General features: G+C 44.2%; 1 protein-coding gene and 4 non-coding genes across 5 annotated transcripts; all 5 read left to right on the top strand.

Moving 5' to 3' along the window:
• Positions 1–56,178: 56,178 nt before the first annotated feature.
• Positions 56,179–59,807, top strand: LOC119308563. Its single transcript, XM_037584695.1, has 4 exons — positions 56,179–58,420; positions 58,589–58,696; positions 58,813–58,950; positions 59,461–59,807. The coding sequence occupies exons 1-4, from the start codon at positions 58,178–58,180 to the stop codon at positions 59,686–59,688; spliced, it is 717 nt and encodes a 238-aa protein (XP_037440592.1). The 5' UTR covers positions 56,179–58,177; the 3' UTR covers positions 59,689–59,807.
• On the top strand, positions 56,469–56,578 carry LOC119313338. Its single transcript, XR_005151672.1, has one exon. It is a non-coding gene; the product is annotated as a small nucleolar RNA Z188 (small nucleolar RNA).
• LOC119313337 lies at positions 56,755–56,864 on the top strand. Its single transcript, XR_005151671.1, has one exon. It is a non-coding gene; the product is annotated as a small nucleolar RNA Z188 (small nucleolar RNA).
• TRNAR-ACG lies at positions 58,164–58,236 on the top strand. The gene has a single exon. It is a non-coding gene; the product is annotated as a tRNA-Arg (tRNA).
• A 417-nt stretch (positions 59,808–60,224) lies between the features above and the next one.
• On the top strand, positions 60,225–60,297 carry TRNAR-ACG. The gene has a single exon. It is a non-coding gene; the product is annotated as a tRNA-Arg (tRNA).
• The last annotated feature ends 11,612 nt before the right edge of the window (positions 60,298–71,909 follow it).

Below are 71,909 nucleotides of genomic sequence, written 5' to 3'. Positions count from 1 at the left end.
TTCGGTGGAAGTGGTGGCCAAGGTTACTAATGGCGCACCGTGGCATGGTGCGCCATTACTAGTTTAACTAGTAATGGCGCACCACACCCACGGTGCGCCATTAGTATGTTTGGACAGGCGCACTAGTTCAAAAAAAAATAATGGTGATACTAATGGCGCACCGTAGGCAGGGTGCGCCATTAGTAGTTTTAACACTAATGGCGCATCAGAAGGTGGTGCGCCATTAGTATATACTAATGGCGCACCACATGTCTGGTGCGCCATTAGTGTCATTTCCATCTATAGCCCTTTTCCTAGTAGTGATAGGAGGGGCTGCAAAGCGGTAACATAGCCAAACAACGGTTTGCTGGGATGGTGAAAAAGGTTAGAGGCTGTTTCATGGCATATTGGGAGGCTTGATAAACAAGAGGTAGGTAGCGCGACATAGCGATAGCATCGAGACAACTAGCATAGCAATGATAGTAGTAAGATCCAGGGTAACGATCATCTTGCCTGAAATCCCGCTAGGAAGAAGAACGAGTCCATGAAGAAGATGAACGGGCGAAGATGAATCCAAGCGTAGTCGAACGAATCCTCACGATCGCAACACAACAGGAACTATCAAGAAGAAGCACAACCGGAAAGAAGGAAACAACATAGTAAACAAACAAGCATAATCATGGCATGATGCACAAACAAATATGATGCATGACCATTTTAATGAGGCATGGCATGGCAAAGTGCAACAATCAAATACTACAAATTAAGTGGATCTCAATATGCAACGAGTTGCATATAGACAAAACACCACATTCGAAATATTTGGTTCATTTTTGGTTAAGATACTCAACAATTATTAAATGTTAATTAACATGGCAAGGGGTGAAGCATAATAAAGCTACCTAGCTAGGCAACTTAAATGAGGCCGGAAATAACAAACAACAATTCTGTAAGATCTCCATGTCATTTAGCAATTTTAAAGCAAACAACAATTTTAAACATTTTAAATGTTGTTATCATGATGTGGATGACATATGCAAGTTTTATGCAATTTTATGAAAATGTTGACAAGAGCATGTTATGAAGCATTTGTCACCATGGCGGAACGAAAGGGGTGCCACAGCAACGACAACGGAAATGGTGCCACGACAACATTCTGATGATCTAACAACTCGTTGAGATGTCGGTGCAAAAGAAAGTGTGGGTGTGCAGAACATGCAAAAGATGGTGGGGTGATCCCGGATTACCGAGTTCCCACGGGTCGACGGCATGGCAAACAAGGAGGATCTTGCAATGAAAACTTGCACACGGTGCAAACACAAGCATCTCATACAACACATGCATTCATTCTTGGATGGTCATCTCGGCGGTTATACCTTCGAAGCGTGCAATCGGGACGGTTCGGGTTGGATGGGATGTGGAGGAAGTAGACAGGTCGTCGTGGGAAGTAGTCGTTCACATTTCATAGTCGTATTCATCTCGTCGTGGAAGTAATGGTACACATTCTTTTCGGAGAGGTACTTGATGATTCCAATCCCTTCGCGGTCGGCGGTAGTGGAACTTGGCGTTTTTGCTAATCGGGTCTTCGGCGACGAATCCGAAGGGGTACTTGACGAAATCCACATCAGATGTAGTCGTACATTTTTGAAGAGGAACTTGGTGCATCCAAAATCGAGGATCCTCGTGTACTTGACGTTTCGGCCAGGGCAGCAAAACATAGTCGAACTTAAGGAAACGGGTCTCCCGGGGAACTTGGCGCATCCATCAGGGACTTGGTGACACTTGGCTTGGGCAAGGGCGACGCTGTGTAGAGGCGACGCCAGCAGGGCCATGTGGAAAGGGTCGGACATGCGGCAGGGAGACGATAAGACATCACATCTCAAAGACAAGGAGGAACAACGGGTCCAGGGGTGGAAGCGACCAGCAGCAGGCGGTGCTGGAGATGCCAAGCCGCTGCAGTGCAGCAAGGGAAACGAAGGGGGCGACCCGCGTGGTTGGCTGATGGTAATCGTGGCCATGGAGGTGGTCACCACAAAGCAGATGAAGGAAATATGCCCTAGAGGCAATAATAAAGTTATTATTTATTTCCTTATTTCATGATAAATGTTTATTATTCATGCTAGAATTGTATTAACCGGAAACATAATACATGTGTGAATACATAGACAAACATAGTGTCACTAGTATGCCTCTACTTGACTAGCTCGTTAATCAAAGATGGTTAAGTTTCCTAACCATAGACATGAGTTGTCATTTGATTAACGGGATCACATCATTAGGAGAATGATGTGATTGACTTGACCCATTCTGTTAGCTTAGCACTTGATCGTTTAGTATGTTGCTATTGTTTTCTTCATGACTTATACATGTTCCTATAACTATGAGATTATGCAACTCCCGTTTACCGGAGGAACACTTTGTGTGCTACCAAACGTCACAACGTAACTAGGTGATTATAAATGTGATCTACAGGTGTCTCTAAAGGTACTTGTTGGGTTGACGTATTTTGAGATTAGGATTTGTCACTCCGATTGTCGGAGAGGTATCTCTAGGCCCACTCGGTAATGCACATCACTATAAGCCTTGCAAGCATTGTAACTAATGAGTTAGTTACAAGATGATGTATTATGGAACGAGTAAAGAGACTTGCCGGTAACGAGATTGAACTATGTGTTGAGATACCGACGATCAAATCTCGGGCAAGTAACATACCGATGACAAAGGGAACAACATATGTTGTTATGCGGTTTGACCGATAAAGATCTTCGTAGAATATGTGGGAGCCAATATGAGCATCCAGGTTCCGCTATTGGTTATTGACTAGAGACGTGTCTCGGTCATGTCTACATAGTTCTTGAACCCATAGGGTCCGCATGCTTAAAGTTCGATGACGATTATATTATGAGTTTATGTGTTTTGATGTACCGAAGGAGTTCGGAGTACCGGATGACATTGGGGACATGACGAGGAGTCTCGAAATGGTCGAGACATAAAGATCGATCACTACAAAAAAAGACACATCCGTGACATTTTGGGCCGAACGAATTTTTTTCCTGTCATACATATGACACTTCTATGACGATAATTGTGACAAAACCCGGTATCATCATAGATGTGGTGGGCTCCTACTTCTATGACAAAAATTCATGATAGAAAATGGGCTTTTCGTCCTGGGTGGGCCAGAGACGCAGCTGCATGACATTCTTTGGGACGTCCATGACGGAAAAAACCGTGGTAGAAGCGAGGGCGAGGAAAATTTCGGGGAGTTCCTGGTTACGGTGGGAGGTCGGGGGCCGAGCGATGCGCGTTTCTCTCATACACGTACGCGCGTGTGTGCGAGGCGTTGGCTCTAACTGAACCCGAGCGAGGCGTTGGGCTCTAACTGAACCCGAGCGATTACATTGTAGGCTACGCGTTACTGAACCCGAGTGATCGATCAATGGCTGTTAACTGAACCCGATCGAGCGATTCCTTCGCTACTGCTGCTAACTGAAGCCGATCGATGCTGCCTCTGGGATGAACAGTGAGTGTTGCGGGGGAGTTTGGATGAACAGTGAGCGGTGGCGTTGCCTCTAGATGAACAGGACCCCATGGTGTGGAGGGCTGGATGAACAGTAGACGATGGAGGGGTGCCCGTGGAGGGGTGGTTGAACAGGACCCCGTGGTGTGGAGGGCTGGATGAACAGTAGATGGTGGAGGGGTGCCCGTGGAGTTGTGGTTGAATAGTAGCCGGTGGAGTAGCGCACGATGGAGGCTGGATGAACAGGAGCCCGTGGAGGTTGGAGGAGGTCGACGGTAGCCCGTGGAGGCTGGAGGAGGTCGACGGTGGAGATGAACAGTATCCCGTGGAGTCCTGTTTTGCGGTACGCCACACCCCTCTCGATGAACAGGACCCCCGTTTCGGCCGTAGCTCTCCAACACAAGTCCGTTTCATCCGTTTTGCGGTACACCACACCCCTCCCGATCAACAGGACCCACGTTTCGACCGTAGGAGGTCCGTTTCGTCCGTTTTGCGGTACGCCACACCCCTCCCGATCAACAGGACCCCCATTTTGATCGTAGGAGGTCCGTTTCCTCCGTTTTGCGGTACGCCACACCCCTCCCGATCAACAGGACCCTGTTCCAAACGTAGGAGGTTCGTTTCCTCCGTTCTGCGGTATGCCAGGCCTCGTTTCCATCGCCTATTCCGTCCAAGCCCTCCCGATGAACATGACCACGCATTCCGTTCCGATGCAGTCGGTTGGCTCCCACGCGTTCCGTTGCCTTCCGATGAACAGGACGCATTCCGTTGCCTCCCCATGAACACAACGCATCCCATTGCCTCCCCATGAACACGACGACGATGTTGTTTCTCTGTTCCGGCCCAGCCATGTACACGAGCACTCGCCGTACGTATGCGCGAGTAGGCGTTCGAGACCCCACCCATATGTACACATACGTGGCCGTATTTTCTTTCTTGCACCCTGGCCGCTGTACGTACGTGTACATGCTACATGCGCGCCTCTACTACGATACGTGCGCGCCTCTACATCCACCAGTATAGATGTACGTACACGTTCGCGACCAGAATGACAACGCTACGTATGCTTCGACCAGGTGGGTCCCGACTGTCAGGCACTTCCTTGCGTGCGAAGATGTAGCTGGTGGGTCCCAGCAGTCAGGGGGGCGAATCACATTTTTTTGCCCAGACGCACTTCCTTGCGTGCGAAGGTGTAGCTGGTGGGTCCCAACAGTCAGGGGAAATGTTTTTTTTTCACGAAATACGGTGGCCCATCCGGTGGGTCCCTGCTGTCAGGTGGAGGAATCATTATTTTCTGCGTAATAAGGAGGCACTTCCTTGCTGCGGCCGTGGACCCAGCTGTCAGCCTTTCCACGTACAGTCCATGTCCGATGGAAGTCGTTCCTTGACCACGTTGACCATGCCGCGTCGAGAGCACCAGGCGGTGGACGACGGCGAGGCCTAGGAAGGGGACAACGTGGAGTCGGTGAAGACGCGGCAGTGGATGCCCACGCGGAGAGGAGTATGACGGTTCACTCATTCGGATGCGATGTGAGGCTGCCGTCGCTGCAGGGCCTGGCCAGCGGTGGGAACAGTAGGGGGCGGTGAGGCCTCCTTGGCAGCACAGCCGACCACGGGAGGCAGGAGCAGGCGGCACGACCGGCGCTGCTTTGGGTGGCTGGAGCAAGAAGACCAGAGGTTGAATAAGCACTACGGCCGTTGGATGGACATCGTACGGTCACTGGAGCTAGAATCGTTCATATTGACTAAGTTGACAAAGCTCTCCATCCTCGTCAACTTAGTAGGCCCACAAGTCAGCCTCCCACCAAGGTGGGTCCCAGCTAGCAGGGGGAGTATTCATTTTTTTGTGCGTAATAAGGAGGCACTTCCGGTGGGTCCAAGCTGACAGCGGGGGGAATGTTTTTTTCGTGAAATACGATGGCCCGTCCGATGGGTCCCAGCAGTCAGGGGGAAACATTTTTTTCATGAAATAAGGTGGCCCGTCCAGTGGGTCGCTACTGTCAGGTGGAGGAATAATTATTTTTCACGTAATAAGGAGGCACTTCCTTGCGGCCGCCGTGGACCCAGCTGTCAGCCTCTCCACGTACAGTACTCTTCCGATGGAAGTCGGTCGTTGACCATGTTCACCACTCCGCGCCGAGTGCACCAGGGCGGTGGACGACGGCGAGGCCTAGGAAGGGGACGACGCGGAGCCGGGGAAGACACAACAGTGGAAGCCCGCACGGAGAGGAGTACGAGGGTTCACTAGTTCCGCTGCGGTGTGAGGCTGTCGTCGCCGCAGAATAACAGGGGGTGTGGGTGAGTGGAGGGATGGCCTGGCCAGCGGTGGGAGTAGTATGGGGGCAGTGAGGCCTCCGCGGTAGCACAGCCGGCCACAGGAGGCAGGAGCAGGCGGCACGACCGGCGCTGCTTTGGGCGGCTGGACCAAGAAGACCACAGGTTGAAGAAGCACTACGGCCATTGGATGGACATCGTACGGTCACTGAAGCTAGAATCGTTTATATTGACTAAGTTGACAAAGCCCTTGGTACGCTCCAACTTAGTAGACCCACAGGTCAGCCTCCGAAACAGTGCGCCCCAGATGTCAGGGGGAGGAATCATTTTTTGGGCGACCGAAGCTAAGAATATCCGAGATTGAAGAAGAAGCACGACATCCGTTGGATAGACATCCAACAGCCACTGCTGCTAGAACCGTGTGTTGACTATAATAAGTTGACAAAGCCTTGCATACGCATCAACTTATTTTTTTAGGGGACGCGTCACTTAGTAGGCCCACAAGTGTGTGGCAGATAACTTATCGCCCATTTGCGTTTTGTAAGAATGTACAGCCCATTTTTGAATTCTAATGGAATTTACAACAGCCCATTTACAGTTTGTTAAAAGTACAGCCCATTTTCTAGCTAGGACAACGATTAATAATTTCAACCAACTGTTGAAGACAGAATTCAATAAAATTTCCCACATTTTGATGGGATCCTAAATATTTTTATCCCGAAATTTCTAGTCAGATTAAATATAAATTTGTATTACGTAAAAATCCAGCGAAACATTGCGCGTGCAACAATGAAAATTTAAGATTTTCAAAATCCATAAATAATATTTTATAAACTAATTTTGTGTTTGGTGCATTTTATTATAGTTACTGCCCAGTTTTTATAATTACATCCCATTTATTATTTTTAAAGCCCATTTTCCTGTTAAGCCTAATGCATCCCTCCTAGGAAAGATTTGCAGCCCAGCGGGGCGGAGAATAACAAGTTGACCTTGCCTAGGTATTCTTCAAAAAGACGTATAGCTGGGCTAGCCATTTTCATCTTGAAAAAATTAGTATCTGGGCTGGATATCTGGCCTAGGCTAGACGGGCCACAACCGCCCAGTTAATACCCTGCTCTCCTCTGAACAACAACGAAATAATCGCCAAGAAAAACTCTGCAGTGCTCACGCCTCAAAAACACAAATACTGCTTGAGCTGCTTGGTCCCAGCTGTTGGACGAACCTTGTGCAATTCTCTCATTTATATTGACTACATAGGTTGACAATGGTGTGGGACCGTGATATCAGGAAACCAGGAGAAAGCAAAAAAAATAGTTGTACATAATAAGGAGGCACTTGCGTACGTACGGCTATGGCCCTAGTGGGTCCCTAGTGTCATCCAATCAAAATAAAGTCATCTCCTGAATCCTCATGTTCAATGATGATGTTAACAATGCTCGGCGCCACGGCGAGCGCAACAACTCGAAGGACAACGGAGAGGGCCTTGCGGGCCCTACGGATGGTCTGATACAACGCCCATTGCTCATTCAGGAAGCCAGAATCATCGGACACCTATGAGCACCTTCGAGAAACTGAGATGGCATGAAACGGTAAGGCCGCACTTGGGAGCTCTGGTTTATTTCAAACTTGTATTAACATACAAGTGTAATTTACTCGTCATCGGAAACAACACGTAAAATACAGGTGTCATGATACCGAGGGCCTGAGGTCTGTAAGTAAAACCGGCGGGTTATGCATGTAATTTGAGAGACCAATGTATATTTTACGAGCACTGCTATATGGACGACATTACCAGACGATACATGAACGACGTGCGTATCATGCCAATCATGGGCAATGCTGAAACAACAGCTAACGGCTGGATTAGCAATCGTCCGAGTGTAGTTCAGCATTTTTATTGTGTGTGAAGTACTTCCGATATTTTACTAGTCGAAATCGACCAACCAAGCGCCTTCGCCCGAGACCATTTGCTTTAATTTACAAGTGTCAGTTTTACAAGCGGTTTTTGTTGTAAAACGATGATCTAATCACGGCCTAATATCATGAGTTGGTCGGAAGATCATATGGTTTCACGTCTAACCTACCCGACTTGTCGTATAGGCTATGAATGAAACATCAGACGATGAACTTATTAAGCACGGAAACAACAGAAGAGGATGATCTTCTTAACAAGCAAATCACTGGCAGTAGATCGACATGCAAAACAATACGAAGCATTATTCTCAGGAGGCATGGTGAACAGCTCGTGATGCCGCATGCCACAACATTCCAAGCTCAACTTTGCAATCAAACACAAGGCGTGGCATTACATAGACAATATTCAGAACAAACTCTTAACACAGGAATATCTCAGCAGAGTAACTATTTACTTCTAAACTGAACACATGAATAGGAAAAAACACTCGACGCTGCTCACAGCAAGGGCGTCCCACTCAAAAATATCAAATGCATGTCTTTTGGCTAACTTCAATGAGCAAATTTTGACAAGGTTTTCCAATTCCAATATATTAAACTAATGTCTTCTTGCTAACATCAATGATTAAACTTTGACAAGCTTTTCCCATTCAAAATATGTAATGCCTATGATCATGGAGTCCTGCCGTAGCTTCTTGTACTTGTTTGGGCACTTCTTGCCCAGGGCACTCCACATGTTGTTAAATTGCCAATGCTCTGTGCAGACTAGTCATGTCACCGGTGTCTAATAATACTCTGTAAAGCTTCTCGGTCATTCCTTCTGTAATGTAGTGCAAATAGTGACTGCTTCTTTCTGCAAAGTGGAACGACCAACTGGACCCAGTAATGCAGCAGTTTGCCTTGGACACATTGGCTCCTTTTGTGCAGTTCAACTAATATCGAAGTCGGAATAAAACCGAGCTTTAATTTAGATATCCCTGTAAGCAACAATAGGTATAAGGGAAACAATTACTGAGAAATAAAGGTTGATGACTTGTACTCCCAGAAGAAAAGCATCTACTGATCTACTTTATCTTAATGGGAAACAAAGCAAGAGAGTAGCAATTCTCCATCAGTGTGATTCATTCATATTGACTGAGACATTATCTTAACAATGCCTTGTTTCAACATGTATAAAGAACGACAAAGCAGAAAAGTACCATTCCTAAAACAATGCAACTAATTCATTTTAACAGAGACATTATCTTCACAATACCTTGGTTAAACATGTAGAAAGAACTACAAAGCAGGATAGTATCATTCCTAACAAGTGTTGCAGTTCTGAACTAAGATTCAGTAATTAATTAATTCTGAGAGTGGCATTGCTTAATTTTACCAGCAGCATTAGATTAATGAAAAGCATAAACAGTTCTAGGGGAGAGTGGGTGCAACAACAGTATGTGCTTCCATCTACTTATAAAGGGGGTGATGCAGAGTCTGTTGTAACAAAGCAACAAGCATCATGTCTGGGTTGGTCCCATTTTTGTTCACTACTTAATGGGAGAAGACAGCAATACAATAGCTTCAATTCAACATTTATTTAAAACAGTACCAATACAAGTAGCACAACATCTCAAAGCACACTGCACAATCATGTGGATGAAGGCCTGTACTAACCTTTCATGAGACGGACAAGATAAAATACGAATCTGCCAACACGAATAGGAAATCCAATCTCGTTTTATTCAGTTGCACTGAAATCAATCAAAGTGTTTTGCGTAGCGAAGCAAAATGTCGCAATAGCAACAAGTTGAATAGATATCCCTATTTAAACAGAGACAAAAAAGGAATCAATTACTGGCTAATAAAGGAGGATGAAACATGCGGCCACAAAATGGTAATCCCACCAATCCCTAACAAGTGTTACAGTTTTGAAATAAGATTCAGTAGTTAATTCCGAGAGTGGCATCAATTACTGGCTTATAAAGGGGGTGATGTTGAATTTGTTGTAACAAAGAAACAAGCATCATGTCTGGGTTGGTCCCATTTTTGTTCACTACTTAATGGGAAAAGACAGCAATACAATAGCTTCAATTCAACATTTATTTAAAACAGTACCAAAACAAGTAGCACAACATCTCAAAGCACACTGCACATCATGTGGATGAGACCAAGATTTGAAACAACTCGCCACGAAGACTGGAAACAAATCTCGATCTCCTTTTGTGCAGTTCCACCAAAATTAAGCAAAGTCACCGGTGTGACATTCAAGTTGAGCTGCACAAAACACTCTTAAAACATAAGTGTTTCCTGTAGCGAAGCAAAATGTCGCAATAGCAACAAGTTGAATTGATACCCCTGTTTTAACAGAGGCAAAAAAGGAAACAATTACTTGTCGATAAAGGAGGATGAAACAAACGGTGACAGAAAGAAGCATCTAACTTATCTTGGATGGAAAACAAAGTAGGATAGTAGCATTTCTAAAACGGTTGCATTGATTCATATTAAGAGAGACATTCTCTTGAAACAACATTCGTTAAAAAATGTAATTTAGTTTTAACAGTGGCATTGCTTCAATTTTCCGGCGGCATTCTTAGATTAACAACAGCAAAACAGCTGTATGGGACATGCCAGCACCATGTGCGTCCACACGTATAAATGGGTGATGCAGAGTATGTAGCCAAGGAGCATATATGCGTTGGTCCCATATTTGTTCTCTTTGAACCTTTTTCCTATGTGAGGGCAGCAAATCTAGTCCTGTACAAACTACCCGACCCCCCAATTTCTTTCCCTTTTCAACAAAGAGATCGGTTCCTTACAGGTGTGTGTACTGGGTTACCCCCTTTTTCCCTTTTCGACCTACAAAGCGGCTGGATAGCCAGTCTATACTACTTTCCACCCCTCCTTTCCTCATTGAACCACATCCTAGATTCTTGCTCCAGCCCACCGCACCCTTCTTTCCTCTTTGAACCAAGACCTAGATTCGACTACAGATCGAAAAAGATCCACATGCAGCTAGAGTAACGATAGTTTCAAAGAAACTTATACCTTAGGGTCGTCAGGATGTGGCAAGGCGTGCGGCGGGAGGCCAGATCTGCCCAAACTACGTACGACAGCGAGGAAGAAGAGGTCGGTGGCCCTCCCACACAGGCGCTGGGTGAAAGAGAACAGCGCAGCCGGCAGTGGATTGCCTCCCTCGCCGAAGGCGATAGAGTGAACGCTGCACCTCCTCCCCTTCCCGGTGCGACGGGATACGGACGCCTCCTTCACCAGCTGTGAGGGGGGAGAGAGAGACCAGAGGCCAACACAATCTTGTTTAGATCTGGTGAAGAGAGGTTGAGAAATTGTGAATATAGCAAACCCTAGCGAATGAACGATGAGCCTCCAGCGTGTAACATATATGTAGTGCAGCGAGCGTGTGGAGAGTGCAAACCCTAGTGAACAAGCGCTGAGGCTCCCGCTTATATATATACTACTATAGTACAAACTGAGCTCCAGTGCCTTCACTGCACCTGCTTTTGGCTGTATGACAGGTGAGCCAGCCACATTTTGGGTCCACCTGTCATAAACCCAAAGGCAGGTGCACTAAGTCAATGAAGTTGCGTCCATATAGTACTCTCGTGTATACGACTAATATATAGTGGAGTGGTTTTCTTATTCTCTGCATAACAATCATTTTAAATTGTGTAAGTACGAAACGAAACTCTTTATTTAATGTATAGTGAAGAAAACTAGTACGTACTACTTTTGATGAACTAACGATCCATGCCCACGCGTCCTGGTCTCACTTCCTGTCCTTCACGTGTGGTACAGTACCCTCCCTTAAGTGAACAACCACACATGCGCCAAATTATCGGAAACGTGTGAGAGTGTGTACAAATAAAGAATTTTAATTTCACTTATCGGAAAGGTTTGAGAGTATTACAAAGTTTGACTTCAGTCAAATCTAATATGTGGAGTAAATAAAAATGGAGGGCTACTACGTCCATCCGGGTTTTTAGTCCACACCATTTTTTAAATCAAAGTTAATAGTTGGACAAATAAGATTACAGGTGGAGCTGGAGACAAAGTTTTGAGAAGGCTTAGAAATCAATATAAAACTTATGCTCTTAGTACCAACGTGGATCCTTCTTCGAGGAAACATTTGGTTCATAGCCAATTGTGTGATAAAATTGCACCAACGTGAAAGACGACTGCGTCCCCAACGTAACCAAGGGAACTGACGAAGGATATCATCTTTGTGCGTAACAAGCAAAGAGCACTCATGGAAGACAGCTTGTTTTTCATTCAAAATCGATCAGCTTCACCAGCGGACGCAACCATGAGGCGCAACCATGAGCATCGATAGGTCATTTTGGTGATGCATCATCCATTTGGCATCAAGTTTGGGTGAGGCACCTATGAAGTTCAACAAATCCTCACCGTGGTCTGTTTCTTCTCAGTAATCAAGCTCGAGGAAGGAAGAACCATGTGGCAAAGGACAGTGAGGTGAAACAACAATGGCCATCCAATTTTGTGCACTTCCACTAAAATTGAGGAAGACATGCCCGGGTATGGAGACACGCATCGCTGTTTCCAAAAGTATAAAAAAGGGTTAGCAACGACATCTCAATTGTCAATAAGAATTAATTAAAAGTACACCAACAAACAGAAGCATCATAATTATCTTGATGGGAACTAAACCAGGATACCCGAGAAAAAAAGCATTCATTTAACCAATGATAGTACAACCACCATGTACTTTTTGTCGAAACAACATGTATACCTCCACCGAGGCATAAATCAGGACAACTTTTCGAGTGGCATTTCCTCTATAATAGGACTAGTAGGTGATGTTGGACCAGCCGACGAACCCTAGCTACTATGCATGGGGAGCTGGGGAGTAGTCGCATAGAAGAAAACCCGCACGCAGCGACCTGGGGAGCTGGACCAGTACAAGAAGTTATACCTCAGGTGGGCGAGATGTCGTTTAGGCGGGCAGGCGGGATCTGCCCACACGACGACAGCGAACAAGGGCGCGGAGGATCTTCGTCTGCGCCAGCGCCGGCTCCGAGAGGATGGTGCGCATCAGCTTCCTCCGTCGCCGACGGCGACAACGTCAACGCTGCACCTCCTCACCTCCCTCAGCGGACGGGATTCGGCTGGATCTGTGACCACCGGTGAGGAGAGAGATAGAGTGGACACTGTCTTCTTGTTTTGATATGGAGAGGGTGAGAGAGTGAGACGAGAGAAACTCTATCAAACAAGAGGCTATAATGGAGTAAAAAAATCTCTCCATAGCAGTGGTTTTAAATAGAATACGCGTGTTACCGGAAAAAAGAAATGAAAACTGGCGAACAATTTTTTAAGGGTCTGTCTAGGACACATTTAGATGTGACATAGTTATGTCACATCTAAGTTGATGTCCACTCTGTTTGTGGTATATTTTTTTGTCCTAGTTTTTTTTGTTTCTTGTTGCTACATTATATACTTGTGGGAGCTTAGATGTGATATCCTTAAATAACATCTAGATGTGAATTAGACAAACTGATTTTCTAACGTACCAAGAAAGAAAACTCGATCAAAAGCACGCCCCCGCTTCCAGGTCGCGAGAGTCGTCGCGCACACACACATAGACATAGACATGCATATCCGTGTTTACGTAAAATTCCATTTCCATCTCCATCTCCAATCATATTTGTCCAACTGGCACATTATTTACGTTGTTAATTATATACGCAGCAATACTAACGTACAACATCTCTTGTTTACGCACGTCCGGACTGCTGCCACGGCAGGTCCTGACCAACCCGAACCCTCTTCATCACCCGCGCATGCTTCCTGCCCGAAACGGTCAGTGTCGCATTCATGCCCAGCCAGAGCGGATGTGACCTCTCACTGGCGCCGGCATTGAAGCGGCGTGCCGGCCGAGAGAGCGTCGCCCGCGCCGCTCCAGGGTGCACGCGGCTGCTCCGCGTTCAAAGGTCGCAATAGCCAGCTACAACATGCATGTAAAAAGTTCTTGGGAGTCCGTGCTACAGCTAGCTGTCCTCTCCCAACTCGTCAATCTCTTCCAGTAGTGCTAGTACTCCATGTCGCGGTCCATCGACAAGCAGGCGGGAAAGTTATCGTATACTCGGTTTGCAGTGAGTGGCAAGCCGAGCAACCGTGTGGGGTCGAGCCGTGGAGGAGGGTGAGACATGAACACGACAGACGTGATTTAAATGTTGGTTTTTCTCGATGGCACGATCCAACGAAACGAAATGTTGGTTTCTCTCTGTTTCCATTTTTTCTCTGGAAAAACGGAAACTTTCCACTACATTTTCATTCCTATTCCAAGGTTGCCCCGTTACAACATTCCATCAAATAAAAAGGAAAACTAACACGCATGCTGATGCATCTCAATGATTCACAGCTCATAGACAATATTTACTTCACAACTAAAGAAAAAAGTTGCGAGAGCGTGTACGAAAGAAAAACTACTGATGGGGTCACTATGACTTAAACCCTAAACCCTAAACATGATTTAATTTCCTGGCCAGGTAGAACCTGTCGAAGGAAAGACAGTTGGCGCCCTCGGATCATACTATGCTTTTGTGCAGTTCCACTAGAATCGACCTGAGCATCCCTGATGGCAAAGATATTGAAGAAGTGTGATTAGAATAATAGTACTGGCACTAGTTCATGAGACATAAACTCATCACAAGTAGAAGCCGGTAGAAGTAGAGAAAGATCAACATGGAGATGGAGCTACGGCAATGGAGCAAGCTGGCTCCAAAAGGAAGATGGACTACCTGGGACGTCAGGTAGTAGCTAGAAGGGCGCTTGGGATGCGGCATCGGCCCAAACCGCGGTGACCCCCGATTGGGACGCACCGACTGTGGTTTTCTCCCTCACCGATGTCGACCGCGTCTACGCAGAACATTGTTCCCTTCCCCCAGCTGCGGGATCAGGCCCGTCGTTCTATGCTTGTGAAGAGAGAAACCTAAGCAAGCAGGCTTGTAGCTTAGGCTCCTGCTAGTGTATATATAGTGGTTTTCTTTTTCTCTCCATATCAACCATTTTATATTGCGTACGTGTCATTCAAGAGTGAAATGATGGTTTCTTCTTCCGACTAACTTACTGTGTGATTTGACTGCTCCTTAGTGGCCCCTACACGTACTCCCCCTATGTGTATGCAACAGTCAACGTACACATGGACGCAAAAGCGCGCGACGCCCTAATGCATGCATGTCCGAGCACACGACGGAACACACACGGTCACGCTCAAGTGCTCAACCTACACGTGCATGCACACACATACTCAGTCAGGGTGAGCTAGTGACCGTATAAACACCGGAAAATATATATATTGAGCGCAATGAGCGTATTATGAAGTCCACTGACCGTCTTTTTACAAATATACAGTGACAGACAGTGTATTTATCTCGTTTGAAATTAAGCCATATTAACCGGAGAGGAGGCAGTATGGACTAGCATTACTTTGCTATGTCCCGACTAACTTGCCGAATGAGGAGAAGGTTGCAGGACGGGAGAAGCTTGCGCGCGGTGGCTCACAGGACAAGGAGAAACTTTTGACTAATGCAAGCTCTCCCTCGCTCAGGCAATGGACGTGCAACAGTTAATTCGGTGTCAGATTGCCAGAAGCATACACTATACTACTAGTGCTATTATTGTTCGACTTCCCAAATAGGCGAACAGCCAAGCGCAAAGTTTACTAGTACTAGTACTACTACTATAGTCTATAAAGGTATGTACTATACTAGTACTAGGAACCGGATGGAGGAGCGTCTGCACTCTTATTACTCCCTCCGTCTAGGTGTGTAAGTCATCTTACGGAAACCAAATAATCCCAAAACACATAGGCGTGATGCATTAACTTCTACCTCATTTCTTGTTTCTTGACATATCAACCAATAATGCTTTTAATGACATGAGACTATCAAACATGACATGCAATGGTTAGTTCATTGCATGCAATACTATTAATTAGCAAATAAACATTAATGTCTCTCGTTTTCCCCTCCTCCTTGGTCACGGTGCACAGCCTAAGATGACTTACTCACCTAGACGGAGGGAGTATAATTTTAAAATGTGATAAAGCAATCTTCAACACATTTGGTTCTCTTCGAGGGTTCTCGCATGTGATAATGGAAGTTGATTGCATGGAACACTCGCCACGATTCTCGCTTAATTCTGGCTCATATCCTGTTATAAATAGTAGCGCTCGGTAATATTTCCTCTTTTTTTGTTATTCAGCATGTAAACAGGTCAGCAAACCTTGTGGCGCATCTTCGTGCGAACCGTGCTTGCTGCACTTTGAATGTGGCCGAGAGCTGGCTTGATGAAACACCTCGCTTCCTACTTCTTTTTTGCGGGGTACCTTGCTTCCTAGTGACCAGTGTCTTCGCTGATGGTCCTAAGAATGCTTATATATGAATAAAGCTCTCTCATTTACCCGCAAAAAAGATTAAGCCATATTAACCGAAAAGGAGGGAGTATGGACTAGCACTACTTTTTGGTGTGTCCCGTCAACTCGCAGAACGAGGAGAAGCTTGCAGGACAAGGTGAAGCTTGCAGGACAAGGTGAAGCTCGCTTACGCCTTTTGACTAATGCAACCTACACTCGGTGGACATGCATCAGTCCATTCGGTGTCAGATTGTCAAAGGCATACACTGTAGTACCCAACATGCGGAGTACCATCATTGTTCGACTTCACGAAGAGGCGAAGAGCCAAGCGCAGTAGTACGAGTAGTACTACTACTAGAATCACATGGTGGAGCGTCTGTACTCTTATTTTTTTATCTCTAATAAAGTACACGTTTACTACGGAGAAGGGCAGAAAACGGCAGCCCAACATGTAATGAATGATATCGATCAACCAACCATGCTCGAATATATCTTGGCCTCCGTGCGAGCCCGTCTGTGTGTTCTCGCTCCTCGTCTCTCTCAAGGAACGGCGGGTTGGCTCTTTGCCGTCAATTGAGATTGGTTTGCTCACACTCCTGTCCCACATGTCAGTGATATGCCAAGAGGAGGTGTGTTGACCGGCTGGCCATACGCGTACTTGGTTTTGCACCTTCATACTACTCCTCCCTCCGTCACAGTTTACAGGGCGCGCTTCATTATGATGCATTTCTCTCAATGTATTTCCACCACCAGAGAGACTTTAGACGCGTTTGGTTTTAATGCTCAATTAATTAGGGCGTGGTAACCGGAATCAAGTCTACAATTTTATCTCCATGTACTGTACTACTATGGAGTGGAGTAAGTGCATGCATGTGTGTACCCGGGGTGGAAGCACTGCATGCATGTGTGTACGCATTATTCCCTCTAGTAATAGATGCCGTGCTATAACTACCAATGCTATTTTTCAGGCCGATCACTAGTCGCCTTGGTCCCAGCGATTTTTTTTCTGAAGCGCGATGTATAAATAGTGACGGATGGAGTAGTATGAGCGAATTCAAAGAAGAGCATATTGATGGTTGCTTCTTCAGAGCAACTTACAGTGAGAAAGGCGGGGCTTATGATTTGACTGCTCATTACTCACTATTAATGTGGCGCAACGACCGGGCTGAGTCTCCCATGCGGTTGTGCACTACCCCCTCGGTTCTTAAATATACTCCGGAGTATTTGTCTTTCTAGAGATTTCAACGAGTGACTACTCAAATATTTGTATTTTTAGAGATTTCAAATGGACTGGCACATACGGATGTATATAGACATATTTTAGAGTGTAGATTCACTCATTTTGCTCCGTATGTAGTCACTTGCTGAAATCTCTAGAAAGATGAATAGAATATTTAGGAACGGAGGGAGTACACATACGAAGCAAAATGAGTGAATCTACACTCTAAAATATGCCCGTTTGAAATTTGTAAAAAGACAAATATTTAGGAATGAAGGAGTATAATTTTGTGCATGGCACATGGACCCAGATGATGAAGAGGCTTCTGGCAATGCTATCAAGCTTCCATCATTTGTTTACATAATTGACGTACTGTACAAATAATTTTCCAGCGACATGAAATTGTACAATGGTGTGAGCTTTCAGCTTTTGTTTCGCGTGTCCTGCGATCGATGCTCTTTCAGAAACAATAAAAAACTAACTTCCTTGCTAATGCATGTCAATTATTAGCAGATCAGAGCTAATAATTACATCACAACTGAAGACAGAGTTGTGAGAAGGTGTTAAATTAAAATTGATCCATGCTTTCATTGGCAGCAACGTCCCCCCAGCTCTGTCTAAATCAACAAGGCATGTTGGGAAAAAAAGTAGCTGTCTGGAGCATGCAACATTCCAATTATTTTGTGCAGTTCCACTAAAATAGAGTTGAGCGTCCTTGTTCCAAAGATATTAAGTGTGATTACGATAATAGAGGACTGCTGATGAAACAATAAACGCAGAAATAGAATCCGGTCACCTTTGTAGTCTCTCTTAAGACTAACTAGTTGGAGAAGATTAGGCTCGGAGTTGGATGAGGAGGATAGAGCAAAACCAATCTAACTTTGTGCAGTCGCACTGAAATGTAGAGACGTTGCCCGTGTGACATTTTAGTACAACTGCACAAAACACTCTTAAGAAAAAAGTGATTTGTGCAGTTCACCAAAAGGTTGCAATAGCAACGAGGTGAAATGGATAGCCCTGTTTGCAAAAAAGAGGTAGAAAGGAAACAATTACTAGCCAATAACAGTTGATGACACATGCGACGATAAAAAAGAAGCATATTCCTTGTCCTAAGCGAAGATAACAACACGGTTGTGTTTGTCTAAAACAGTGTGAGGACGAGAATGCAATATGGAAAGTACGCCGGACGAGCTACATTTTGGGCAAAGAACTATGGAAGATCCACATGCAGCGACGTGGGAAGACGGACAATGGAGCAATGCCTAAGGGGATACCTGGAGGTCGTCGGGATGTAACTAGGTGAGCAACGGCGGGTGGAATCTGCGAGTAGGTGGCGTAGGCCCTGCCGCGCCGGAGCTTGGTCAGATAGAACGGCGTGTACCGCAGATCGAGACATGCTGCCTCGGCGCCGTTGAACGGAGAAATGATGCACTTCCTCCCTTTCCTCGGGCAGACGGGATGCAGTCGGATCAGTGACCAATGGTGAGAGAGAGAGAGAGGCCACCGCACTCCCTTTCCCCCGGCGGACGGGATGCAGCCGGATCAGTGACCAACGGTGAGAGAGAGAGAGGCCACTGCAGCCTTGTGTGAGATGCTCTGAAGAGCGACAAACCAGGCAGGCAGGCTCCATTGTATATAGTGAGCGGACTACCTTTTTCTCCATAAAAATTGTTTTATATTCTATGTACGTGCCATTGAGCGCTGTAACTTTATTTAAAAATAACGCAGCAACGCGTCAAGTCGAACTTTGTTTCGTGCACGCGTGGTACACGACCTCCCTAGGTAAACAACCGCTACAGGCGTTCAAATTAGCACGTGGGCTGCCATTTCGTAAAGAAATGAGCTCCACCGTGTACCCGCGCGGGTGTGGCTGGGCACGAAGCGTGAGTACGTTCACGGTGCACCTATTCTCTTCTTGTATACGTACACCACCTGCGTGGGGTGTGTGAGAGAGATACAAACCTAGAGAGATATAGTGTGTGGGTTCTTGAGAGTTTTGGGGGGGGGGGTCAATCAAAAAATGTAACATATGCAATGTGTGTGAAATAGAGTCCTGAATATAACATATATATAGAGGGGGCGATCCACGAGAAGAGAGTGGAGGTATCATCGGCTTGAGGTGTCCATAGAATCAAAGAGAGGGGTGATGTGCGTGTGTGTGTGCGCGCGCGATCGATAAAGAGTTCCATCGAATTTGTGTGTGCCCACGTTAAAGATATAGAGTGGCTGGCCTACTGGAACATGAGAGGGGACATGTGCAGTTTGTCTCTGTGGCATGGATACCTACCTGCAGCGCTCGACTATCTGTGTGTGGTGGGGAAAGAGGGAGGCCCAATTAACTATAGAGGTACAATGGCTGGTATATGTGTGGAGGAGGAGAGAGGCCTACCTCATGTATTAAGGAGATCGATCTGCCTCATGTATTAAGGGAGATCGATCGGCATCCATGCATATGTGCAGGAGAGGAATAAGGTTGGGAGAGAGACAGAGCTAGAGTGTTGGAGGGGGTGGTAGTGGAGTTGCTTCTAACAAATGGTGGGATAGGCTTGCTAGACAAACGGAGGGCACACCCGCAATATCAATAAGAGAGGAGATGGCTGCTTGTTGTCTATGCACGTGCGTGTGAGAGACGGGTCAGGAGGCATGCACGAAGGATGAGGGGGGACAATGTGGCTGTGGTAAGCAGACGTAACTACATAGGAAGATCAATCGCCGTTTGTTAGAGAAAGGAGAGACATAACTTGTGAGGTACGTCGATCAATGGGGGGTAGTTAAAGTCAATCTAGGTATATGTTGGGAGATCGATCGGTATACATGCATGTGTGTGTTAGAAGCAAATGAGGCACGAGGAGAAGGATAGAGAGAGAGAGGGATGCATGTAGGAGGTGGTACGAGAGGCATACTATATCGAGGGGGGAGGAGTGTGTGAGTACGAGAACAATGAAAAGAGTGGTGGGAGTGAGGCATGGACGGTGACAAGAGAAGAGGGGAAGCTTGTGTTTGTGCTAGGCACACCTGGCTAGAGAGGCATATCGATCGATGTGTGTCGTAAAGGAGCTGGGGGCCTACACACACCGTGGGTGAACAACCTAAAGTGAAAAGACGAATGTGCGCGATGGAGCTAGAGAATGTTGAGGGAGGGTGAGAGGGATGCGGGCGTGTGCATGCACAAGAGAAAGTTAGCGCTAGCTACAAAGATAAGAGGGTTGTGTGGGTGTAAAAGACGAATAGAGATCATATATACTTCATTATAAAAAGTGAATTCGGATATTTGAAGAATTTATCAAAGTGTTTTAAACTGACGCATGTGTGAATATATATAACGGTGATACACATGGTGTGGTTATGAACATGTTATACTACATTTAATATATTTTATCTCTACTCTTATAAAAAACGGAGTTGTTGATGATGGTGTGCCTGCCATCCTGCATTATAGGCCGCCCGATTTATATCTGGCGGATAGCAAGGAAACTATGATGGTTGAAGTTGGCAACAATCATGATTGTAGATTCTTATTGAAATAGAGAAACGAATTCAAATTTAGTTCGAATTGTAGCGGTAGTATAGACATTTGGAATGCACTAAAATGTTGGTATGAGTAGGTTACATGCATTATACAGTAAGCGAAAAAAATTAATTGGACATAACATGGATTCATACTCCCTCCTTCCATCTATATAGGGCGTAATGAGATTTTTAAGACCGCCTTTGACTATTGACAAGATTAATAGTACATGACATGCACAATGTGAAAATTATATCATTGAAAGAACCTTTCACAAACGAATTTAACGGTGTGCTTTGTGTAAGTTGCATGTCATATATCATTGCTCTAATATTTGGTCAAAGTTAGCATCGAAAAACGCATTAGCCCTATATAGATGGAAGGAGGGAGTAGCTTTGAATAGCATTTGTATAGTAAAACGGGGCAAGACTCTCTTTGTGTGGTGTGAATAGTTTTTTTTGTTTTCTTTTTGGCTGAGGGAAATGCGAATTGATTTGGTACGTACAAGTACAATATTACTACACGTTAGGCTTGTCCCTAAAATTCAACCCGCGTCTTGTTATATCCCGAAAATTCAGATATCGTGCTCTCAAAACTGGCGCCTTCACAACCCGCGCCTTGCTATCCCGAAATTACAACGCGCGCGAAAACTCCCTCCAGCTGCCAAATCCTGACACGTGAAATCCCCCTTCTAACCCTGAGACGAAAGGGCCGCTAGTTCAAATCGGTGGGGGGTACTTTTGTAACATGCCCTACATTTTGGACAAGCGCGTCCCTAAGTCATGCTTCACCCCCTCTCATCGCCCCCTTTTCGCCATTCGAAATCCCAGGCCGCCATAACCTCTCCGCTCCAGCCGCGAAATCCCACCCTCCTCCGTCCGCCACGTCACCACTTCCCAATCGGAGCCTCTTCCCCGACGGTGTCGTCCACCACAACAGCTCGACGTCCCTCGTCCACCTCCCCGGATGAGGATCCGTCGTCCATCTCACCGTCCCGCCGGTTCAGCCACCCCGTCCTCCACCTCCAAGGAGCTGCTCCGATGATCGCCTCGTCTATCGCGGCTGCTCTATCCCCACAACGCCGGCTTAACCTGCTCCACCAGAACCGCAGCATCCTCACCGACTCCTCGGACGAAGCCGAGGCCTACTCGGTGCCACCAAAGAGGTTGTACACTCATCGCATCGCACCTTATCCTTAACTCGACCTCCCGGCGCCGACGGTGCTCCATCCCGCACCCTCATGGAGCGGCTACCTTGAAGCCGGCGCCGCGGGCGACATCTCCACAGCGGCTCTCCCCCAGTGCGAGGCCCCTTCGGCGGCGGCGGCCATACCAGCCGGATCTGCTGCTGCTGCTCCGGCTCTCGCTCGCTCGCTCACGCTGCTGCTACTGCTTCGGCTCTTGCTCGATCGCTCGCTCGCCCAGCTGTTGCTGCTGCTCTCCCCCTCGCTCGTGGTGCTGCTCTGCTCTGATTAAGCCACACTTCAGTCGACTGAATTGACTTTTGGGTCAGTCGATTTTCAGGGGTTGGGGGCTCACCGGAGTTAAGGAAGAACCACCCGCAGCACGGACGGGGGCTCGCCAGGTTCAGGGTGGGGGCGGGGGGGGCTAGAGGGCTGGCTGGGGCGGCGGTGGCGAGTTGTTTCGGGGCGGCGAGGCGGCGCTGGGGCCGGTGGTTCGGCCGATGGTGGCTGGCGGCTCAGGGGGGTGCAGGTTGAAGATGAACTGCAGGCCCTTCCTAAACTACATGTCAAGTGCCTCTCTACTACCATTGCGTTCAGTTTCGATAGTAGCATTCAGATTCCACAGTAAATTTCAGTTTCGACAGTTAAGTTCAGAGTCAACAGTTTTTACCTCATCTGTTGTAGTCAGGTGGTTTTTGGTGATGTTAATTTTACATCCATTTTACATCATCTATTGGAGATGCTATTAGAATCCCACTTGAGATTGACGATGTCTGTCTTGTGCTGCTTCAGCCTTGATGTCTTACGGCTCACCGAAGCTGCTCCAACGACAGAACGATCCATCACAACAGAGCAGTGCCCTGGACACTGTCTACAGATTCCTCAGATCTTCCTCCACACCTCCGACAGCCACCTCTGCCTCAACTGCTTCATCGACCAACCCAATGATGCTGAGGTCAACACGACTACGGCAAAGAGGTTGTACACTTGTTGCATCACTTATTACTATACATTCACGTCGATCCATTAGGGCCATTTTGGTTCAACGGAAAAACGTCGATCGACTGGTTGTTACCATCACTCTAAATTTTTGCATGCTCTCCTTACATAATCTCACCATATTTTTTTCGTATGCATGTCAGATATTGTACACAGTCATGCTGAACATGTAGAGAAAAAGAGAAGAGTTTTGCACGGCAATACAATGTCATGCAGACATCGCTCCATGGTGGGTTCAATGGCAAACCCTCCCCACCCCTCTCCAGATTGTAATCCAGAGGAAGATATCTGTTCTGAGGTGGATTCAGACGTCGCTGACCACTCCTATTTACCCCCAAGGTGTTTGCTCTACCTTGGCATGATGATGTTAGTCATATCATGCATATGTTGCCTTGCAGTGCCTACTTTTGACATCATATATGTCATCTGCTTAGTTTAGACATGTTCTATAATGCCACCTGTTTAGTTTCTATATCATATATGGGAATTATGCAGTCTCGTGTCTTTTAGCCAGCCATAATATATGTGAAATGTGCAATGCCATCCTGTTTAACTAGGCATCATATATTTGAATGATATCTTGCCCATCCTTTTCTTCATTACATTTCCATTTGTCGACAATGTTTGTACATTAAACTACTCTTCCTGTGAATCAGCCATTTGGGTGGGAGATGGAAAAATCTGGAGTGAAAACAAGGCCTTCAGAGCAGACAGTGCTACCTATCGAAGCAGATCTCTTGTTGGGTCCCGATAGCTCCTCAGAGATGGATTCAGAGACAGATGACCAGTCCTATTCCCCCACTGAGGTGTATGCTCTAACTTGGCACGGTTATACTGCTCATATCATGCATACAGTGTCTTGCATTGCATAGTTTAGACATCATATACACAATATTCAACACCATGTTCTTAGTTCATACATCATATCGAATGCCCTCTGTTTAGCATATAAATCACATATGTGAATTAAATGATGCAGTCCTGATTACTTAGATAACATGTAGGTGAATTATGTCATGCGATCATGTTTAGTTATGCATCATATCTTTGAATTATGTTATGCTATGCTATCCAGTTTAGATAGACATCATATATGTGAAATTATGTCATGCTATCCGTTTTAGTTAAACAATATGCATGTCAACTATTTCATGCCCTCTTTTATCCACACTATCCATTGCATATGTCTCTCATACAATGTCTGTACATTCAACTATATTTCCTGTTTATCAGCCATTTGAATTGGAGCGGGTGATGCTAGTATCTAGCGGACTAAAAACACGGTCTTCAAATAAAATAATGCTACCTCTTGGTGGAGATAGCACCCCGGTTATACATGCATAAGAACCAGCCCTACCACACATAACCCAAACTCTCGAAGATTGTACCCCTACTGCGATGGACAAAGAACCAGCTTCACCCAATCTAACCCCAACCCCAGCCGATAGTAACCCAGTTCCTATTGACACATCACCATCTCCACCACAGAGCTCCCAAACAAGAGCAGTTAGTAAGGCAGCTCCAGTGCCCAAAGGGCCAGTACTATCACGACGAACCCCAACTCCACCAGTTAGTACGCCTATTCCTGTGGAGGAAGCAGAACCAGCTAGTCGTAGTTTAGCATCTATCGCATTTGATGTTGTTAAATCGATGTGCGTATCTTCCCATCTTGGAAATATTATACTGAAGATGAAGGAAAATGCCAGTTGCAGGTGTTTGTCCAGGAGTTATGTGTAAGTAATGTTATTCATGGCAATTACTTTGCTTCGTCCCATACATCCTACCTCCATGATGGTTATAATACAGCAAATTTTCCCATTTTTCTCTATAGAGAAGGACCGATTTGGAAACTCGGGATGAGGTAACCTATACTAATACCTCTGCTACCAAGAATGCTTGGTGGCAATATCGGAATTACCTGAAGAAAACGTACTTCACCGGCTAAGAAACTCATCAAATTCCCTTACGTTCTCCTGAGACACATTTACTGGATGATGACTGGGAACGCCTTGTTTTGTACTGGTCCCGAACCAAGAATGTGGTAAGGTCTATGAGCTCATTTTCTATTTTTAAGTATTATATTCTTGCGTCTTACTGTACTCTGTTCATGTAGAACAAGTGCCTAAACCTGAAGAACAACTGTTCTAATTAAGATTCCATTGCTATCATAGTTCAAAAAAGCGATAGGCGTTAATTGTGCGTTTTGCCACCGCCTTGCGCTTTACTGACCAAAGCGCATGCTTATGCACAGTTATGCACAGATTAAGCGTAGTTATGCGCAATGCATTTTGCCAACGCCTAGAGCCTAGGCGCGCTTAAGCGCTCGCTTAGGCGCGCCTTTCTTAACTATGATTGCTTTGCTCTTGTATCACTGTATTTACTCATACAAACTTATTTTTAAATTGAAGGATCCAATCGAAACTCCAATGGCATAGCAGGTATGTTCACGCATGTTTCTTTAACAGGTTTGCTCTTATCAATAGCTCTGTTGATTTCAATTTCAATTTTGTATACAGTTGACTTTCATATCATGCACATTACTAGCATCACAACAGAGCCAATAGTGTTGTTGTACATGTAGACCCGTGGTACCCATCTGAAATCTTGTTGTGCCATGTAGTTTCCCACGCTTTGTATTCTTTCACTGCTACTTTGTCTTGAACTGATATGATTTGAACCGTGTCTCTATTTTGATTTGGCAAGACAATGCAGTGACCATAGGACATAGATATATGTTTGTTTGATGCTTTTATTACGTACTAGTAGTTGGCAATAGAAGACTTGGTAGTTTAATCTTGTCCACCTTACTAATGAACTGGTTCACCGAAATGAGTTTCATGTACTAGTACATGCTAAACTTGTTATGTGTCTGCTTGTTTCTTCTTTTAGAATGCTGACAGAATATTGGGGAAGAGTGCCTTATTAAGCAATGGTAAAGGAAGTAATGCAGATAAGGTTCAGGATAGTGACACATCCTTGTTGGTCTCCAACAAAGCTGATAAAACATCTAAGGAAGACTATCTTGAAGACAGCGAGACAACCCCAAAGTCCTGTCTTGGTTTAGTGTTCGAGTTACTGGCCACTACCGCTTGCACAAGCTATTCAAACTCACTATCTGAATCTGTTCGGTTTCTTGAGTCTCAACTACAAGCTGAAAGACATCGATCAGCTGTGCTGCGACAAGAAGCGGAAGGACTGCGGAAGTCCCTGGAGCATTCAGATGCATACTTTCTAGTGCAACAGCAAGCGTTGGAGGATTTTAGCGCCAAACAGGACAAAGCTAATCAGCTTGCTAAGCTTATTGCCAGCATGGTGGATACCCTAGATAACGTTTCTTGAGCTCTTCTAAAGTTGTTTCAGTTATGCTCTTGTTTTGCTACCGCGTTTATTTGCACTGGTGGCCAATTTTGACGACCAGTGTATGTAATGTGCTGCTTTGTTCCCTATATTTGCACTGGTGGCGAACTTTGATGCCTAGTGGATGTAATATGTGTAATAGCGGTAATAGGCTAGCGTTAATTGCTTGCTTATTTATTTCCTTATTGTCTTGTTTAGTTGTTTGCTTTTAGTCACTGTAGTTCTTTTTCTGTTTTTTTCTAGTGGCCACAATAGGCTATTTTTGGTAACTAGGCCAAAATAATCATGGCAATACACGGACTGTTGTAACCATGGGCCTCCTGCAGGCCGTATGATCCATGGGCCTTCGTCCGACCGTAGGATCCATTGGCCTTCTATACGGGCCGTAGGATCCATCGGCCTTCTATACGGGCCTTAGGGTCCATGGGCCTTCTACGGGCCGTAGGGTCCATGGGCCTTCTACGGGCCGTAGGGTCCATGGGCCTTCTACGGGTCGTACGATCCATGGGCCTTCTACGGGCCATACTATCCATGGGCCTCATACGGGCCGTAGGATCCATGGGCCTTCTACGGGGCGTATCATCATTTCGCCAATCATGGGCCGTACTATTCGTGGACCATAACGGGTCATTAATAGGCCGTATTTGATAACTATGAAAACAGCCCAACGGGTTTTTTTGACATGAAAACGGGCCAACGTATTAACCGATGAATCATATTGGACGGCCCAGATGATGCTACTGGGCCTAATTTGGATAGGGCGTAATGGGCCCTGGGTTAGCGGGCTGTAAATTGTAATGGAGATTACGTTAGTAGGAATATAGGCGGAAATGTCTCCAGATTGAACCCTGTGGCGGATGTCAGCGGTTCGAGTCCGCTTATCTCCAGCCCGTGAACTTAGCGGGCTATATGCGAACAGGCCGTTAACAGGCTTTCCATGGGCCGGCCCGCCACCTTTTGACCAAGTCAAACGGGCCGGCCTTTTCACAGGAATGGGCCTCTGTTGGGTCGTGCCACATGTAGCCGTATCATAGGCGCCTTCAGTCCAATGAGCGGATGACATCTGTCCCAACGGTGAGCCGACACGTGTTTCCTCCAGCCAATGATGATTTTACACGTGGAAAATCCCCATTGGTCGGGGCTGTTAACGGGTTATCGGATCCAAAACCCGACCCGATAGCTTAACGGTGTTCCGTTATGGTGGATGCCACGTGTCGGTCACCCTTGATGAAAGCACTTCTGTGACGCGCAATTTATCGTCATGGAAGTGGACACTTTCGTGATGATAATTTTGGTAATGTCATGGAACACTTCTACGACAGCACAGGTATGACTATCTTGATTCTCTCATAAAATCGTCATGGATGTACATGCATGACAAAAAACGCGACATACTGTGACAAACACGTATCATCATGAAAGTGTATTTTTTTGTAGTGGATATATTGGACGACTATATTCGGACATCGGAAAGGTTCCGAGTGATTCAGGTATTTTTCGGAGTACCGAAGAGTTACAGAAATTTGTATTTGGCCTTCATGGGCCATACGGGGAAGGAGAGAAAGGACCCAAAGGTTGGCCGCACCCCTCCCCATGGACTAGTCCGAATTGGACTAGGGAGGGGGGCGCCCCCTTCCTTCCTTCTCCTTCTCTCTTCCCTTCTCCTACTCCAACAAGGAAAGGAGGAGTCCTACTCCTGGTGGGAGTAGGACTCCCCCCTTGGCGCGCCCTCCTCCTAGGCCGGCCACCTCCCCCTTGCTCCTTTATATACGGGGACAGGGGGGCACCTCTAGACAACAATTGATCCTTGAGATCTCTTAGCCGTGTGCGGTGCCCCCCTCCACCATAATCCACCTCGATAATATTGTAGCGGTGCTTAGGCGAAGCCCTACGTCGGTAGAACATCATCATCGTCACCACGCCATCGTGCTAACGGAACTCTCCCTCAAAGCTCGGCTGGATCGGAGTTCGAGGGACGTCATCGAGCTGAACGTGTGCTGAACTCGGAGGTGACGTGCATTCGGTACTTGATCGGTTGGATCGTGAAGACATACGACTACATAAACCGCGTTGTGCTAACGCTTCCGCTTTCGGTCTACGAGGGTACGTGGACACACTCTCCCCTCTCGTTGTTATGCATCACCATGATCTTGCATGTGCATAGGAAATTTTTTGAAATTACTGTGTTCCCCAACAGTGGCATCCGAGCCAGGTTTTATGCGTAGATGTTATATGCACGAGTAGAACACAAGTGAGTTGTGGGCGATACAAGTCATACTGCTTACTAGCATGTCATACTTTGGTTCGGTGGTATTGTTGGATGAAGAGGCCCGGACCGACATTACGTGTACGCTTATGCGAGACTGGTTCTACCGATGTGCTTTGCACATAGGTGGCTGGCGGGTGTCACTTTCTCCAACTTTAGTTGAACCAAGTGTGGCTACTCCCGGTCCATGAGAAGGTTAAAACATCACCAACTTGACGAACTATCGTTGTGGTTTTGATGCGTAGGTAAGAACGGTTCTTGCTCAGCCCGTAGCAGCCATGTAAACCTTGCAACAACAAAATAGAGGACGTATAACTTGTTTTTGCAGGGCATGTTGTGATGTGATATGGTCAAGACGTGATTTTATATTTTATTGTATGGGATGATCATGTTTTGTAACCGAGTTATCGGCAACTGGCAGGAGCCATATGCTTGTCGCTTTATTGTATGCAATGCAATCGCCCTTTAATTGCTTTACTTTATCATTAAGCGGTAGCGATAGTCGTAGAAGCAATAGGTGGCGAAATGACAACGGTGCTACAATGAAGATCAAGGTGTCGCACCGGTGACGATGGTGATCATGACGGTGCTTAGGAGATGGTGATCACAAGCACAAGATGATGATGGCCATATCATATCACTTTATTGATTACATGTGATGTTTATCCTTTATGTATATTATTTTGCTTTGATTGACGGTAGCATTATAAGATGATCTCTCACTAAGTTTCAAGGTATAAGTGTTCTCCCTGAGTATGCACTGTTGCGAAAGTTCTTCGTGCGGCTCTACGTTAAAATACAAAGGGTGCAAAACAGTTGCAAACGCACAATACTCAGGTTAAACTTGACGAGCCTAGCATATACAGATATGGCCTCGGAACACTGAGACCGAAAGGTCGAGCGTTAATCATATAGTAGATATGATCAACATAGTGATGTTCACCATTGAAAACTACTCCATCTCATGTGATGATCGGACATGGTTTAGTTGATTTGGATCACGTGATCACTTAGATGATTAGAGGGATGTCTATCTAAGTAGGAGTTCTTAAGTAATATGATTAATTGAACTTTAATTTATCATGAACTTAGTCCTGATAGTATTTTGCAAATTATGTTGTAGATCAATAGCTTGCATTGTTAATTCCCTATGTTTATTTTTGATATGTTCCTAGAGAAAAATATGTTGAAAAATGTTAGTAGCAATGATGCGGATTGGATCCGTGATCTGAGTTTTATCCTCATTGCTGCACAGAAGAATTATGTCCTTGATGCACCGCTAGGTGACAGACCTATTGCAGGAGCAGATGCAGACGTTATGAAAGTTTGGCTAGATCAATATGATGACTACTTGATAGTTTAGTGCACCATGCTTAACTGCTTAGTATCGGGACTTCAAAGACATTTTGAACGTCATGGACCATATGAGATGTTCGAGGAGTTGAAGTTAATATTTCAAGCAAATACCCGAGTTGAGAGATATGAAGTTTCCAACAAGTTCTATAGCTAAAAGATGGACGAGAATCGCTCAACTAGTGAGCATGTGCTCAGATTGTCTGGGTACTACAATCGCTTGAATCAAGTGGGAGTTAAATCTTCGAGATAAGATAGTGATTGACAGATTTCTCTAGTCACCATCACCAAGTTACTAGAACTTCATGATGAACTATAGTATGCAAGGGATGACGAAAACGATTCCCGAGGTCTTTGTGATGTTGAAATCGACGAAGGTAGAAATCAAGATAGAGCATCAAGTGTTGATGGTTGACAATATCACTAGTTTCAAGAAAAGGGCAAAGGGAAGAAGGGGAACTTCAAGAAGAATAGCAAGCAAGTTGCTGCTCCAATGAAGAAGCCCAAAGCTAGACCCAAGTCTGGAACTGAGTGCTTCTATTGCAAAGGGAATGGTCACTGGAAGCAGAAATACCCCAAACATTTGGTGGGTAAGAAGGATGGCAAAGTAAACAAAGGTATATTTGATATACAGATTATTGATGTGTACTTTACTAGTGTTCATAGTAACCCCTCGGTATTTGATACTAGTTCAGTTGCTAAGAGTAGTAACTCGAAACGGGAATTGGAGAATGAACATAGACTAGTTAAGGGTAAAGTGATGATGTTTGTTGGAAGTGGTTCCAAGATTGATATGATCATCATCGCACACTCCCTATACTTTCGGGATTAGTGTTGAACCTAAATAAGTGTTATTTGGTGTTTGCGTTGAGCATGAATATGATTTGATCATGTTTATTGCAATACGGTTATTCATTTAAGTTAGAGAATAATTGGTGTTCTGTTTACATGAATAATACCTTCTATGGTCATACACCCAATGAAAATGGTTTGTTGGATCTCGATCGTAGTGATACACATATTCATAATATTGAAGCCAAAAGATGCAAAGTTAATAATGATAGTGCAACTTATTTGTGGCACTGACGTTTAGGTCATATTGGTGTAAAGCGCATGAAGAAACTCCATGTTGATGGGATTTTGGAATCACTTGATTATGAATCACTTGATGCTTGCAAACCATGCCTTATGGGCAAGATGACTAAGACTCTGTTCTCCGAAACAATGGAGCGAGCAACTGAATTATTGGAAATAATACATACGGATGTATGCGATCCGATGAGTGTTAAGGCTCGCGGCGGGTATCGTTATTTTCTGACCTTCACAGATGATTTGAGCAGATATGGGTATATCTACTTAATGAAACACAAGTCTGAAACATTTGAAAAGTTCAAAGAATTTCAGAGTGAAGTGGAGAATCATCGTAACAAGAAAATAAAGTTTCTATGATCTGATCATGGAGCAGAATATTTGAGTTACGAGTTTGGCCTTCATATAAAACAATGTGGAATAGTTTCACAGCTCACGCCACCTGGAACACCACAACATTATGGTGTGTCCGAACATTGTAACCGCACTTTATTGGATATGGTGCAATCTATGATGTATCTTACCGATTTACCACTATCATTTTGGGGTTATGCATTAGATACAGATGCATTCACTTTTAATAGGGCACCATCAAAATCCGTTGAGACAACGCCTTATGAACTGTGGTTTGGCAAGAAACCAAAGTTGTCGTTTCTTAAAGTTTGGGGCTACGATGCTTATATGAAAAAGCTTCAACCTGATAAGCTCGAACCCAAATCGGAGAAATGTGTCTTCATAGGATACCCAAAGGAGACTGTTGGGTAAACCTTCTATCACAGATCCGAAGGCAAGACATTCGTTGCCAAGAATGGATCCTTTCTAGAGAAGGAGTTTCTCTCAAAAGTAGTGAGTGGGAGCAAAGTAGAACTTGATGAGGTAACTATACCTGCTCCCTTATTGGAAAGTAGTTCATCACAGAAACCGGTTCCTGTGACGTCTATACCAATTAGTGAGGAATTTAATGATGATGATCATGAAACTTCAGATCAAGTTGTTACTGAACCTCGTAGGTCATCCAGAGTAAGATCCGCACCAAAGTGGTACGGTAATCCTGTTCTGGAGGTTATGTTACTAGACCATGACAAACCTACGAACTATGAAGAAGCGATGGTGAGCCCAGATTCCGCAAAATGGCTTGAGGCCATGAAATCTGAGATGGGATCCATGTATGAGGACAAAGTGTGGACTTTGGTTGACCTGCACGATGATCGACAAGCCATAGAAAATAAATGGATCTTCAAGAGGAAGACGGACACTGATAGTAGTGTTACTATCTACAAAGCTCGAATTGTCGAAAAAGGTTTTCGACAAATTCAAGGTGTTGAATACAATGAGATTTTCTCACTCGCATCGATGCTTAAAAGTCTGTCCGAATCATGTTAGCAATTGCCGCATTTTATGAAATTTGGCAAATGGATGTCAAAACTATATTCCTTAATGGATTTCTTAAAAGAAGAGTTGTATATGATGCAACCAGAAGGTTTTATCGATCCTAAAGGTGCTAACAAAATGTGCAAGCTCCAGCGATCCATCTATGGACTGGTGCAAGCATCTCGGAGTTGGAATATACACTTTGATGAGTTAATCAAAGCATATAGATTTATACAGACTTGCGGTAAAGCCTGTATTTACAATGAAGTGAGTGGGAGCACTACAGCCTTTCTAATAAGTATATGTGAGTGACATATTGTTGATCATAAATGATGTAGAATTTTTCTGGAAAGCATAAAGAAGTGTTTGAAAGGAGTTCTTTAAAAGAAAGACCTCAGTAAAGCTACTTACATATTAAGCATCAAGATCTATTGAGATAGATCAAGATGCTTGATAAGATTTTCAATGAGTACATACCTTGACAAGATTTTGAAGTAGTTCAAAATGGAACAGTCAAAGAAAGAGTTCTTGCCTGTTGATAGAGGCAAAGGTTTCCCGTCTTTCGATGAGATGATGGTTATCGCTTTGGTGGAAGTCGACTTTGACGATCTGACTACGAACGTGCGAAGACGTCGCGCCTTAGCAATCGCTAAACCAACTCCGAGAGGTTATTGACCACACCGAAGCACGATCAACCTGACAATGAAGGTCTATTTCCTGCAAGCAAACGAAGAACAAGCAAGAAACTAAGATTGCAATCTGGATATTGTGAATAACAGAGGAAAGCTTTATTGATCAAGGTGGGGTTCTGTGATGCCTTTGTCTGGTCGTTGAACACAAACGAAGTACGCGAGGTTGGAACTTTTAATCTAAACAAAACCCAAAGTCTAAACGATGCCCTAAGGGCTGTATATATGGAGGAAGAGAGGGTGAATTTCGTGGCCCTTGGTGGAGGGGTCCGAAACTAACCCTATCTCTTGTTTCCCCACACATACGGACTCTAAAAATAGCCTATACTTATGTATTTCAAAATTACATGGGCCTGGCCCAATAATAAGGTGACGCAGCACCTAGAATAGCCTCTGGACGAAATTTATGAAGTGACATCTTGTATATTTCGTCCAAGGCTTCATGCACTCATTATGGTGGCTTCAAAGTCATGAAATCATCACTTGTAACTCCGTTCTTGTTCCCCTTGCGCATGTCATCATCTCCATGCTTGTTCTTGCTCCAATGTTCATCCTTTTCCAAGCTAGGCCCTTCATTTGTAAGCAAAACAAATGTATCCAATTTAGGCAGCATCATATTCTCATGAACATTAGAATCATTACCAAGAAACGGAAGTACCTGATAATTTATTTGGCGTGCGTGAGCTCTAGTAATTGGTCCAGTATATGTAGCTGTAGGGGTTGCGGGTGTAACAATGGTATTGATGTCCTCATCACCTGTGTTGCGAAGGTATGAAATTGAGTAAGGCTCAAATCCCGACCACGGCAGAAAATAGAAAGAGAACGAAAATCATTCCCTATGCCTCAAACATAGGTTCTATAAAAGTATGCCATGCAATGGACCAGACCTATTGTATACTCTGCCTTGGTTTGTCAAGGGAGTACAATAGTGATCTAGGAATAGATCACTGGACATTGGTCAAAATTATCCTTTGTGGAATAAGGATATGTTTCTCGATTATGGAGGTGACAAGAGGTTCGTCATAAAGGGTTACGTCGATGCAAGTTTTGACACTGATCCAGATGACTCTAAGTCTCAATCTGGATACATATTGAAAGTGGGAGCAATTAGCTAGAGTAGCTCCATACAGAGCATTGTAGACATAGAATATTTTGCAAAATACATACGGCTCTAAATGTGACAGACCCGTTGACTAAACTTCTCTCATGAGCAAAACATGATCACACCTTAGTACTCTTTGGGTGTTAATCACATAGCGATGTGAACTAGATTATTGAATCTAGTAAACCCTTTGGGTGTTGGTCACATGACGATGTAAACTATGGGTGTTAATCATATACAGATATGAATATTGGTGTTAAATCAGATGGCAATGTGAACTAGATTATTGACTCTAGTGCGAGTGGGAGACTGAAGGAAATATGCCCTAGAGGCAATAATAAAGTTATTATTTATTTCCTTATTTCATGATAAATGTTTATTATTCATGCTAGAATTGTATTAACTGGAAACATAATACGTGTGTGAATACATAGACAAGCATAGTGTCACTAGTATGCCTCTACTTGACTAGCTCGTTAATCAAAGATGGTTAAGTTTCCTAACCATAGACATGAGTTGTCATTTGATTAACGGGATCACATCATTAGGAGAATGATGTGATTGACTTGGCCGATTCCGTTAGCTTAGCACTTGATCGTTTAGTATGTTGCTATTGCTTTCTTCATGACTTATACATGTTCCTATAACTATGAGACTATGCAACTCCCATTTACCGGAGGAACACTTTGTGTGCTACCAAATGTCACAACGTAACTGGGTGATTATAAAGGTGCTCTACAGGTGTCTCCAAAGGTACTTGTTGGGTTGTCGTATTTTGAGATTAGGATTTGTCACTCCGATTGTCGGAGAGGTATCTCTGGGCCCACTCGGTAATGCACATCACTATAAGCCTTGCAAGCATTGTAACTAATGAGTTAGTTACAGGATGATGTATTACGGAACGAGTAAAGAGACTTGCCGGTAACGAGATTGAACTAGGTATTGAGATACCGACGATCAAATCTCGGGCAAGTAACATACCGATGACAAAGGGAACAACGTATGTTGTTATGCGGTTTGACCGATAAAGATCTTCGTAAAATATGTGGGAGCCAATATGAGCATCTAGGTTCCGCTATTGGTTATTGACCAGAGACGTGTCTCGGTCATGTCTACATAGTTCTCGAACCCGTATGGTCCGCACGCTTAAAGTTCGATGACGATTATATTATAGGTTTTTGTGTTTTGATGTACCGAAGGAGTTCGGAGTCCCAGATGACATCGGGGACATGAGAAGGAGTCTTGAAATGGTCGAGACGTAAATATCGATATATTGGATGACTATATTCGGACATCGGAAAGGTTCCGAGTGATTCGAGTATTTTTCGGAGTACCGGAGAGTTACGGGAATTCGTATTGGGCCTTAATGGGCCATACGGGAAAGGAGAGAAAGGCCCCAAAGGTTGGCCGCACCCCTCCCCACGGACTAGTCCGAATTGGACTAGGGAGGGGGGCGCCCTCTTCCTTCCTTCTCCTTCTCCCTTCCCTTCTCCTACTCCAACAAGGAAAGGAGGAGTCCTACTCCCGGTGGGAGTAGGACTCCTCCCTTGGCGCGCCCTCCTCCTAGGCCGGCCGCCTCCCCCCTTGCTCCTTTATATACGGGGGCAAGGGGCACCTCTAGACAACAATTGATCCTTAAGATATCTTAGCCGTGTGCGGTGCCCTCCTCCACCATAATCCACCTCGATAATATCGTAGCGGTGCTTAGCCGAAGCCCTGCGTCGGTAGAACATCATCATCGTCACCACGCCATCGTGCTGACGGAACTCTCCCTCAAAGCTCGGCTGGATCGGAGTTCGAGGGACGTCATCGAGCTGAACATGTGCTGAACTTAGAGGTATCGTGCGTTCGGTACTTGATCGGTTGGATCGTGAAGATGTACGACTACATCAACCGTGTTGTGCTAATGCTTCCGCTTTCGGTCTACGAGGGTACGTGGACACACTCTCCCCTCTCGTTGCTATGCATCACCATGATCTTGCATGAGCGTAGGATTTTTTTTGAAATTAGTATGTTCCCCAACAGCAGAGGAGCCCAGGACTTGCTACGGCTGACAAAGAGGCGTGGCGGCGCAGGTACGGGATGGCGAGGGTGGCCGGTTCCGCTCGATGTGGTCGGATTGACGAGATCCAGCCGGGGTCGCGACGGATCCTAGGTGGGGATTGACGCGCGACGAGGAAGCAGGCGATGCAGCAGGGTGACGGGGATGGACGACACCGGTGGAGATGCAGGTTAGGAGCCGCCGAAGTTGGGCAAGGAAGAGGCGCCGACGGAGATGATGGGGAACGAGCGTGGGAAGAGCAGCGGTAGCACGGCACGATCGCCATGGGAGGCGTCGGGCAGAGCTGGACGCGGCGGCCTGGACCATGGGGACGAGGTAGTCTGGTTGTTTGGAGAAGGAGGGCACGGGCAGGGAGGCCCTGGTGGGGTGGTCGATCTCGAGGCCGGGGTGAGGGAGTTGCGGCTGCGGGTGGTGGCGCGAAGACGGCGCGTCGGTGACAAGAGGCAAAGGAGCTTCGCCGCGGGGGCGTTGAGGAGGTCGAGTGAGCAAGGAGCGGCTTCTTGAAGGGCGTGGTGCCCCTCTGCGTGCGTGCATGTGGGTGGCGGCTGAGGGGGAATGAGGTGAGGGATTGATGGGATATGGGGATCGGGCAGATGCTCACTAGGGTTAGATAGGGGCGGATGGGTCTAGGCTTTAGCAAAAGAAGTGGGCCGGGGAGAAGGAAGTAAGAGGCCGGCCTAGTTGGAGATTGTTGAACTTATCTCCACTGTTTAGAAAATAAAAAGATGGAGAGGAGGAGGAAGAGAAAAGAAAATATTTGAGGGTTCAATAATTTTCTAATTGAGCTGAAAATTAACAAGTAGCCACTTGGCATATTGCCAAAGTGCCACAACTTGAAATGGGCCATACGGAGAAAAGATCATGGATGCAAAATAGTTAGAAACGAGAGGGATTTATAATGCAAGTTTGTTGTGGTGGCTTCCAAATATTGGGAGGATATGTTATAAAGAGAAATCACCATTGTGAATATCCCTCGATTTAAATGGACCAAAGATCCATACGATTTTATTTAGATGAGTTTTTAAAATTAAATGACATGATGGCATGATGACATGATGCAATGCAAATGATGCTAAGAAGAATGCAACAAACAAATACCGCATGATGAAACTCGGAATAGCTGGAAGTCTTCTGGAGTGTCGGTCTCGGGGCGTCACAACTCTCCCACACTAACAGAGGATGTCGACTCAAGATCCTAGGGATGGCACCGGAGAGAAGCGAAAAAGGAAGAGGTAAAACAAAGTTGCTTCTACGACAAACGAGTGAAACCAACAAACCTTGGAGGGTTGAACAACTTGAAAGAAAGAATACAACGGAGATGAATGAGATTACAAACACTCCATTAGCAAAGAGGAATAAGGAACACCGATGATAATGAAGAGCTTATGTGACAAGAAATACATTGAAACCACTCTGGTTAAAATAAGATATAGAAGGAATGAGAATGAAATAATTTGGATAGCACTCCGACTGAAAATGGAAGGAATTAGAATCATGAACTTGAGAAGATTGGATGATACTTGATGAAATCAACAACACACTGCCTCCGGAAGCACTGCAAGAATGGCACAAGGGGTAAGAAAGATTTCAGACAACACTCCGGTGAAATGGATAAGCATGGAAAAGAACATGATCTTGACAAAACAAGATGATGGGTGAAGAGAGAAACATCACAATGCCTTCGGAACAAAAGAGTGGAATGAAAAGAATGGAGAAGAGAACATCAACTTCCACCATGAATGAACATGAAGGAGCCTTCCTATGAAGAAGGGTTGAACGGAGTTGTTGGAAAATCAACAACAACAAAAAATATGATTTCCAATGGTCTTATGGAAAACATTCCAAAATTATGACGTGAAGACCAGCACTAACGGAATCAATTAATTTGATTGAGAACACCAAAGATATGAAAAACTTCTTCCACCAAGATGATAAAGAGATAACTTGGATCATTGTTAAGCAACACAATTAGCAACATTCCTTAGGGAAGGCTTTAGGTGAAATCTTTACCAAGATAACTCCAATGAATAGATTGATAGATTTAAAATACCTCATTCTTGACAACATGTGAATCAGGAAACACGAAGGGAAATTATCAAGAATGACATAACACCACCTCAAAAGATAAGATAGAAAGAACTGCACTTTGAAGCACAAGAAGAAGATTACTTGAGCTCCTGCAACACGAATCTTGAAGAACACTTCGAGAACGAATGAAATCTTTGATGATCCACCATGAAGAAACTTCCGAAGAACTCCGTATAGATAACAATATGATCTCCATGAAAGAAAATTTAAAAAGAACAAGATGAAGCCTTGCAATGATTTAGATGGACCTTCGGGATGAGATAATCGAGAAATCTTGGAACTCCAAAAAAGAAAGGTGAGCAACTTGAATCGAGAATTGATACCACGAATGAACTCCAGAAAGAATTGAATTACCTCAAGGAAACAAGAATAAGATTTACTGTATGTTTATCCTTCATCAACTTAAATTGATGACAAGCAATGGATTTGGCATACTACTTATTCTTGTTGAGAAGGATTAGGGAGAGATATAGCGGAAACTTGGAGAAGGTCTTCAATGAGCCACCGGTAGGATTGGAAACAATGAATAAATGGTTATGATAACAAAGGAAGAGGAATCTTGAACGAAACCACCGTAAGAATTGAAAATGAATGAAGCAAGGGAACAAATCACCGGGAAGAATTAGAAAGCGAATGAAGATACTTGAGTGGATTTAGATAGAAGAGAATGAAGAGATGACAAGCTGATTGGAGAATACTTGAACGATGCACTGGTAAGATTTAGAGAACAAGAGCTGAAAGCTGAGAATGAATAATTCTGAAATGATGGGCTCCCGAGAATCAAGAACCAAAAGAACTCATGAAATGCTTCAGATGGTTAAGAAAATAATTCTCACAATCGAAAACAGTTATGAGGATGGCATGACGCTAGAACCATGAATCTTCAAGAAAACAGACGAACATTTAGGGGAAATTCTTCTTCGGTCTTCAACATTGAGAATGACGACGAGAAAGACCTTGAAGAATTTTGAGATACTCCAGAAGAATGAAGAATATAAAGGTTGGACCAACGATGAAAAGAATTTGAAAGATCTTGGAGAATGACATATGACTGATGAAAGAAATTCATTCTTACATCAAACTTTGAAAGGATTTGAGAATAACTTCGGAAAAAATTTAGAAGAGCCAGGTACGATCCTGGGAAAAGACTTGTGGGTTAGGGCCCACTCAAAAGGAACACCATTGAAGCAATTTTAAGGAGAGATTGCACCAGTTGAATTGAATGGCTTGAATGAGATAGCAACCTCGAAATAGCTTGAATTGATGCAGAGTGGAAACACAAATATTGAGAGATATCTTCAGCACTCCGGAACAATTGAATAGCAAGTGGGGAATGATTATAAGGAGCACCGGCATGTGAAAACATTTGAAACAAGGATAGGGATATGATCGACACCGAAAGCTTGAATTCAATCCACCGGAAAGGAATACAAGAATGAAGAGTGATGAACTTGAAGCTCCTGAGCATCTTCACAAGGAAATACCGGATAAGAACATTGAAGGAAAAAAATGGAGCGACTTCTCATGAATAAAATGGATACTTGATTAAGATATATGAGTCCTTGAAGAAAAGGGTTGGACGGTGGGAAACAAAGGCAACTTGGGACGGATGAAACAAACACCGTCGCGAAGAACTGAGAATTGATCCACCAAATATTGAAAGGATAGGATTAACTTGACGAGAAGCACACCGGTTGGAAAAGAATTGTCAAGACAATCTCGATGATCAAGAAGGATTAGTATTCACATAGAAGTATGAGAACACCGCTTAGGAAAGGTATGGAATCAACACTTGACTTCGAAGCAACTTGAATACCACAACTCAAACAAAACAAAGGATTTGGCTTGCAAAATAAGTCAGAAACAAACATATGATAGAGATTTTGCCCAAAGTGTTTGTGATGAGGCCCCACGGGCACGACGTACAGCGGACGTCATGAATGACAAACGAGACGTCCCCGAATCAGCATAGCCAAGGATTCTTTAAGATGCCTCGCGACCACTGTAAATCGATCGTGAAAAGTGAACCACTAGACGTTGGACCCCAATCTCAAATCATACATCTGTCGGGAACAAATCCTGGGTAACTACTTGAATTCCCACCTATTACTCCCGAAACTTTCTGGTTATGCAATCTAGTGTTGGGGATACAAGGAGGCACAAATATCTCACACGACTAACAATCCCTACACTCCAACTGTATCCATCCGTCAACACATAACCAAGAAAATTCCGGAAATCGTGTACCTCGACCTTTGAAAAGCATCTGATATACGAGCTGTGGCAATACTCCCGAACTCCCTCCCCGGTACTGGGTGGCGTCGAGGTTATCTCACCACTAATTGCATATAAGATATTTTCGATGTCGGCGAGCTCAGGTATACCGGAACTGCAACGATAAAATTGTGATGACAACACCTCGGAGCTCAACTCCCCGGGACACTGCCACAAGCCCTAAATGTCAGGAGGCAACAAGAACAATGTTCTCATCACAATAATATCAGAACGATCCCAAGATACCTGCGTGATCCTAATTTTTTAGTGAAAATAAGGGGAGGGAAGTTAAAACATCTACGTCAGGAGTCCTCACCAGAGCGACAAAGGGGCTGAGGAGTAAAACGAATTCCTACTCTCCATTATAACTAGACTCAAAATAGTTTTCTTCTAGACTCAACAACGACAGCGATTCGATCAATCAAGGGGGCTCTTAAGGTCGGTAAGGCTCGGATACCAACTTGTAACGCCCAAGATGCGATTCTATCCCAATCACGTGATGAACTTATCATTGGGGCACAACCGCATTTCGAGCGCATAGCAAGGTGGATATCATTACAACATACCATGTACTGAATAGATGAGAATTAAAGATAGAGGCTTACACTCGCCACAAGCTACAACATGAATACAATAGTTCATCAATACATAGCAATCACCATACAGAAGAGCAGGATCCGACTACGGATGAAATCAAACGAAAAAGAAGAACGACATCCACCCTGCTAGCCCAGGCTCCCGACCTGAACATATATCCCTTGATCGAAGAAGGAGTAGAAGATGAACTCCAAACAAGCAAGCATCACACTCGCGTTAGATCGTCGCATTGCCTGTACCTACAACTGTTGTTGTAGTAATCTGTGAGCCACGAGGACTCATCAATCCCATTACCATGGGTATCAAGACTAGCAAAGCTTAATGGGTAAGGAAAGGATAAGTGGTGAGGTTGCAGCAAGCGACTAAGCAATGTATGGTGGCTAACATACGAGTACAAGAATAAGATGAGAATCTATGCAAACGGTTGCAAACTAGTAATGATCAAGAAGTGATCCTGAACTACTTACGTTCAAACATAACCCCACCATGTTCTCTTCTCGACCCACTCGAAAAGAGACCATCACAGTTGCACACGCGGTTGGGTATTTTAATTCGAATCTGGTGTCAAGTCTTCTACAACCGGATATTAAAAACTCCCATCTGCCACATAACCGCGGGCACGGCTTTCGAAAGATCAATCCCTGCAGGGGTGTCCCAACTCATCCCATTATAAGCTCACGATCCGCGGAGACAATCCTCCATCGTGGGACATCCGATCAGGCTCGGGGTCCCGATGCATAAGACATTTTGACAATGGTAAAAAAACCAGCAAGACCTCCTGGTGTGCCGATAAATCCCGATAGGAGCCGTACATATCTCGTTCTCAGGGCACCACGGATGAGCGAAGCGTACATGAGCCAAATACCCCAAGTTGCCTAGGGACGGCCCCGCATGGTGCTCTAGTTCGGACCAACACTCAGAGGAGCACTGGCCGGGGGGTTGACTAAAAATACTAGGGGTCCGGAGAAAATCCCCTATTTAAGTTTTAGTTGTTATTAGGCAAATGGTAAAACCAATGTTGGGCCTTGCTGGAAGAGTTTTATTCAAAGCAAACTGTCAAGAGGGGCCCATAAACTCTCATCGTGTTAGGGATGCAAAATCACGAAACATAACACCGGTATGACGGAAACTAGGGCGGCAAGAGTGGAACAAAACACCAGGCATAAGGCCGAGCCTTCCACCCTTTACCAAGTATATAGATGCATTGATTAAATAAGAGATATTGGGATATCCGAAGATATCCATGTTCCAACATGGAACAACCTGCAACTGCACCTGCAACTAGCAACACTATAAGAGGGGCTGAGCAAAGCGGTAACATAGCCAAACAACGGTTTGCTGGGATGGTGAAAAAGGTTAGAGGTTGTTTCATGGCATATTGGGAGGCTTGATAAACAAGTGGTAGGTAGCGCGACATAGCGATAGCATCGAGACAACTAGCATGGAAATGATAGTAGTGAGATCCAGGGTAACGATCATCTTGCCTGAAATCCCGCTAGGAAGAAGAACGAGTACATCAACAAGACGAACGGGCGAAGACGAATCCAAGCTTAGTCGAACGAATCCTCATGATCACAACACAACAGGAACTACCGAGAAGAAGCACAACCGAAAAGAAGCAAACAACATAGTAAACAAACAAGCATAATCATGGCATGATGCACAAACAAATATGATGCATGACCATTTTAATGAGGCATGGCATGGCAAAGTGCAACAATCAAATACTACAAATTAAGTGGAGATCAATATGCAACGAGTTGCATATTGATGAAACACCACATTCCAAATATTTACTTCACTTTCGGTTAAGATAGTCAACAATTATTAAACGTTAATTAACATGGCAAGAGATGAAGCATAATAAAGCTACCTAGCTAGGCAATTTAAATGAGGACGGAAATAACAAACAACAATTCCGGAAAATGCCCATGTCATTTAGCAATTTTAAAGCAAACAACAATTTTAAACATTTTAAAGGTTGTTATCATGATGCGGATGACATATGCAAGTTTTATGCAATTTTATGAAAATGTTGACATGAGCATGTTATGAAGCATTTGTCACCGTGGCGGCGAAAGGGGTGCCACGGCAACGACAACGGAAATGGTGCCACTGCAACATTCTGATGATCCGACAACTCATTGAGATGTTGGTGCAAAAGAAAGTGTGGATGTGCAGAACATGCAAAAGATGGTGGGGTGATCCCGGATTACCGGGTTCCCACGGGTCAACAGCATGGCAAACAAGTAGGAGCTTGCAATGACAATACGGACACGGTGCAAACACGAGCATCTCATACAACACATGCATTCATTCTCAAAAGGTCATCTTGGCGGTTATACCTTCGAAGCATGCAATCGGGACGGTTTGGGTTCGATGGGATGTAGAGGAAGTAGACATGTCGTCGTGGGAAGTAGTCGTTCACATTTCGTAGTCGTACTCATCTCGTCATAGAAGTAGTGGTACACATTCATTTCGGAGAGGTACTTGATGATTCCAAGCCCTTCGCGGTCAGCGGTAGTGGAACTTGGTGTTTTTGCTAATCGGGTCTTTGGCGACGGTAGTTGTAAATGGTCGAAGAGGAACTTGACGAATCCGAAGGGGTACCTGACGAAATCCACATCGGATGTAGTCGTACATTTTTGAAGAGGAACTTGGTGCGTCCAAAATCAAGGATCATCATGTACTTGACGTTTCAGTCAGGGCAGCAAAACATAGTTGAACTTGAGGAAACGGGTCTCTCCGGAACTTGGCGCATCCATCAGGGACTTGGTGACACTTGGCTTGGGCAAGGGTGACGCTGTGCAGAGGCGAGGCCAGCAGGGCCATGCGGAAAGGGTCGGACATGCGGCAGGGCGACAATAAGACATCATGACTCAAAGACAAGGAGGAACAGCGGGTCCAGGGGTGGAAGCGACCAGCAGGAGGAGGTGCTGGAGATGTCAAGCCGCTGCCGTGCAGCGAGGGAAACGAAGGGGGCGAGCCTCGTGGTTGGCTGATGGTAGCTGTGGCCATGGAGGTGGTCACCACGAAGCAGACGAGGTCGGGACTTGCTACGGCTGACGAAGAGGCATGGCGGCGCATGTACGGGATGGCGAGGGTGGCCAATTCCGCTCGATGCGGTCGGCTTGACGAGATCTGGTCGGGGTCGCGACGGATCCAGAGCGGGGGTCGACGCGCGACGAGGAAGCAGGCGATGCAGCGGGGCGACGGGGATGGACAGTGCCGGAGGAGATTAATACGTATCCAACATATCTACTTTTCCAAACACTTTTGCCCTTGTTTTGGATTCTAACTTGCATGATTTGAATGAAACTAACCCGGACTGACGCTGTTTCCAGCAGAACTGCCATGATGTTGTTTTATGTGTAGAAAGCAAAAGTTCTCGGAATGTCCTGAAAATCCACGGAGGCACTTTTTGGAAAATATAAAAAATACTGGCGAAAGAATCAAGACCAGGGGGCCACACCCTGTCCACGAGGGTGGGGGCGCGCCCCCTGTCTTGTGGGCCCCCTGAGGCTCCGCCGACCTCAACTCCAACTCCATATATTTCGTCTCGCGGAGAAACAAATCAGAGAGAAAGTTTCATCGCGTTTTACGATACGGAGCCGCCGCCAAGCCCTAATCTCTCTCGGGAGGGCTGATCTGGAGTCCGTTCGGGGCTTTGGAGAGGGGGATTCATCGCCGTCGTCATCATCAACCATCCTCCATCACCAATTTCATGATGCTCACTGTCGTGCGTGAGTAATTCCATCGTAGGCTTGCTGGACGATGATGGGTTGGATGAGATTTACCATGTAATCAAGTTAGTTTCGTTAGGGTTTGATCCCTAGTATCCACTATGTCATGAGATTGATGTTGCTATGACTTTGCTATGCTTAATGCTTGTCACTAGGGCCCGAGTGCCATGATTTCAGATCTGAACCTATTATCTTTTCATGAATATATGTGTGTTCTTGATCCTATCTTGCAAGTCTATTGTCACCTATTATGTGTTATGATCCGACAACCCTGAAGTGACAATAATCGGGATACTTCTCGGTGATGACCGTAGTTTGAGGAGTTCATGTATTCACTATGTGCTAGTGCTTTGTTCCGGTTCTCTATTAAAATGAGGCCTTAATATCCCTTAGTTTCCACTAGGACCCCGCTGCCATGGGAGGGTAGGGCAAAAGATGTCATGCAAGTTCTTTTCCATAAGCACATATGACTATTTACGGAATACATGCCTACATTACATTGATGAACTGGGGCTAGTTCTGTGTCACCCTATGTTATAGCTATCACATGAGGAATCGCATCCGACATAATTATCCATCACTGATCCATTGCCTACGAGCTTTTCACATCTTGTGCTTCTCTTATTTACTTTTCCGTTGCTATTGTTACAATCACTACAAAACCCCAAAACATTACTTTTGCTACCGTTACCTTTATTATCATACCACTTTGCTATTAAATACTTTGTTGCAGATACTAAGTTATCCAGGTGTGGTTGAATTGACAACTCAACTGCTAATACTCAAGAATATTCTTTGGCTCCCCTTGTGTCGAATCAATAAATTTGGGTTGAATACTTTACCCTCGAAAGCTATTGCGATCCCCTACACTTGTGGGTTATCAAGACTAATTTCTGGCGCCATTGCCGAGGAGCATAGCTCTATTCTCTGAGTCACTTGGGATTTATATCTGTTGATCACTATGAAGAACTTGAAAGACGTGAAAACTATGATCTATCCCTCAACTACGAGGGGAGGTAAGGAACTGCCATCTAGCTCTGCACTAGATTCTCCGTCTGTTTTGAGTAAGCTTGCGACACCTAAACTTGCTACTGCTATGAATTCTGATATGTCGCATGTTATTGATGATGCCACTTCTGCTTTGCATGATACTTATGATGAAACTACTTCTGTGCGTGATACTACTTTGCCATTAGGTCAATTTCTTGATGAACAACTTGCTAGAGTTAGAGGGAATGAAATTATTGAAGATGCTATTATTGATGATAGTGATGATGAAAATTCTCCCAACGATTATGAATTGCCTGTTGTTCCTGAGGGTTATGTTATGAATGAAGAAGCTGCTAGAGCTATCTTTGCTTGCAATGATAGATATGATCTTAAAAAATTATTAGCTAAATGGAAGCAACAGTCTCTTAATGCTAGAATGAAACCTGACCCTGCTTTTGCTACTTCACCTATCTGTGTTACTGATAAGTATTATGAATTCTCTGTTGATTCTGAGATTATTACTTTAGTTGAATCTAATCCTTTTTATGGCCTTGAATCTGAAACTGTTGTGGCACATTTTACCAAGTTGAATGATATAGCCACCATGTTTACTCATGATGATAAATCTCACTATTATTATATCCTTAAGATATTTCCATTCTCTTTAAAGGGTGATGCTAAGACTTGGTACAATTCTCTTGCTCCTGGTTGTGTGCGTAGTCCCCAGGATATGATTTATTACTTCTCTGCTAAATATTTCCTTGCTCATAAGGAACAAGCTGCCTTAAGGGAAATATATAATTTTGTGCAAATCAAATAAGAGAGTCTCCCACAAGCTTGGGGGAGGCTTCTCCGATTACTTAATGCTTTGCCTGATCATCCTCTCAAGAAAAATGAAATACTTGATATCTTTTATAATGGACTAACCGATGCTTCCAAGGACTACTTGGATAGTTGTGTTGGTTGTGTTTTCAGGGAAAGAACAGTCGACGAAGCTGAATTATTATTGAATAATATGTTGACTAATGAAAATAATTGGACTCTTCCTGAGCCAATTCCTGAGGCAATTCCTGAACCAATTGAGCCAACTCCTGAGCCTATTCCCAAACCCACTCTGAAGAAGAGAGGTGTTTTATTTCTCAGTCCTGAAGACATGCAAGAGGCAAAGAAATCAATGAAAGAAAAAGGTATTAAAGCTGACGATGTTAAGAATTTACCTCCTATTGAAGAAATACATGGTCTTAATATACCGCCTGTTGAAGAACCACATCGTCTTGATAACCCAACACGTGTAGTAAAGGTAAATTCTCTCTATAGATATGATAAAGTTGAAATCCCCTCTACTAAATTTCATAGCCCATGCTTAGATGAATTTGGTGACTTTATGGCTAGACAAGAAAGTTTAAATGCTTATGTTGGTAGAGAGTTAAAGAATAATGCTTTCGAGATAGGATGCGTGAGCGATAATATGGCTAGAGTTAAAGGTGAACTTAAACTCATTAGCAAATATGCTTCTATGGTTGCTACTCAAGCTGAGCAAGTACTTCAAGCTCAAAATGATTTGCTTGATAAATTAAATAATAAAAATGACTTTGTTGTTAGAGTGGCTACTAGAACTGGTAGAATGACTCAAGAACCTTTGTATCCTGAAGGCCACCCTAAGAGAATCGAGCAAGATTCTCAGAGAAACAATTTAGAGGCACCTAGTTCTTCCAAAAAGAAGAAAAAGAAAACGATAGGACTTTGCATGCTTCTAGTGAACCTGTTGTAGACACACCTGAGAATCCCAATGATATTTCTATTTCTGATGCTGAAACACAATCAGGTGATGAACATGAACCTAGTGATAATGTTAATGATAATGTTCGTGTTGATGCTCAACCTAGCAAAAACAATGATGTAGAGATTGAACCTGCTGTTGATCTTGATAACCCACAATCAAAGAATCAATGTTATGATAAGAGAGATTTTGTTTCTAGGAAGCACGGTAGAGAAACAGAACCATAGGTTCAGAAACCCATGCCCTTCCCTCCTAAACCATCCAAGACAAAGGATGATGAGGATTTTGAGCGCTTTGCTGAAATGATTAGACCTATCTTCTTATGTATGTGCTTAACTGATATGCTTAAAGTAAATCCTTATGCTAAGTATATGAAGGATATCATCACAAATAAAAGAAATATGTCGGAAGCTGAAATTTCCACCATGCTTGCTAATTATACTTTTAAGGGTGGAATACCAAAGAAACTTGGAGATCCAGGGATACCAACTATACCATGCTCCATTAGAAGAAATTATGTTAGAACTGCTTTATGTGATCTTGGAGCCGGTGTTAGTGTTATGCCTCTCTCTTTATATCGTAGACTTGAATTGAATAAGTTGACACCTACTGAAATATCTTTGCAAATGGCTGATAAATCAACTGCTATACCTGTCGGTATTTGTGAGGATGTGCCTGTTGTGGTTGCAAATGTCACTATCTTAACGGACTTTGTTATTCTTGATATTCCCGAGGACGATAGTATGTCGATTATCCTTGGTAGACCTTTTTTGAATACTGCAGGGGTTGTTATTGATTGCAACAAAGGCAATGTCACTTTTCATGTTAATGGTAATGAGCATACGGTACACTTTCCGAGGAAACAATCTGATGTTCATAGCATCAATTCTATTGGAAAAGTTCCAACTATCATTATTGGAGGTTTTGAATTTACTCTCCCTACTGTCAAGAAAAAGTATGATATTCTTATTGTTGGGGATGTTCATATCCCCGTTGAGGTAACTTAGTGTTATTCGAAATTTCTCCGGTTCCGTGTTATTCGGAATGAGTTTGTTGAGAAGACTTGATCAACCTTGTTAGTGGATTCATTTTGATGATCACGAGATGGATGAAACTAGAAGGCACAACCTTTTGTACCCTCTTTTTACTTTCTATTATTTAGAATAAATAAAGTAAAAATAGTATTATTTGTCTGTTTTTTGAATTATCCGTGCAATAAAAAAATATCCCGAAAATAAAAGTGCTCCAAATGCCCTGCAAATTTAGTATGATTTTTATGGAATAATTGAGGATTTTAGGCACTGAAATCACTGCAGGAGGGGCAAGCACCAGGCCACGAGAGTGGAGGGCGCGCCCCCCTGTCTCGTGGGCCCTTGGTGGCCCCCCTCCACTTATGCCAGCACCCACACACTCCATATTCTACCCAAAAAAATCCCCATCCAGCTCAAACACGAGTTCTAGCTCATTTTGCTGCGATTTTCGATCTCCTTGTTCAAAGCTCCATTCACAAAACTGCTTTGGGAGATTGTTGCTTGGTATGTGACTCCTCCATTGGTCCAATTAGTTTTTGTTCTAGTGCTTTATTCATTGCAAATTTTTGCTGCATAGGTGACCATGTTCTTGAGCTTGGATGTTGAATTTATGAGGTCCCAAGCAATTCTAATGCAAGATATAGGCTCTAGGCTCTTGTAGGAGTAGTTGCTACCAATCTTGTTTAGTTTTATTCACTTTTATTTTGAAGTTACTAAAATTTCAGAAATTTTTCAGAAAAGAATTATGTCTAGGAGAATGTACCAAGGTGGTTCCTCGGTAAAGAAAGGACCCAGGATTGCTATACGTGAGCAAGATGTTGAATTACCGAGGGACGCGGATGTACGAGCTTGTGAGTGGCCATCCAATGATTTTATGGTCGAAGCAAGCTTTAAGGAGGAATTTGACGCGTATGTGTGTAATGCTGAGCTGGAGGACTTCTTACAAGATAAGTGTCCCCAGTACTATCAATTGACTGATTCCTTTCTGCGGAGGTTTAAATATAACTGTACACGTAATTCTCCTAGTGTCCTATTTGATATTTATGATACATCTTATACCATGGACTTGGAGGATTTTACAACTGCTTGCAAACTTCCGTAGTGGGGTAATATTAATGATCCTTACAAATCTGAATTTAGAGATTTCCTTGCTAGTATTACTGTGAGAGAATCCAGGGACATAGCACAAGCTACCATAGGGAGCATTCATTTTCCTGCTATACATTATTTTGCTCTCTTCATTGGTAGATGCATTAACGGTAAAGATGAAGCATGTCATATGTGTGTCCCTGGTCTTTGTCTCCTCAAGAGTGTTGTGTTAGGTTATAAAGGTTAAAACTTGGGGGCAATAGTTGCACGTAGGTTGCAGAATAATGGTAGAGCTGAAGATTTATTTGGAGGAATTTATGCAACCCGTGTGGCTAATTATCTTGGTATAGCCCCACGAGAGGCGGATGTGATGATACCTCCTGCTTATTTAGATTATGACGCTATGGTCAATCATCATTTTCTTAGGAGGAATGAACAATTCCTCCATTATCGACTAATCTATGACAGACGCAACATCGTCCATGTTACTCTTCCTGCTCCTCTCCTTTTTGATTATCAGGCAAAAGGAAGATATGTTGTTACCAGGGAGGAAGCAGCTGAACACGAGGGGAGAGCAGAGGCAGCTCGCCAACATGTCGCAGCTCAGGAGGTGGTTGCTGCTGCATCTCAGTACGACCCCAGCTACAACTACGGATATCAGCCAGGCGGTCCTTGGTATTAGACCAACTTAGGCCAAAAGCCTAAGCTTGGGGGAGTACGTATTTCTCACTGACTTTACATTCATGTTCACACACTAGTCGTCGGTGCTCATACTCTTTCATTGTATTATCCATGTTAGTTTAATTTTCTTTCTCGCTTTCTTCTTGTGTGTTTGATAAACCTTAAGAAAAACCAAAAAAAATTAGTTAGTTTAATTTCCATGCTTGTAGTAGAAATTAAAATGAAAACCCCCAAAAAAATTAGTTCTTCTTTTACTTGTTGGGAGCTTTCCCTGTAAATAGTTTTATTTTCTTTTCTTTCCTTTGGGGGTCGAGAAGACCATATTGAAAATGTTTAGTGGCTCTCATATGCATGATTGTTTATTTAATTCAGAGCCCATATTACTTTGTCTTCTCTCTTGAATTGAATGCTTGCAGATTCTAGCTTAGTCCAATGCACGTGCACTATTATTATTATTATACACATCGTTCGGTCGTGCAATTAAAAGGCAATAATGACGATATATGATGGACTTATTGAGATGAGAAAAGTTGGTATGAACTCGACCTCTCTTGTTTTTGTAAATATAATGAGTTCATCGTTTCTGATTCAGCTTATTATGAAGTAAACATATTTGCAATGACATTTAGAGATTATAGTTGCTTGTGCCATGCTTGATTAGCTATGGGTTATAATGATTTACCTTGTGTGCCAACATGCTATTAGAATGATTATGATGTGGTATGATGGGATGGTATCCTCCTTTGAATGAACTGAGTGACTCGACTTGGCACATGTTCACGCATGTAGTTGAAACAAATCAACATAGCCTTCATGATATTTGTTTTCATGGTAGATTATATCCTACTCATGCTTGTACTCGGTGTAAATTAATTTTAATGCATGTTTATGACTGTTATCTTTCTCTCAGTTGGTCGCTTCCCAGTCTTTTGCTAGCCTTCACCTGTACTAAGCGGGAATACTGCTTGGCATCCAAACTCCATAAACCCCAAAGTTGTTCCATATGAGTCCACCATACCTACCTATATGTGGTATTTACCTGCCGTTCCAAGTAAATTTGTATGTGCCAAACTCCAAACCTTCAAATGAAATTCTATTTTGTATGCTCGAGCAACTCATGTTTCAACTAGGGATGCCTATATCTTCCATGCTAGGTGGGTTATTCTCAAGAGGAGTGGACTCCGCTCCTCATTCACGAGAAAGGGCCGGTAACCGGGATGCCCAGTCCCATGATCCAAAAATATCAAAGCAAATCAAAACAATTAAACAAAACTCCCCAGGGCTGTTGTTAGTTGGAGGCACTCGTTGTTTCGAGCAAGCCATGGATTGATGCTTGTTAGTGGTTGGGGGAGTATAAACCTTTGCCATTCTGTTTGGGAACTGCCTATAATGCATGTAGTATGGAAGATACAGCCATCTCATAGTTGTTGCGTTGACAGCAAAAGTATGCCGCTCAAAATGTTATTCAACCTCTATTTTAAAATCGAGCTCTGGCACCTCTACAAATCCCTGCTTCCCTCTGCGAAGGGCCTATCTATTTACTTTTATGTTGAGTCATCACCCTTCTTATTAAAAAGCACCCTTCGGAGAGCACACTATCATTTGCATTCATTACTATTGGTTTATATTGGGTATGACTTGACTGGATCTCCTTTACCATGAATTACAATGTTTAGTCAGTCCTTGATCTTTAAAGGTGCTCTGCATTTATGTTTTGCGGTCTCAGAAAGGGCTAGCGAGATACCATTTTGTTATATCATGTTATGATTGTTTTGAGAAAGTGTTGTCATCCGAGTTTTATTATTATGGCTCGCTAGCTGATTATGCCATGGATATGAGTAATTGTGAGACCTAAGTGTTATTATGAGTATGGTTAGTTCATAATATTTGCTGAAACCTGAATGGTGGCTTTGCATGTTTACAACAACAAGAGCAAATAGAGTTTGTAAAAGTTTTTCTTTATCACTTTCAGTTTATCAACTGAATTGCTTGAGGACAAGCAAAGGTTTAAGCTTGGGGGAGTTGATACGCCTTCAACGTATCTACTTTTCCAAACACTTTTGCCCTTATTTTGGACTCTAACTTGCATGATTTGAATGAAACTAACTCGGACTGACGCTGTTTTCAGCGGAACTGCCATGATGTTGTTTTATGTGTAGAAAGCAAAAGTTCTCGGAATGTCCTGAAAATCCATGGAGCCACTTTTTGGAAAATATAAAAAATACTGGCGAAAGAATCAAGACCAGGGGGGCCCACACCCTGTCCACGAGGGTGGGGGCGCGCCCTCCCCCCTGGGCGCGCCCCCTGTCTCGTGGGCTCCCTGAGGCTCCGCCGACCTCAACTCCAACTCCATATATTTCGTCCCGCAGAGAAAAAAATCAGAGAAAAAGTTTCATCGTGTTTTACGATACGGAGCCGCCGCCAAGCCCTAATCTCTCTCGGGAGGGCTGATCTAGAGTCCGTTCGGGGCTCCAGAGAGGGGGATTCATCGCCGTCGTTATCATCAACCATCCTTCATCACCAATTTCATGATGCTCACTGACGTGTGTGAGTAATTCCATCGTAGGCTTGCTGGACGGTGATGGCTTGGATGAGATTTACCATGTAATCAAGTTAGTTTTGTTAGGGTTTGATCCCTAGTATCCACTATGTTCTGAGATTGATGTTGCTATCACTTTGCTATGCTTAATGCTTGTCACTAGGGCCCTAGTGCCATGATTTCAGATCTGAACCTATTATGTTTTCATGAATATATGTGTGTTCTTGATCCTATCTTGCAAGTCTATAGTCACCTATTATGTGTTATGATCCGACAACCCCGAAGTGACAATAATCGGGATACTTCTCGGTGATGACCGTAGTTTGAGGTGTTAATGTATTCACTATGTGCTAATGCTTTGTTCCGGTTCTCTATTAAAAGGAGGTCTTAATATCCCTTAGTTTCCGCTAGGACCCCGCTGCCACGGGAGGGTAGGACAAAAGATGTCATGCAAGTTCTTTTCCATAAGCACGTATGACTATTTACGGAATACATGCCTACATTACATTGATAAACTGGAGCTAGTTCTGTGTCACCCTATGTTATAGCTATCACATGAGGAATCGCATCCGACATAATTATCCATCACTGATCCATTGCCTACGAGCTTTTCACATCTTGTGCTTCGCTTATTTACTTTTTCGTTGCTATTGTTACAATCACTACAAAACCCAAAAACATTACTTTTGCTACCGTTACCTTTATTATCATACCACTTTGCTACTAAATACTTTGCTGCAGATACTAAGTTATCTAGGTGTGGTTGAATTGACAACTCAACTGCTAATACTCAAGAATATTCGTTGGCTCTCCTTGCGTCGAATCAATAAATTTGGGTTGAATACTTTACCCTCAAAAGCTGTTGCGATCCCCTACACTTGTGGGTTATCAGAGATGCAGGTGTGGAGCCGCCGAAGTTGGGCAAGGAGGAGGCGCCGACGGAGATGATGGGGAACAAGCGCGGGAAGAGCAGCGGCAGCAGGGCACGATCGCCATGGGCGGCTTCGGGAAGAGCTCGACGCGGCGGCCTGGACCATGGGGACGAGGTAGTCCAGTTGGTTATAGCAGGAGGGCACGGGCAGGGAGGCCCTGGTGGGGTGGTCGAGCTCGAGGCCGGGGTGAGGGAGTTGCGACTACGGGTTGTGGCGCAAAGACGGCGCGTCGGCGATGGGAGGCGGAGGAGCTTGGCGGCGGGGCCGGCGTTGAGGAGGTCGAGTGAGCGAGGAGCGGCTGCGCGAAGGGCGCGGTGCCCCTCTGCGTGCGTGCGTGTGGGTGGCGGCGGAGGGGGAACGAGGTGAGGGATTAATGGGAGATGGGGATCGGTCAGATGCTCGCTAGGGTTAGATAGGGGGCGGATGGGCCTAGGCTTTAGCAAAAGAAGTGGGCCGGGGAGAAGGAAGGAAGAGGTCGGCCCAGTTGGAGATTCTTGAACTTATCTCCACTGTTCAGAAAAGAAAAAGATGGAGAGGAAGAGGAAGAGGAAGAGAAAGGAAAATATTTGAGGGTTCAAATTTTTTTTAATTGAGCTGAAAATTAGCAAGTAGCCACTTGGCATATTGCCAAGGTGCCACAACTTGAAATGGGCCATACGGTCCGTTTCAAAAAAAAGGGCCATGCGGAGAAAAGATCATGGATGCAAAATAGTTAAAAACGAGAGGGTTTTATAATGCAAATTTGTTGCGGTGGCTTCCAAATAAATGGATTATTTTATTATAGCTCCCTAATATTGGGAGGATATATTATAAAGAGAAATCATCATTGTGGATACCCCTCGTTTTAAATGGACCAAAGATCCATACAATTTTATTTAGATGAGTTTTTAAAATTAAATGACATGATGGCATGATGACATGATGCAATGCAAATGATGCTAAGAAGAATGCAACAAACAAATACATCGCACAGCGAAACTCGGAATAGCTGGAAATCTTCTGGAGCGTCGATCTCGGAGGGTCATAATGCTACCTCCGTGACCATGGCCGGTGGGTACATGCTGGAGCTGTTCGTGGGTGTCTCCATGAGAGTTAGCATCCCCGTGCTACCTTGTTGTTTGCATGCATGATGGAGCCATGTAGGAGGCTGGATAGATGGGGAAGGAAGGAAGAAAGACACAAGGAAAAAAAGGTGTGGATGGAAGTAGTTGAACGAGTAGATAAGGCAGCACGCGAAAGCGGGTGCGTGGGTCCACTGGGACACGCGCGGAAGCGGTGCGGGGTCCAGTGAGACACGCGTTGTTCGTAGGAGGTGGTGGAAGCACTAAAAAAATCAGCTGGCTGAGGGGGTCATTTCTTGAAAAATTAAGGCCTCTTTTAGTTCATAGGGTAAAAAAATAGGAGAAATAGAAATGTCGTAGAAAATGAGATGATATGTATCTCAAATCCTATGAGTAGGAATAGGAAAGCAGATGCTCTTTGATCACATCATAGGATTTTTTTAAAGAGTCTAAGCTAATGTTTATTTTCCTATGAAATATGGAGGATAGAAAGAATTTCTCCGTAAGAATAGGATTTCATTCCTACAAACTAAACGACTCTAAATTTTTTTTTCTATTGAAATCCTATCATATGAAATTTATACAAGAATCCTTTAAACCAAAGAAAGCCTAACATCTACTCAGCCAAGAAAACGCTCTTCGTGTACTTTTTCCCATTCCTTTGCTTTCTTCTCGTCGGGTCCATTCCTTCAAAGGTACTTCCTCTATTTTAAAATAGATGACTCAATTTTATATTAATTTTAGTAAGTACTCTAAAGTTAGTACAAAGATGGATTATTTATTTTAAAACGGAGGGAGTAGCTGCGTGTGGAAACTTCCCATTGGAGTGGAATAGTAGCGATTCCCGTGTCCCGAACGAAGCTACAGTGGGTTTCCTTTTTAACACAAGCTACAGTGAGTTTCAAAAGAAAAGCGAGGCTACAGTAGAAAAAACGATTCCTTTGAAGTTTCCTTCGCTTTCCCCATGAAGCGAATGGGCCCTAAAAGCCGGGGGGACCCAATCATCCGGCCGCAGCGAAATCGCCAAATCCTAGCCATCCGTCGCTTCCGTGGCCGCCCCGCAAAGCCAACTGTATTTATGGACCACCCACACCCATCTGCTTCCTTAGCCTCGCCTCGCCTCGCCTTCTCCTCTCCTCGTCTCCAGCTCCAACTAACCTTTGTTGTACATAAAAAAGGAAGATATATCCCCCGTCTGGCAGCCTGCTTGCTTCCCGACTTCTTAATTCTGCTTTGAATTCGTGATTTCACTCTATTTGGCTGGTCGAATTCCGGTTTCGTCTTACAGCTTCGCCGTCCGCGCCGCGTGGGTTTCGTCTGCTGTGTTCGTTCTTGATTTGCCGGTGACATCTCCGATTCGGGGCTTGCTCCTTTTCTTTCTGGCCCAGTTCATCTGCTGGTTTGGTTTCGGCGTGCCGATGATGATGCAAAAGCATCGGTGAATTCTGGATGAATGCGCTTGCGCACCACCAGTGCGCACACCTCTCGTGATATCCACTGCGTAATACTCTGAGGCACACATCCTTTGGATTCGTGATTTCATTTTATTTGGCTGGTTGAGTTCCGGTTTCGTCTTTCAGTCCCGCGCTGCGTGAGTTTCGGCTGCTGTGTTCGTTCTTGATTATGCCGGCGAGATCTCCGATTCGAGGCTTGCTCCTTTTCTTTCTGGCCCAGTTCATCTGTTGGTTTGGTTTCGGCGTGCCGATGATGATGCAAAAGCTTAGGTGAATTCTGGATGAATGCGCTTGCGCACCACCAGTGTGCGCAGCTCTGGTGATATCCACTGCGTAATACTCTGAGGCACACATCCATCCATCTTGGTTTCTTTTCCGGCCTTGTTTTCAAGGCCGATTCGAGACGCTAGATTACCTTCTTTGGACCTCAATTGGTCTCGGACAGACTTGCAAAATGCCGGCCTTTTTTTCTGATCTTTTTTGCTTTGCATAACTACCGAACTCTTGCACACGGATATCAGCGACTGAGATTTTTCGCAGCACAGGGGGAAATGGGTACCGAGCTGGTTACGGCCGTAAGTGTCCTCACAAGGCATTCAGATTTTAAGAATGGGCTAGAAGAACCATCAAAGTTTTCCTCCCTTAGAACTGAGGAAAGATCTTGTTCTTGATAGGTTCGTCTTGGTTGGGGCTGGTTCTAAATATTAAAAAAAAAGATTAAATAAGATCTTTAAGATATCTTAGTATTTGATTCATATCAGAAATTGTCAAGTGGCATTTTAGAGGGACTACAGTTTTACTCTCCGGTTTACTCACGTGACACAGTTATATATTTCCTCCGTCCCAAAATAAGTGTCTTAACTTGAGACACTTATTTTTAGACGGAGGGAGTAAGTTATATTTGCATAGTCTATTGCATTGTTACATTTTTACACTGTGTTGTTCACAGGTTTGTACTTTGTTTCTTGTCTAACAGCAGGTGATCAAGTTTGCTCTGTTTTGAGGTGGGTTATGGTGAAGGGGTCATGGAGTACTCACTGCCAGACTCGTTAGTGTCCAACATTTTAACCGTTAGATTAATGAGTAAGGTAACTAGGATATAGTTGAACCTGTGGTTTTTTTTTGTGGGAACCTGTGGTGTTGGGATTATGATCGATGCGTCGAGCAGAAACCGTGATACAAAGTCATGCAGTGATGACCTGTTTCAGAACAGTTGTCAGGTAATGTTGTACCGGTAGCCAAGGCACATTCTAGTAGTGTATGTGTCTGTAGTGATCTGATAGCATGTGTGGGCTGGCCAAGTTGTCTCTACTGCCTGCTTCCTCTGGTATTAGCATGTTTTCAGTTCTGGTAAAACTGTTGTTGGATCTCTCTAACAGAGCCTAGTAAGCTATAGATTTTAGAAAGGAATTTTGATGCTTCCTTCAGGTGCAAAACGCTCCGTGGATTTGAGAGTAAGGATCGGTCAATGAAGCAGATTATGCTGCTGATCAATGCCGGCAAATTGACAGCTTGCGTACAGTTCATATTCTTGTTTAAAGGATGAGAATCATAATTTTGTGTTTTTCGTTCGGCAGCAGTTCTAAAAATTAACTTTGTATGTGCAAAATATAGAGTACTGGGGGCTGATAATAGAACATGCAACACCAATGACTCCGTGGCCCAATGGATAAGGCGCTGGTCTACGAAACCAGAGATTCTGGGTTCGATCCCCAGCGGAGTCGATTCCTTTTTCTTTTTCTTTTGCTCCTGCCGCCATTTTTTCATTTTTTTTGCTGGGTGAAGCGGAGAAGACGAGAGGAGATGGCGGCGAAGGAGGCCGATGGGGACCACTTCATCGAGATGGTGTCGGCGGGTGCGCTTTACCGCGGCGGCGAATGGGAGCGCAAGTACTGGAGCTGCTCAAGGGTTTGCTCTCCCTCCCTCTCCCTCCCTCCCCTAGGGTTCGCGTCCTATTCCCAATCGAGGCATCGTCTTCACCTTTGCTCTCTTAGGTCTCGTCAGTTGGATTTACATGTGGAATCCATGGTCGGTGTACTCCCTAACACCTCACCTTTCCTTGTTTGCTCACCCAAGGGCAAGGATCGCCACCCGTACCCGGTGGGCTATCACGCCGTCCGCCATTTCTCCGGGATATCGTACGCCATGGAGATCCGGCAAGGACCCAGAGGGCCTGTATTCCAGGTTCACACAAACAAACACAATCTTCTGTACTACTACCACTGATTACCACCTTCTGCTACCTGGATGTTGACCCACTGCAAATGAAATCAAAAGTGATGGGCTCAATCTGCATGCAGGTCACATCCACCGAGGGAGATTGCGCGACAGGGCAGACACCGGACATAGCTTGGAAGAACTTCCATAAGAAGACAGGGGCCAAAGTCAGGGACTGGCAGAGGGCGGGGAGCTTCCCTCAGAAGATTGACGGCGTCGAGGCATGCTCTTCATATCCATTTATTTAGTTACCTGAACCTGTGCATTGCAATGAAAATGTTCCTTCCTAGTTCGCTTTTCCCAGGAAGCTCATGGCCGAGGGCATTGCCCATCCCCCTGTACACTTTCTGTAGAACCACATAGACGTTTAACAAGTTATAGATGGTTTGCTATCACTCACATCAGAATCTACTGGTATGACTACAAGTGGAACCTATTTCTTGATGTATGACAAGAAGGGAACTATGTAGACAGACAAACAAACACTTTGGTGCTAGCAATTGAGTACTATAGCTCCAGGGCCCTGTCACGTTCACAGTGTTATATCATTTGAATCCAGATAGTTGTTCCAACAGGAGTCAGCAACCTGCAGTGAATCAATATAAAGCAGACCATGACCATTGCTATTCTTGATTCTTGTTACACTTTTCAATAGACCATAACTGCGTGCCTTCAACACTGTTTATCATAGCCAGATTATAAATGTTTGATTTTGCAGTTGTCTTGTGCAGCTTTTTGGGTTAAAAAATGCATCTGTTCAGAGACTGCTTCGTCAGCTTCTAGTAGATTCGACTGGATTTGGAATAGACATGCCTTCTCCAAAAATTTATGGTGCTGCTTCACCGTCAACTGATACGGTTGCAGCTGATGTTTCTGATGATCATGAAGAGCAGCATGTTTTTTTTTGCGGGAACCTGTGGTGTTGGGATTATGATCGATGCGTCGAGCAGAAACCGTGATAGTACAAAGTCATGCAGTGATGACCTGTTTCAGAACAGTTGTCTTTTGCCGTCTGGTAAAATTTTGGTGGCAGCCGTTGATTGGTGAAAATAAAGTGTCAGGTAATGTTGCACCGGTAGCCAAGGCCACATTCTGGTAGTGTCATGTGTCTGTAGTGATCTGATAGCATGTGTGGGTTGGCCAAGTTGTCTCTACTGCCTGCTCCCTCTGGTATTAGCATGTTTTCAGTTCTGGTAAAACTGTTGTTGGATCTCTCTAACAGAGCCTAGTAAGCTATAGATTTTAGAAAGGAATTTTGATGCTTCCTTCAGGTGCAAAACGCTCCATGGATTTGAGAGTAAGGATCGGTCAATGAAGCAGATTATGCTGCTGATCAATGCCGGCAAATTGACAGCTTGCGTACAGTTCATATTCTTGTTTAAAGCATGAGAATCATAATTTTGTGTTTTTCGTTCGGCAGCAGTTCTAAAAATGAACTTTGTATGTGCCAAATATGGAGTACTGGAGGGCTGATAATAGAACATGCAATACCAATGACTCCGCGGCCCAATCGATAAGGCGCTGGTCTACGAAACCAGAGATTCTGGGTTCGATCCCCAGCGGAGTCGACTTATATCTTGCTTCTTTTTCTTTCGATCCATTCCCTAAAAAATAACATTACTATGCCACCGCCTCTCAAACAGGGCAACCACCCGCCCCGCCGCTTACGGGTGTGTGTTTGGTAGCATGTATGGACCTAGCCTAGTTGTTCTCCTCTCATACATGCTGAGTCTATGCAGTTGCAGCGATGTATGCGTTGAGACATGCTGAGCTGAGACTTTGTTTGGCAGCCTGCATGTGTTTAGACATGCTAAACAATTTCAAATTCTAATTTTTTCTGAATGATGAACAAAATCGAAAAAATATGAACACAAATTTAAACATATTTTGAAAATTTACATTTTTTTTGAAATTCTTTTTTTTTGAAAAACTAAAATAAATTTTGAAATTCTGAACTTTTTTGAAAATTTGAACATATTTGAAATTCCAAGCTTTTTTAAAAAATTTAAACAAAATCTGAAATTTTGAATATTTTATAAAAATTTAAATAAATTTGAAATTCTGGTTTTTTTCAAAATTCAAACAATTTTTTATTTTATTTTGAAATTCCAAACATTGTTGATTTTTTTAAAAATATTGAAATTATGAACATTTTTGAAAATTTAAACAATTTTGAAATCCTATTTTTTCAAAAGTTTAAAGAAATTTCGAAATTCTAAACTTTTTGAAAATTTAAACAAATTTTAAAATTCTGAACATTTTTTGAAAATATAAACATATTTGGACATGGTCTGGTGGGTGGGGACGAGTGTCAGTGCCAGCATAGCTGCCTTCATGCACCCTGTCTGGGGTGCATGAAATGAGCATAGCTAAGGGCCCTTTTATGCATCAGATGAGCATAGCCCATATGAGCTCATGCACCCTACCAAACAAGCAAAAGTGGGTCGGATTGAAAACTTTTACCCTCGTGCACCCTCCATGCATCCTACTAAACACACCCTACAGCTCTCCTGCCTCTGCATCTACATTGGGATCACTGCCACCGCCGCTCACACAGGGCAGCCACCCGCCCCGCCGCTTACTTACAACTCTCTCGTCCCTGCATCTATATCGGGATCACCGAGCCAACCCCTGCCATCAGCAACAATTTTTGGGATCTGCGTGGTTCGGTCATCGCTCCAGCGACGCGCGTGGCGATCTCTTGTTGACATAGTTCTTGTTGCAATAGTCATGTTATTTTCTGAAACAATACTTTTATTGCAAAGAGGGATTGTACGCTGGACTACGCTGGAAACTAGATCAGATGGCTTGTGAGGCGGCGGATCTTTTAAAAAGATCCGCTGGCCGACGCGTAGCACGCCCCTTTTTCTCCTGAAAGAGCTAACATTTTATTTCTCTTTCTAATTCTTGCATTCGTTTGTTTCTGATTTTTCTTTATTGGAAATGGCTAATTTTTCTTTCAGATTTTTGCATCCCCAGCGGAGTCAACTTGTCTCGTTTCTTTTTCTTCTTTTTCTTTCAGTCCATTCCTTTTATCAACACTGTCCATTCCCTAAAAAATAACTTTTGCACTAGTTAGTTTCAAATTCTTTTCCCACTGAAACACTAACATTATTTTTTTGTCTAATTTTTTGCACCGTTTGTCTTTGATTTTTTTCCCTCCAAAAAACGCTAACATTTTCTTTCTCGGTCTAATTTTTGCACTAGTTAATTTCAGTATTTTTCCTAAAAGAACTAACACTTTATTTTGCATCCGGTTGTTTCTTATTTTTCTTGTTTCTTTTTCTTTTTCTTTCGGTCCATTCCCTAAAAAATAACGTTTGCACCTGTTAGAGCATCTCTAGCAGACCCGTATAATGCCCCGACCCGCAAAATAACAGTCAAAATGCGGGTCCGCGCGAAAAATGCTACCCGATCAGATACTATAAACACGTCGGACCCGTAAATTTTTTTGAGGGACACGGTAAAAACTCCTCCCGATATGCAAAAATATAGTTTTCGTGTCCGCTTCTGCGGTGCCCCGTATCCAGAGAAAGCTACCACGGAAACATCTGCGTTCCCCGTCCGCCGTCCGCCGTCCGCGCAGCCTCAAACATCGCCCTCCCGTCCCCGGCCGTCGGCCGCAGGCCGCCCATCTCGGCCCTCCGACCGGCGGCCGCCCGTGCGCCCATCCGGGCCATTGCGCCACCCATCCCCGTACTAGCTCGAATCGATCGAGCTAGTTCTAGCTAGCTAGCTCCGTCCGTTCAGAATCCATTGAGCTAGCTCAGTTAGCTAGCATCCGCTCAAAATCGATTGAGTTACTACGGCGACAGCGGCTTCGTATTTGCCTGTTTTGTTTGATCTACAGCGACGGTGAACGGAGGAGTCCGTGAAGGAAATATGCCCTAGAGGCAATAATAAAGTTATTATTTATTTCCTTATATCATGATAAATGTTTATTATTCATGCTAGAATTGTATTAACCGGAAACATGATACATGTGTGAATACATAGACAAACATATAGTCACTAGTATGCCTCTACTTGACTAGCTCATTAATCAAAGATGGTTATGTTTCCTAACCATAGACATGTGTTGTCATTTGATTAATGGATCACATCATTAGCAGAATGATGTGATTGACATGACCCATTCCGTTAGCCTAGCACTTGATCGTTTAGTATATTGCTATTGCTTTCTTCATGACTTATACATGTTCCTGTAACTATAAGATTATGCAACTCCCGTTTATCGGAGGAACACTTTGGGTGCTACCAAACGTCACAACGTAACTGAGTGATTATAAAGGAGTACTACAGGTGTCTCCAAAGGTACATGTTGGGTTGGCGTATTTCGAGATTAGGTTTTGTCACTCCGATTGTCGGAGAGGTATCTCTGGGCCCTCTCGGTAATGCACATCACTATAAGCCTTGCAAGAAATGTAGCTAATGAGTTAGTTACGGAATGATGCATTACGTAACGAGTAAAGAGACTTGCCGGTAACGAGATTGAACTAGGTATTAGATACCGACGATCGAATCTCGGGCAAGTAACATACCGATGACAAAGGGAACAAAGTATGTTGTTATGGGGTTTGACCGATAAAGTTCTTCGTAGAATATGTAGGAGCCAATATGGGCATCCAGGTTCCGTTATTGGTTATTGACCAAGAATAGTTCTAGGTCATGTCTATATAGTTCTCGAACCCGTAGGGTCCGCACGCTTAACGTTACGATGACAGTTTTATTATGAGTTTATAAGTTTTGATGTACCGAAGGAGTTCGGAGTCTCGGATGAGATCGGGGACATGACGAGGAGTCTCGAAATGGTTGAGACGTAAAGATCGATATATTGGACGACTATATTCGGAGTTCGGAAAAGGTTCCGAGTGATTCGGATATTTTTCGGAGTATCGGGAAGTTACGGGAATACGGGGGAAGAAGTATATGGGCCTTATTGGGCTATAGGGGAGAGGGAGAGGCAGGCCGCGCGCCCCCCCATTGACTAGTCCGAATTAGACTAGGGGAGGGGCGGCGCCCCCTCCTTCCTTCTCTTCCCTCTTCCCCTTCCTTGTCTCCTACTCCTACTACTTGGAAGGACACCTAGTTGGACTAGGAAAGGGGGAATCCTATTCCCGGTGGGAGTAGGACTCCCCTAGGGCGCGCCATAGAGAGGGACGGCCCTCCCCTCCTCCACTCCTTTATATACGGGGACAGGGGGCACCCCATGGACACACAAGTTGATCTACGGATCGTTCCTTAGCCGTGTGCGGTGCCCCCCTCCACCATATTCCACCTCGGTCATATCGTCGCGGAGTTTAGGCGAAGCCCTGCGCCGGTAGAGCATCATCATCGTCACCACGCCGTCATGCTGACGGAACTCATCCCCGACACTTTGCTGGATCGGAGTCCGGGGATCGTCATCGAGCTGAACGTGTGCTGAACTCGGAGGTGCCGTACGTTTGGTACTTGGATCGGTCGGATCGTGAAGACGTACGACTACATCAACCGCGTTGTCATAACGCTTCCGCTTACGGTCTACGAGGGTACGTGGGCATTACTCTCCCCTCTCGTTGCTATGCATCACCATGATCTTGCGTGTGCGTAGGAATTTTTTTGAAATTACTACGCTCCCCAACAGTGGCATCCGAGCCTAGGTTTTATGCGTTGTTGTTATATGCACGAGTTGAACACAAGTGAGTTGTGGGCGATACAAGTCATACTGCTTACCAGCATGTCATACTTTGGTTCGGCGGTATTGTTGGATGAAGCGGCCCGGACCGACATTACGCGTACGCTTACGCGAGACTGGTTCTACCGACGTGCTTTGCACACAGGTGGCTGGCGGGTGTCAGTTTCTCCAACTTTAGTTGAACCGAGTGTGGCTACGCCCGGTCCTTGCGAAGGTTAAAATAGCACTAACTTGACGAACTATCGTTGTGGTTTTGATGCATAGGTAAGAACGGTTCTTGCTCAGCCTGTAGCAGCCACGTAAAACTTGCAACAACAATGTAGAGGACGTCTAACTTGTTTTTGCAGGGCATGTTGTGATGTGATATGGTCAAGACGTGATGCTATATTTTTCGTATGAGATGATCATGTTTTGTAACCAAAGTTATCGGCAACTGACAGGAGCCATATGGTTGTCGCTTTATTGTATGAAATGCAAACGCCCTGTAATTGCTTTACTTTATCACTAAGCGGTAGCGATAGTCGTAGAAGCGATAGATGGCATAAACGACAATGATGCTACGATGGAGATCAAGGTGTCGTGCTGGTGACGATGGTGATCACGACGGTGCTTCGGAGATGGAGATCACAAGCACACGATGATGATGGCCATATCATATCACTTATATTGATTGCATGTGATGTTTATCCTTTATGCATCTTATCCTGCTTTGATTGATGGTAGCATTTTAAGATGATCTCTCACTAAAAATTATCAAGAAGTGTTCTCCCTGAGTATGCACCGTTGCCAAAGTTCGTCGTGCCCAGACACCACGTGATAATCGGGTGTGATAAGCTCTACGTCCATCTACAACGGGTGCAAGCCAGTTTTGCACACGCAGAATACTCAGGTTAAACTTGACGAGCCTAGCATATGCAGATATGGCCTCGGAACACGGAGACCTAAAGGTCGAGCATGAATCATATAGTAGATATGATCAACATAGTGATGTTCACCATTGAAAACTACTCCATCTCACGTGATGATCGGTTATGGTTTAGTTGATTTGGATCACGTGATCACTTAGAAGATTAGAGGGATGTCTTTCTAAGTGGGAGTTCTTAAGTAATATGATTAATTGAACTTTAATTTATCATTAACTTAGTCCTGGTAGTATTTTGCAAATTATGTTGTAGATCAATAGCTCGTGTTGTTGCTTTCATATGTTTATTTTTATATGTGTTCCTAGAGAAAACTATGTTGAAAGATGTTAGTAGCAATGATGCGGATTGGATCTGTGATCTGAGGTTTATCCTCATTGCTGCACAGAAGAATTATGTTCTTGATGCATCGCTAGGTGACAGACTTATTGTAGGAGCAGATGCAGACGTTATGAACGTTTGGCTAGCTCAATATGATGACTACTTGATAGTTTAGTGCACCATGCTTAACGACTCAGAATCGGGACTTCAAAGACGTTTTGAACGTCATGGACCATATGAGATGTTCCAGGAGTTGAAGTTAATATTTCAAGCAAATACCCGAGTTGAGAGATATGAAGTCTCCAACAAGTTCTATAGCTAAAAGATGGAGGAGAATCGCTCAACTAGTGAGCATGTGCTCAGATTATCTGGGTACTTCAATCGCTTGAATCAAGTGGGAGTTAATCTTCCAGATAAGATAGTGATTGACAAAATTCTCTAGTCACCATCACTAAGTTACTAGAACTTCGTGATGAACTATAGTATGCAAAGGATGACGAAAACGATTCCCGAGCTCTTCGTGATGTTGAAATCGACGAAGATAGAAATCAAGAAAGAGCATCAAGTGTTGATGGTTGACAAGACCACTAGTTTCAAGAAAAGTGCAAAGGGAAAGAAAGGGGAACTTCAAGAAGAATGACAAGCAAGTTGTCACTCCCACGAAGAAGCCCAAAGCTGAACCAAAGCCTGAAACCGAGTGCTTACACTGCAAAGCAAATGGTCACTAGAAACGGAAATACCCTGAATATTTGGTGGATAAGAAGGATGGCAGAGTGAACAAGGGTATATTTGATATACATATTATTGATGTGTACCTTACTAGTGTTTATAGTAGCCCCTGAGTATTTGATACTTGTTCGGTTGCTAAAAATTAGTGATTCGAAACAGGAGTTACAGAATAAACAGAGACTAGTTGAGGGTGAAGTGACGATGTGTATTGGAAGTGGTTCCAAGATTGATATGATCATCATCACACTCTCCCTACACTTTCGAGATTAGTGTTGAACCTAAATAAATGTTATTTGGCGTTTGCGTTGAGCATGAATATGATTTGATCATGTTCATTGTGATACGGTTATTCATTTAAAGACAAAGAATAATTGTTGTTCTGTTTACATGAATAAAACCTTCGATGGTCATACACACAATGAAAATAGTTTGTTGGATCTCGATCGTACTGATACACATATTCATAATATTGATGCCAAAAGCTGCAAAGTTAATAATGATAGTGCAACTTATTTGTGGCACTGCCGTTTGGGTCATATCGGTGTAAAGCGCATGAAGAAACTCCATAAAAGATGGATTTTTGGAATCACTTGGTTATGAATCATTTGATGCTTGCGAACGTGCCTTTTTGGCAAGATGACTAAAACTCCGTTCTCCAGAACAATGGAACAAGTTACTGACTTATTGGAAATAATACATACCGATGTATGCGATCCAATGAGTGTTGATGCTCGTGGCAAGTATCGTTATTTTCTGACCTTCACAAGATGATTTGAGCAGATATGGGTATATCTACTTGATGAAACATACGTCTAAAATAGTTGAAAGGTTCAAAGAATTTCAGAGTGAAGTGGAAAAATCATCGTAACAAGAAAATAAAGTTTCTGCGATCTGATCGCGGAGACGAATATTTGAGTTATGAGTTTGGTCTTCAATTAAAATAATGTGGAATAGTTTCATAGCTCACGCCACCTGGAACACCACAACGTTATTGTGTGTCCGAACATCATAACCGCACTTTATTGGATATGGTGCAATCAATGATGTCTCTTACCGATTTACCAATATCGTTTTGGGGTTATGCATTAGAGACAGCTGCATTCACGTTTAATAGGGCACCATCTAAATCCATTGAGACAACACCGTATGAACTATGGTTTAGCAGTAAACCTAAGCTGTTGTTTCTTAAAGTTTGGAGTTGCGATGCTTATGTGAAAAAGGTTTTCAACCTGATAAGCTCGAACCCAAATGGGAAAAGTGCGTCTTCATAGAATACCCAAAGGAAACTGTTGGGTACTCCTTCTATCACAGATCCAAAGGCAAAACATTCGTTGCTAAGAATGGATCCTTTCTAGAGAAGGAGTTTCTCTCGAAAAAAGTGAGTGGGAGGAAAGTAGAGCTTAATAAGGTAATTTGTACCTTCTCCCGAATTGGAAACTAGTTCATCACTGAAATCAGTTCCAGTGAGGCCTACACCAATTAGTGAGGAAGCTAATGATGATGATCATGAAACTTCAAGATCAAGTTACTACCAAAACCTCGTAGGTCAACCAGAGTAAGATCCGCACCAGAGTGGTACGGTAATCCTATTCTAGAAGTCATGTTACTAGACCATGATAAACCTACGAACTATGAGGAAGCGATGATGAGCCCAGATTCCGCGAAATGGCTTGAGGCCATAAAATCTGAGATATGATCCATGTATGAGAACAAAGTATGGACTTTGATTGACTTGCTCGATGATCAGCAAGCCATGTTAAATAAATGGATCTTCAAGAGGACGACAGATGCTGATAGTAGTGTTACTATCTACAAAGCTAGACTTGTCGAAAAAGGTTTTTGACAAAGTTCAAGATGTTGAATACAATGAGATGTTCTCACTCGTATCGATGCTTAAAAGTCTGTCCGAATCATGTTAGCAATTGCCACATTTTATGAAATCTGGCAAATGGATGTCAAAACTGCATTCCTTAATGGTTTTCTTAAAGAAGAGTTGTATATGATGCAACTAGAAGATTTTGTCAATCCTAAAGGTGCTAACAAAATGTGCAAACTCCAGCGATCCATCAATGGACTGGTGCAAGCATCTCAGAGTTGGAATATATGCTTTGATGTGTTGATCAAAGCATATGGTTTTATACAGACTTTTGGAAAGGCCTGTATTTACAAGAAAGTGAGTGGGAGCACTACAGCCTTTCTGATAAGTATATGTGAATGCCATATTGTTGATCAAAAATAATGTAGAATTATTCTGCAAAGCATAAAGGAGTGTTTGAAAGGAGTTTTTAAAGAAAGACCTCGGTGAAGCTGCTTACATATTGAGCATCAAGATCTATAGAGATAGATCAAGATGCTTGATAAGTTTTTCAATGAATACATACCATGACAAGATTTTGAAGTAGTTCAAAATGGAACAGTCAAAGAAATAGTTCTTGCCTGTGTTACAAGGTGTGAGATTGAGTAAGACTCAAAACCCGACCACGGCAGAAGATAGAAAGAGAATGAAAGTCATTCTCTATGCATCAGCCATAGGGTATATAAAGTATGTCATGCTGTGTACCAGATCTATTGCATACCCTACCACTAAGCTTGGCAAGGGAGTGCAATAGTGATCTAGGAGTAGATCAATGGACAGCGGTCAAAATTATCCTTAGTGGAATAAGGATATGTTTCTCGATTATGGAAGTAAAAAAAAGGTTCGTCGTAAAGGGTTACGTCGATGCAAGTTTTAACACTAATCTAGATGACTCTGAGTCTCAATCTGGATACATATTAAAAGTGGGAGCAATTAGCTAGAGTAGCTCCATGCAGAGCATTGTAGACATAGAAATTTGCAAAATACTTACGGCTCTGAATGTGACAGACCCGTTGACTAAAATTATCTCACAAGCAAAACATGATCACACTTTAGTACTCTTTGGGTGTTAATCACATAGCGATGTGAACTAGATTACTGACTCTAGTACACCCTTTGGGTGTTGGTCACATGTCGATGTGAACTATGGGTGTTAACCACATATAGATGTGAACTATTGATGTTAAATCACATGGCGATGTGAACTAGATTATTGACTCTAGTGCAAGTGGGAGACTGAAGGAAATATGCCCTAGAGGCAATAATAAAGTTATTATTTATTTCCTTATATCATGATAAATGTTTATTATTCATGCTAGAATTCTATTAACCGGAAACATGATACATGTGTGAATACATAGACAAACATATAGTCACTAGTATGCCTCTACTTGACTAGCTCATTAATCAAAGATGGTTATGTTTCCTAACCATAGACATGTGTTGTCATTTTATTAATGGGATCACATCATTAGCAGAATGATGTGATTGACATGACCCATTCCGTTAGCCTAGCACTTGATCGTTTAGTATATTGCTATTGCTTTCTTCATGACTTATACATGTTCCTGTAACTATGAGATTATGCAACTCCCGTTTACCGGAGGAACACTTTGGGTGCTACCAAACGTCACAACGTAACTGGGTGGTTATAAAGGAGTACTACAGGTGTCTGCAAAGGTACATGTTGGGTTGGCGTATTTCGAGATTAGGTTTTGTCACTCCGATTGTCGGAGAGGTATCTCTGGGCCCTCTCGGTAATGCACATCACTATAAGCCTTGCAAGAAATGTAGCTAATGAGTTAGTTACGGAATGATGCATTACGTAACGAGTAAAGAGACTTGCCGGTAACGAGATTGAACTAGGTATTAGATACCGACGATCGAATCTCGGGCAAGTAACATACCGATGACAAAGGGAACAAAGTATGTTGTTATGGGGTTTGACCGATAAAGTTCTTCGTAGAATATGTAGGAGCCAATATGGGCATCCAGGTTCCGTTATTGGTTATTGACCAAGAATAGTTCTAGGTCATGTCTACATAGTTCTCGAACCCGTAGGGTCCGCACGCTTAACGTTACGATGACAGTTTTATTATGAGTTTATAAGTTTTGATGTACCGAAGGAGTTCGGAGTCCCAGATGAGATCGGGGACATGACGAGGAGTCTTGAAATGGTCGAGATGTAAAGATCGATATATTGGACGACTATATTCGGAGTTCGGAAAAGGTTCCGAGTGATTCGGGTATTTTTCGGAGTACCGGGGAGTTACGGGAATACGGGGGAAGAAGTATATGGGCCTTATTGGGATTTAGGGGAGAGGGAGAGGCAGGCTGCGCGCCCCCCCCATTGACTAGTCCGAATTGGACTAGGGGGAGGGGCGGCGCCCCCTCCTTCCTTCTCTTCCCTCTTCCCCTTCCTTGTCTCCTACTCCTACTACTTGGAAGGACACCTAGTTGGGCTAGGAAAGGGGGAATCCTACTCCCGGTGGGAGTAGGACTCCCCTAGGGCGCGCCATAGAGAGGGCCAGCCCTCCCCTCCTCCACTCCTTTATATACGGGGGCAGGGGGCACCCCATGGACACACAAGTTGATCTACGGATCGTTCCTTAGCCGTGTGCGGTGCCCCCCTCCACCATATTCCACCTCGGTCATATCGTCGCGGAGTTTAGGCGAAGCCCTGCGCCGGTAGAGCATCATCATCGTCACCACGCCGTCGTGCTGACGGAACTCATCCCCGACACTTTGCTGGATCGGAGTCCGGGGATCGTCATCGAGCTAAACGTGTGCTGAACTCAGAGGTGCCGTACGTTTGGTACTTGGATCGGTCGGATCGTGAAGACGTACGACTACATCAACCGCATTGTCATAACGCTTCCGCTTACGGTCTACGAGGGTACGTGGACATTACTCTCCCCTCTCGTTGGTATGCATCACCATGATCTTGCGTGTGCGTAGGATTTTTTTGAAATTACTACGTTCCCCAACAGTCCGGCCGTCCCGCGCTGCCCCGGTTGCCCTGGCCTCCATCCCGCGTCTTCCTCGCCCTCCTGTCCGCCGGCGGCCGCCGTGGCCTACGGTTGATTTCAATTCGGTGTGAGGTAGAAGACGGCCAAGAAAAAAGGGCTAGCTGTGGGCTTGTTCGGTATATTCAGAGAATACCCCATTTAACAGGTTGATTATACGGGTTCTCTTCGGCCGCAGCTAAAATCAACCCGCAAAACCGTTTTTCCGCGAACTGCAAACGCGTTTTGCGGGTCAGCGGGATGCGGGTCTGCTAGAGATGCTCTTAGAGCAAGTCTAGTAGAGCCCTCAAACCCTTAAACCCCTAAAAATAACTGCTTTTTTTTACAGTTTTCGTCGAAAGAAAGTCGTAGACTAGAACCTCTAGATCCTCAAACCCGTAAAAAAATTTAGAGGTCCAACCCTCAAACTGTTTCCCAACCTGTAGAAGTGAGGGTTGAGAGGAAAAACTCCCCCCAATCCGCACTCCTCTTTCCTCTCGCGCAGGAGGGAAGTTTTATCCCGCCTCCGGCTCCTCCCGCCGCCTCGCCCTGCGCCGGCCATGGAGGCCTCCTCCACCGCCGCGCCCCCGCTCATCGCCGCGCCCGCCCCGGCCACCGTCGCGCCCACCTTAGGCCCCGCCCCCGCCCCCGCCCCGACCGTGGCCGACGTGGTGGC

The sequence above is a fragment of the Triticum dicoccoides genome, chromosome 5B, assembly GCF_002162155.2.
Source record: "Triticum dicoccoides isolate Atlit2015 ecotype Zavitan chromosome 5B, WEW_v2.0, whole genome shotgun sequence".
NCBI classification, from domain to species: Eukaryota; Viridiplantae; Streptophyta; class Magnoliopsida; order Poales; family Poaceae; genus Triticum; species Triticum dicoccoides.
This window is presented reverse-complemented; position numbering and strand designations above follow the sequence as displayed.

Coding starts and splice junctions, on each gene's coding strand:
- LOC119308563 (XM_037584695.1), top strand. CDS start 58,178: ATGGATAAGGCGCTGGTCTACGAAACCAGAGATTCTGGGTTCGATCCC. Junction 58,697..58,812: donor CCAGAGGGCCTGTATTCCAG/GTTCACACAAAC, acceptor ATCTGCATGCAG/GTCACATCCACCGAGGGAGA. Junction 58,951..59,460: donor AGAAGATTGACGGCGTCGAG/GCATGCTCTTCA, acceptor TGTCTTGTGCAG/CTTTTTGGGTTAAAAAATGC.